The 72,089-nt window shown below is 42.6% G+C and overlaps 2 protein-coding genes and 1 long non-coding RNA gene across 4 annotated transcripts in view; all 3 read right to left on the reverse strand.

The window, feature by feature from the left end:
• Window positions 1-6,106: 6,106 nt before the first annotated feature.
• On the reverse strand, window positions 6,107-16,302 carry LOC134733880 (uncharacterized). Its single transcript, XR_010117407.1, has 3 exons — window positions 15,277-16,302; window positions 7,961-10,615; window positions 6,107-7,257 (listed from the first exon to the last, which is right to left on the reverse strand). It is a non-coding gene; the product is annotated as an uncharacterized lncRNA (long non-coding RNA).
• An 11,516-nt stretch (window positions 16,303-27,818) lies between these two features.
• On the reverse strand, window positions 27,819-45,521 carry REG4 (regenerating family member 4). 2 transcript variants are annotated; one of them, XM_063628045.1, is made up of 7 exons: window positions 45,470-45,521; window positions 43,088-43,261; window positions 42,762-42,922; window positions 37,128-37,225; window positions 33,496-33,633; window positions 32,289-32,394; window positions 27,819-28,487 (listed from the first exon to the last, which is right to left on the reverse strand). In XM_063628045.1, exons 3-7 carry the CDS (start codon window positions 42,826-42,828, stop codon window positions 28,420-28,422), a joined length of 477 nt encoding a protein of 158 aa, XP_063484115.1. In that variant the 5' UTR covers window positions 42,829-42,922; window positions 43,088-43,261; window positions 45,470-45,521; the 3' UTR covers window positions 27,819-28,419. The 2 variants fall into 2 exon arrangements, with proteins under 2 accessions (XP_063484115.1, XP_063484114.1); XM_063628044.1 differs by lacking the exon at window positions 43,088-43,261.
• Window positions 45,522-70,810: 25,289 nt separating this feature from the next.
• LOC134734222 (putative neuroblastoma breakpoint family member 7) overlaps window positions 70,811-72,089 on the reverse strand; it is a 9,721-nt gene continuing 8,442 nt past the window's right edge. The window contains 2 exon segments of the mRNA XM_063625993.1: window positions 70,811-70,950; window positions 72,043-72,089. The exon segment at window positions 72,043-72,089 is cut by the window's right edge and continues 165 nt beyond it. Coding sequence (XP_063482063.1) covers window positions 70,811-70,950; window positions 72,043-72,089 — 187 coding nt within the window.

Below are 72,089 nucleotides of genomic sequence, written 5' to 3' on the forward strand. Positions count from 1 at the left end.
AGGGCACTGGCTCAATCAGCTTTTAATATTTAACTTAACCACTCAGTCAGTACTGAAACAGTTGTTACTGAGACCAGCATTAGTGAGACCTGACTTGCCACAAAATCTCTGAGGAGTTGGATGTGTAAAGGTCAGAGGCAGAGCTGGGGATAGGAAGGGCTGGAGCCTGAGGTGGAGGATGGCTGGGCGGGGTGGGGAGTGGCAGTGAGAAGAAGAACGTTGTAAAAGCCCTACCGTGGGGCCCCTTTGATGACAGGAGTTGCGGACTGAGCAATCACACTCTGACAATCACTCCAACAAACCTCCATTTCCAACCCCCAGTGTCCCAGCAATAATTTCCTCCTGGTGCTCTTGCCTTCTAGCAGCTTAAATGTGAAACCTTGGTCACAGGAGTCTCCAGGTGAAGAGGCAGCAAACAGGGATGGTCTTCTGCCATGTCCAGGGCTCTCCACTGTGGGGTTCCTCCCCATCCCTCACCTTACATATGCCTAGAGGGACATAGACTGGGACCAGGCCTTCTGTGCTTCCCCAGAAGCACCAGTCATGACCACCAAGGAACATGAACTCACACACCAACATAATCAGACACCTGGGGATTAGAAAAGGAAGACAGCACCCTGAACAACAGGCACCACCTGAAACAGACCAAGAATGTAGAATAATCTAGTACATGTACTCAAGGACACAAAGAAAGATTTCCTACTATAGTGCACTAAAAAGAAATCATAACTAAGAATTACATGTATAAATACTTAAATATAATGTTGAAATGAAGAATACGCTAAATGAGAAATATTACAGGACGGATGTAACTAAAAATAATTAATGAGGAGGCATATTTTTAGTGAAGAGGCATATTTGATTGGGGAACTCTCACAAAAAAGGAAAGAGCAAAGAGAGAAAACATTTAGAAAAGTACTAAGATGTTGGGAGACTAGATATAAAAGTAGCAAGAATATTTGAATAATGGGATCCCCACAGGGCAAAAATTAGGACTAATAAAGATGTATTTCCATTTTTAAAGAAAGATGACACATCTCATTTAAAAAAAAGAAAAAGAAAAAGAAAAAAAAAGCCTGGGCGCAGCGGCTCATGCTTGTAATCCCAGCACTTTGGGAGGCTGAGGTGGGCAGATCAGTTGAGGCCAGGAGTTTGAGACAAGCATGGGCCACATGGAGAAACCCTGCTCTACTAAAAATACAAGAAACAACTGTGTGTCGTGCGGCACACCTGTAATCCCAGCTACTTGGGAGGCTGAGGCAAGAGAATCGCTGGAACCTGGGAGGCAGAGTTTGCAGTGAGCTGAGATCACGCCACTGCACTCCAGCCTGGGTGACAGAACAAGACTCAGTCTCAACAACAACAAAAAAAATAAATAAAAAAATAAAAGCTCATCAAGGAACAAACAAGAGAGTTAAGGAGAAAATGGACCTAGAGTACACAAAGACAAAGAGGACATTCTAAACGCTGCTAGAGAGAAAGATCACCTAAAAAGAAAAAAGTCAGGTGGCATTGTACTACGCATCAACAACACTGGACTCAGACAATGAAGTAATATATTTAAATAACCGGTGAAGATGACACATGAAATTGTCATTCAAACATAGGGGCATAACAAATATGTCCTCAGGCACTCGAAGACCCATAATGGAAACAGAATCGGAGGAAGAAGCTAAATCTCTTTACATTTGTAGAGAAAAACAAATTCAGGAGGATGCAGTACTAAGTACAGAAGAAGCATGGCTAATGAAATACTTTGGTAAATGTATTGCTGATGCAACAAAGTTCCAACAGACAACATCAGTTTATAAAAATCAGTAGGATTTCCTTACACTTGCATTAATCAACTAGAAAATTTGATGAAAAAATGAACCAACAAGAGCAATTCGCAATAACAACAAAAACTAGTGTCTAGAAATTATTTTAACCAAGGCTATGAAAGACCTCTATGAAAAACTTTTTAACTTGAACAAATAATATAGAAAATAATTTTACTTATTTATTTTATTCATTTATATTTTTTTGTAGAGACGGGGGTCTTCCTATGTTGCCCAGGCTGGTCTCGAATTCCTGGGCTAAAGCAATCCTCCCACCTCGGCCTCCTAAAGTGCTGGGACTATAGGCATGAGCTACCATGCCCAGCTGATTTTAAAATAACAGAAAAATATTCTGTGCTCTTGGATGACACAATTTACTATTATAAAGGTATTTGTTCTTCCCGAATTAATCCAAAAATTCAGTGCAATCCCCATACAAATTCTAGTTGGATTTTTTGAGGAACTTGAATTATTATTCTGAACTACACTGAAAAGAAATAATAAATATTCAGAAATAACTAAGTTAAAATTGAAAAATAAGAATAATGAGGGAGATTTCTTTTACCAGTCACTGTAACTTAGTACAAATCTCTAGTAATAGAAACAGTGTGGTTTTGGTGCAAGAAAAAATATATCATTAGGCTGGGTGCGGTGGCTCATGCCTGTAATCCCAGCACTTTTGGAGGCCCAGGCAGGTGGATCGCTTGAGGCCAGGAGTTTGAGACCAGCCTGGCCAACATGGAGAAACCCTAGCTCTACTAACAATTCAAAAATTAGCCGAGTGTGGTGGTGGGTGCTTGTAATCTCAGCTACTGGGGAGGCTGAGGCATAAGAATCGCTTGAACCTGGGAGTCGGGGGTTTCAGTGAGCCATGATAGTGCCACTGCACTCCAGCCTGGGTGACAGTGCCAGACCTTGTCCCCGCCTCTGCAAAAAAAAAAAAAAAAAGGCCATTGGAGTAGAATGGAGAGATCAAAAGGAAATTCATGTATAGATGGACATTTTAATGACAAATATCATAACCCAAGTCAATTGGCAGAAAATCAAATGGATTATTTAATAAATGATGTAGAGAAAAATAAAATCGAGCTCAAGCAAGGAGTTGAGGGTAATTGGGTGTCCATCTTTGGGGAGGGATGGGTAAAATGTGGTTGGAGATATGACACGGAGTGCTGTGAAATTGTTAGAAAAAGCACATTAAATGTACAAAAGATAGCATGGATGCATCTTAAAGGCAATGCTAAAGTAATGCAAAGTAACATTTATATAAGTTTAAAATAAAGACCCACAAAACAAAAATATGTGTTTCACAAAAACAGATAAAAACAAGAATAGTTGCCACAGTGGATTCGAGGAGGGAACTGGAAATGGAAAAATAAATAATCATAAAAACATAAATTTTATATCCATGGCTGTATGATTTGATAGTGCAGGGATAAAAAAATAAATTTTGTGTGTGCTTATTCGTGTTTCTTTTCCCCTTCCTTTTGAACTCAGGACGTGTTTGGTTATGGGGAGATGGGATCTGGAGGAAAAGTCAAGTATTAAAGCCACTGGACAGAGCACACAGCCTCAGAAAAATGAAATGCTTTGTTCAAGTGCACGTAGCTGGTTAAGTGGTGGTGCCAGGGACTCCGGACTCCTACTCTCGTGAAAACTCTTGTGCCTGCAAATTGTTGTAAAATATCTGGAATTTTTTTTTTTTTTTTTTTTTGAGACGGAGTCTCGCTCTGTCGCCCAGGCTGGAGTGCAGTGCCACGATCTCTGCTCACTGCAAGCTCTGCCTCCCGGGTTCACGCCATTCTCCTGCCTCAGCCTCCCGAGTGGCTGGGAGTATAGGCGCCCGCCACGGGGCCCGGCTAATTTTTTGTATTTTTAGTAGAGACGGGGTTTCACCATGTTAGCCAGGATGGCCTAGATCTCCTGACCTTGTGACCCGCCGGAGTTGGCCTCCCAAAGTGCTGGGATTACAGGCGAGAGCCACCGCGCCCAGCCTGGAATTCTTAGTAAAAACATCTGGACAGCAAATGTGAATTTTTTTCCCACAGATCAAGTTTCTTTGATTGTTCCCTTCTCAATATAAAGACAAAACTCATTTCAGAAAAATGTAAATAAGCAAACAGAAAACACACCGTGATTCTAGCACAACCCCTTTTTTTTTTTTAATTTGCAAAGTGAGAAACTGACACTAAGTCGAGGAGAAATTTCCTGACCCTGAGTCTTGGAAACTTCTTTTTTGGAGAAGACAATTCCAGAAAAATGGTTGTTCTGGAGCTAAAGACTTTAAACCCTGTTTTGTTTTTGTTTTACATTACTTTGGCATCTGCTGAGTTAAACAGTGACTAGAAAGTCAAGAGAACATCAGAGGCTGTGTGAAGCAGGCAGAAGGGCATGAAGTTTAACGGTGGAAACTGCAGGACCCCAGAGAGCTGATAGCTAAGGAGAAGTACCTTCCACAAAAATTTAACAGAAGGCGTTTTCTATGAAAGATCAGTAGTACTCCAGCCCTGACCCCCAGGAGGCCTTCAGGGGCCTCATGAGAGGCCAGCTATAGCTCTAGGTCCAACTCACTGTAAAAACAGTTTTCAGAGATTTGAACCTAGACAATTTCAGAACAGGAACAAACCTTAGAATGAATCTATAAGTCATCCATCTTATAGATTCTGGGGAGATGGTGGTGGCATAATTTTCAAATCTCTGAATCCCCACATAAAAACAGAAGAAAACAAAAATTTGCAAATCAATATTTGCAATAAAACTAAGTGATAGTGTGTCTCGTTAGTAGAAGTCCTGCAAAAAAAGTGGATGAGGATAAACCAACAGTCATGAAACCTGCAGCAGCATCTGAGAGGGAGGAAGCAGAGGGCACCAATGATATGTCTAAGGAATCTGAATCTCTGAATAGCCAGAGAACTCCCTGGAGAGCAGGCAGACCGATTCAGCAGCAGTAGCTCAAATCAGAAGTAGTTTTGCCTACCCCAATGCTGATGAGTTTAAGCTCCACTCCCCAACCCCAAATAAGATTTCAAGGGCTGGCACAGCATAAACAGTGCTGTGCTGATAACTTGCACAACCTGATTTGTAGTATTTGCTGATTTCCGTGATGTAAACACTCTCATCACGGTCGATTGCAGGCTAACGACATGAACATGACGCTGGGAAGTGTTATACACAGTTGACTCTGGTTGGAGGCAGCTGTGAACTCTGGGATGAGCCAGGGCTCTTTTCAAGGACTGGCTGGACCTTTGGGAGTGAAATAAAAACTGAGCAGGAATAAGGACAACAGCAATGAAGGGAAGAGAAGGTTGAGATAAAAAGTGGGAATGGCACAGAGCCAGGGCATTTCAGAGAGCAAGCGGCCATGCTTCAGAACACTACCCAAAAAACAAAGAATAGGGAGCTCTGCAAAGTTGGATGAGTTGCCACTAACCGTCCCACCTTCTAGAAGTTCAGGAAAGGTGATGTTACATAAAAATGTACTGAGGTAAAATCCCAAGCAAAGTTATTATAAAGCATTTAACTCCATGGTTCCCAGACTTGTAGCACATGATAATCACTGAAAGCAAAAACGAAAACAGAGAATATTCTTTCTGTGCCATTTATTGTGGATATGAGGCCACACTCCTGACTACCTACAATAAGTTAAACTGACCTAACCAAAGCCATGACATTGACAGCTGTAGTCTTCAGCAGCCTCCTTCCACACACTCAACTCCCTGCATCCTCCTAACTTTCTCCCAGTTTTCTAAAGATTTTCAGCTGCAGGGGTATCATGACAACTAATATTTCAGTGATTAATTTTAGCTGAGTAAAATTTCCTTCCCCAGTACTTTCATACAATAGCTGTAGTATTATATGTTTTCATTGTATGACCCTCTAGGAATCACTAATGTGGGGATTTCAAAAAAAGTATAGGCTGGGGTAATGGGGAAGAAATTTGGGGTCAGAAGAGTTCAACAGTTCCAGTTCTTTGGCAGACTAGAAAGAAGGGCTGTTCGTGTTCTTAGGAGGGGAAAGAACCAGGGACCCTTTGGGAACTGCAGTAGCACTTATTCAAGAACCATCTGCTTTGGGTGTGCACTCGGTAACTCAGGTTCAAAAACATTTGATTCTCAAGATTCAAATTCCTGGGTGCGGTAGCACATGACTATAATCCCAACTACACCATAGGCTGATGTAGGAATATCCCTTAAACCCAGGAGTTCAAAACCAGTCTCGAAACCATCATGAGATCCTCCTGTCTCATTAAACAAATAAACAAAACAACTAAGAAAGTCACACACACAAAATTAAAATTCCTAAGAATGAAACTTTAATTGGTCTATTTTAGGTCCCATGTGCATTCTCTTGGTATATAAGTGGGATTTTATAATCAACAGCTCTGGACTACATGGAATTTCTCAAGAAGGGAAGCAAAAAAGCAAAATTATACAAGATGTCCACTGGAGGCGTTTGTCTAAATTTGCCTGGTTCCAGTCAGCCTGATTAGGTAACTTGATGCACTTTTGTTGAATGAAATCTAATGAGTAACTCAAGAAATTAAAATCGACCTGATGTGGCTGGTTCGCACGTGGCTTCTGTTCCATGCCACATTATCCCCGACACTGGACTTGGCACTTCTTTGCGTTGACTTTACAAAATCCTTTCATGCCCCACATCATTGATTAAAGATTTTGTGTTGAGACAGAGAAGATGATGATATTGTATGCCACAGAGCAAACAAACTCAACCAAACTCAAATCCTATTAAGAAACTACCCCAATGCCCATCAACAATAGAACAAACAATTTAGTATATATTTCCAGAATGAAATATGACATAGCATGAAAATAAGTGCTCTAGAACTATGCAATGACATGAATGATGTCACAAACAATATTGTCAGACAAAAATGAGTGTATATTATATGATTCCATGTATATGAAAACAGGCAAAGCGAGTCCACGTTGTGCTGAGTCACGATAGTGGTTCCCTCCTCGGGGGGAGGGATCAAGAGTGGAAGTGGGCACAAAGGCAGCTTCTGGGGTGCTGTCCAGGTTCTGCTTCTTGATCTGGGTCTCATTCCATGGCTGTGTCCTGTCTGTGAAAATTCATTCAGGTGTGTACTTATGTGCACATTTCTGTTCGTGTATGATATACTCAATAAAAAGTTAAAGCAACTTTGACAGTCCTTCTCTTCCCACAGTGCCTCCTTGGTGGTCAGGCCAATCAGGGATGCTTCTGCTGTCATCTGTCAGCTGCGTCCCCACTGCACCCCTCATGCTCAGGGGTCCTGCTTTAAACGTGTGCCCATCTCTGCTCTGTACAGCTCCCTGGAAGGTGCAGTCTTCTACTGTAACTGCTTCTCTCTGGGAGGGCAGCCCTGCCTGGCCTTCTGGCTTCCCTGGTTCTTCCACGGTTCTTATAAATGAAATGTCCTTCATCTCATGATGTTTTCAACCTGAGGAAAGTGTTTGAAAATATTTACAATTTTGGATTCAAAAATTCTCTCCCTATGGGATAGATTAGGAGAAGAAACCTAGTAGTCCACTGACTTACAGTACAAACATATTTCTTCATCTTCCTTCTCTCAAGGAAGTTACAGGCTAAGTACCAGGGGTGCTAGTCTAGTGATCGCCCTTGTGATATTTGTGCTCATGAAGTTGCCCTCAGGTCTCCGCCTGTATCCTCTCAGTTCTCTCTGTTTTCACTACCTGCTGCTGGTGGATAAACACTGCAGCCCCCAGCCCTCAGGTAATACTCTGACGCTTGTGTATTGTGTGGGAGTCTTGAATTCCCAGAGAGATGAAAGCTCAAGCAGTCCACAGCTTATAATTTATTAACACATCTTTTCTTAGCTGCCTCTCTTCACTATCGCAATTCCTCCTTCCCCTGCAGCCCTGCAGGCATTTCCTAGGATCAGCTCCCAAATGGACCAGCTCCACATGAATTCCTGCCTCAGAGTCTGAGCCTGGGGGAAATCAAAACCAAGGCAGTGATCTGCCTTTCCCATAAACATACACATGTGCCTGTGTGCACAGGTACACATGCACACACAACAAATTTTATTGGTGCGTGGCAGACATACCTTAACGTTACCTGCAGTGAGTCATGCCCTTTATTTAATTCTTTCCCCTTGAGAGTGGAAGGAACCTGTGACTTACCTGTAGCCAAGCGAATGTAAGATGATTACTCCTGTGACTATGTTCTATTACAGCAGACTAGAGAGAGAGAGATTCTCTCCGGTTTTGAAGAACACAGCTACTATATTTGAACTGTCTATGGGGTTCCCAGGATGAGAACTGTGGCTGGCCTCTAGGAGCAGGTTCTGCTTTCTAGCCAACAGCCAGTGAGAAATAGGGGCCTCTGTCCCACAACCACCGGGAGATAAATTCTGTCAAAACCCAAGTCTGGAGCAGATTCTTAAAGCCTCTGATGAAAACACAGTCCTGCTGACACCCTGACAGCAGCTTTACATGACCTCAGACAAGAGGACCCAGCTAGGTCATGTGTACAATTCGGATGCACAGAAATTCAGAGATAAGAAATGTGCGTTGCTTGAAGCCGCTAAGCTTGTGGTAATTTATTATGCAACATAGAAAACTGTTCTCTATGGGAACTTCTGACCAGAGTTGGAGCATTATTTCTTTCCACTCTTCAGGAATTTGTTAGCCAGGGATCTGACCTCAAGATGCCTGTCTGTCTTGTCTTGTCTTGTCTTGTCTTGTCTTGTCTTGTCTTGTCTTGTCTTGTCTTTTCTTTCCTTTCCTTTTCTTTTCTTTTCTTTCCTTTTCTTTTCTTTTCTTTCCTTTTCTTTTCTTTTCTTTCCTTTCCTTTTCTTTTCTTTCTTTCTGTCTTTCTCTCTTCCTTTCCTTTCTTCCTTTCTTTCTTTCTTTCTTTCTTTCTTTCTTTCTTTCTTTCTTTCTTTCTTTCTTCTTTTCTTCCTTCCTTCCTTCCTTCCTTCCTTCCTTCCTTCCTTCCTTCCTTCCTTCCTTCCTTCCTTCCTTTCTTCCTTCCTTCCTTCCTTCTGTGTCCGGAATTGGTGGGTTCTTGGTCTCACTGACTTCAGGAATGAAGCCGCGGACCCTCACAGTGAGTGTTACAGTTCTAAAGGTGGCGTGTCCGGAGTTTGTTCCTTCTGATATTCGGATGTGTTCGGAGTTTCTTCCTTCTGGTGGGGTTCATGGTCTCACTGGCTCAGGAGTGAAGCTGCAGACCTTCACAGTGAGTGTTACAGCTCTTAAGGTGGCACGTCTGGAGTTGTTCGTTCCTCCCAGTGGGCTCGTGGTCTCACTGGCTTCAGGAATGAAGTTGCAGACCTTCGCAGTGAGTGTTACAGCTCATAAAAGCAGTGTGGACCCAAAGAGTGAGCAGTAGCAAGATTTATTGCAAAGAGCAAAAGAACAAAGCTTCCACAGTGTGGAAGGGGACCCAAGCGGGTTGCCACTGCTGGCTCGGGCAGCCTGCTTTTATTCTCTTATCTGGCCCCACCCACATCCTGCTGATTTGTAGAGCCCAGTGGTCTGTTTTGACAGGGCTCTGATTGGTGCGTTTACAATCCCTGAGCTAGACATAAAGGTTCTCCACGTCTCCATCAGATCAGTTAGATAGAGAGTATCAACACAAAGGTTCTCCAAGGCCCCACCAGAGCAGCTAGATACAGAGTGTCGATTGGTGCACTCACAAACCCTGAGCTAGACACAGGGTGCTGATTGGTGTGTTCACAAATCTTGAGCTAGATACAGAGTGCCAATTGGTGTATTTACAATCCTTGAGCTAGACATAAAGGTTCTCCAAGGCCCCAGCAGAGCAGCTAGATACAGAGTGTCGATTGGTGCATTCACAGACCCTGAGCTAGACACAGGGTGCTGATTGGTGTATTTACAATCCCTGAGCTAGACATAAAGGTTCTCCACATCTCCACCAGACTCAGGAGCCCAGCTGGCTTCACCCAGTGGATCTTGCACTGGGGCCGCAGGTAGAGCTGCCTGCCAGTCCTGTGCCATGCACTCGCACTCCTCGGCCCTTGGGTGGTCGATGAGACTGGGCGCTGTGGAGCGGGAGGTGGTGCTCATCGGGGAGGCTTGGGCCACACAGGAGCCCATGGAGGGGGTGGGAGGCTCAGGCATGGTGGGCTGCAGGTCCTGAACCCTGCCCCGTGGGAAGGCAGCTAAGGCCTGGTGAGAAATTGAGTGCAGCACCAGTGGGCTGGCACTGCTGGGGGACCCAGCACACCCTCTGCAGCTACTGGACTGGGTGCTAAGCCCCTCATTGCCAGGGGCCAGCAGGGCCGGCCGGCTGCTCTGAGTGAGTGGCCCGCCAAGCCCATGCCCACCCAGAACTCCAGCTGGCCCGCAAGCACCGCGCACAGCCCCGGTTCCCACTCGCACCTCTCCCTCCACACCTCCCTGCAAGCTGAGGGAGCCGGATCCCGCCTTGGCCAGCCCAGAAAGGGGCTCCCACAGTGCAGCGGTGGGCTGAATGGCTCCTCAAGTGCCACCAAAGTGGGAGCCCAGGCAGAGGAGGCGCCGAGAGCAAGCGAGGGCTGTGAGGACTGCCAGCACGCTGTCACCTCTCAATCCCCCCTCTAAACAGGACACCCCAACTGCTGTTGGGAATTTGGCCGATGACCTCTCTAGCTACTTCCTGCTGGATAGGGGTGAAAAAGGGGCCCTGCAGTTGTAGTGTCCTTCAGAGGGGAATTCTCTAGGCCAAGGGAAGTGCCAGCGGGTCAGTCCAGGGGTCCTCGGTAGAAGTTGTTAGTTGAACTCATTTGGGGTTCCATTGGTAAGACCATCTGTAGCTTGATGGCCTCGATTCTAGAGGAAACAAATTTGACAAGAAGGTTAAAAATACAGGGCCCAAAGGCAAGTAACAGCAAGATGGCTGCCACGGGACCTAGAAAGGGGAGAAGCCATGTTGCCCAACTCCAGAGGTTGGTATAAGAATTTGAAAGGCGTCTGATTTCAGAAGCCTCTTCCTGTAAACGCCGGGCGGCATCTTGTACTATCTCCAACTGGTTAGTGTAAAAACAACATTCTTCCCCTAAGAAGGTGCAGAGTCCTCCTTTCTCAGCAGTGAGGAGGTCTAGGCCTCAGTGCTTTTGGAGAGTCACTGCTGCCAAAGAGTCTATTTGGGATTGTAAAGTAAGGATAGATTTCGTTATTTCTTGCAAACTGTCTGAGAGGCAGATATGGGTTGAAGATCCACATAAATAGAATATGCCTTGGCTGGGCAGATAGAAATTTACCCTGGCTTTTAAAGGAATGGGATATGCGGTTTTTTCTTTACAACTTCCATCTCTCTTTCTTTCTCTTTGACTTCTCCTTTGTCTCTTTCTTTGTCTCTTTCTCTCCTTGACTTTCTGTCTCTCTGTCTCTTCCTCTCTCTGCCTCTTTCTTTGACTTTCTTTGTCTGTCCCTCTTTCTCTCTGACTCCTTCTCTTTGTCTCTTTCCCTTTGATTCTCTGTGTCTGTCTCTCTTTCTCCCTGACTCCATCTTTGTCTCTTCTTCTCTCTTTCTTTGACTTCCTGTCTCTTTCTTTCCTTTCTGCTGCCTCTGCCTGCTGCTTATGCTGCTGTTTTCCCCTCTCCTTCCCATTTCGATGGCTTTGTCAGTGTAAGATTCCCACCTCTTTGTGCTTTTGCATTGTGTGACTGGGCGGGCATTTTTTCCCCTTCCAAATTGTCCTTCCAATGCCCAGACTTTAGAGTTGATTCCCTCCTCAAGTAAGGGACAATAAAGGGGTAACTTGTTCCCCATATTCATGTAGATAATAGCTCCAGCCTTGGCTAATATATCCCTCCCTAATAAGGGTGTGGGACTTTCAGGCATAACAAGAAAGGCATGTGAAAAGAGCAAAGTCTCCTAATTACAGCTGAGGAGGTGGGAGAAATATCTGGTTACAGGCTGTCCCAGGATTCCTCGGATGGTAATGGACCTTGAGGACAGTTGTCCAAGACAGGAGATTAACACTGAGAAGGCCACACCAGTGTCCAGGAGGAAGTCAATTTCCTAGCCTTCAATAGTTAAACATACCCGGGGCTCAGTGAGGGTGATGACATGAGCTGGCGCTTGCCCCAGGCACCCTCAGTCCTGTTGTTGGATCATCTGGTTGGGGGCTTCTGACCCAGGGAACCTTCGTCCTCTGGGGCAGTGCACCTTCCAGTGATTGCCTCAGCATAGTGGACGTGGACGAGGGGCTAGCTTGTTTCTCATTGGACAATCTTTTTTAAAGTGTCCTAGTATGGGAATTGCATAATGAGAACTCATGGACACAGGAAGGGGAATATCACACTCCGGGGACTGTTGTGGGGTTGGGGGAGGGGGGAGGGACAGCATTAGGAGATATACCTAATGCTAAATGACGAGTTAATGGGTGCAGGAAATCAACATGGCACATGGATACATATGTAACAAACCTGCACATTGTGCACATGTACCCTAAAACCTAAAGTATAATAAAAATAAATAAATAAAAAATAAAATAAAGTGTCCTAGTAAACCACACTGATAAAAAGCCCTACCAGGTGATTAGCCTGCTTCATTTTCTGTCCTCTCTGAACCACCAAGCTTTGTTTGTCTGAGGGCCATGACTAAGGCTGTGGCCTTTCTCTGATCTCGCTTTTCGTTTTGGGCCTGTTCCTCTTCGTCCCTATTATAGAACACTGAGGTTGCCAGGTTTAGTAATGTCTCTAGATTTTGTTCAGGGCCCAGGGCTTGCTATTGAAGCTTTCTCCTGATATCTGCAGCTGATTGGGTAATAAACTTATCTTTTAGAATCAATTGACCCTCGAGTGATTTGGGTAACAGGGGAGTATATTTTCTTAAGGCCTCTCATAGCCGCTCGAGGAAGGCAGAAGGATTTTCTTCCTTTCTCTGAGTTATGGTGGACATCATTGAATAATTCATGGGCTTTTTTCTAATTCTTCTTAGTCCTTCTAGAACACAGGTCAACAGATGTTTATGACTCCAGTCCCCATGATCTGAGTCAAGGTCCCAGTGGGGATCCATATTGGGGATGGCTTGCTGACCAGTAGGGAATTTTTCCCTTTATTCAGCTCTCATTCTATCATTTACTTGACTAAGATACCAGGTATCTCCAAACTCTCTGGCTGCAGCTAAAGGCGCATTCTTTTCATTAAAGGCCAGGGTTTGATCTAACAGTAGCATGACATCTCTCCAAGTGAGGTCAAAGGTTTGCGCTAGACCCTGTAGGACATCTATGTACCTATCAGGATCATCTAAAAACTTCCCCAGGTCCACCTTGATCTGTTTTAAATCAGAAAGGGAGAAGGGTTCATGTACCCGGGTTGGGCCAAATTCCCCTCCCCCTATAGCTTGAAGGGGACATAACTGATAGCCCGGGGGGTTTTGTGGACCTTTGGAGATTTCTTTGCTTATTTCCTTCTGGGCAGGGGAGATTAGAGGAGGATTATCATTAATAGGAAGGGGAGCTATAGGGAGGCTAGGATACGGGGGTAAGCTGAGAGGTCCTCCTGTGGGATGTAAATTGCAAGCTTTGCATAGTTGTGTATTCTCCCTCAATGAAAAGAAAGCTTGGACATAAGGTATTTCACTCCGAAGCTGTAGTGCAGAAAAAAAGTGAGCCACCTCTTTTTCAGGGTTTGTGGGTCAAATTGGTCCCAATGGCTTAGGATGCATTTCAAGGGTGAGCCTGTTGATGCCTGAGTGTTTCCCATCTGAAAGACAAAACCGCCCACGGTTTTGGTTTGTTTTGTTTCTCCCCCTGCCCAAGAACCCGCAATGGTCCCTGGACTGTGTTGATTGGAATAGTTGCACTCACTGACGCAGCAGCAGAAACAACCCCTGCCCAAGAACCCAGAACTATCCCTGACCCTGCTGATCAGAATAGTTGTGCTCACCGATGCAGCAGCAGAAACAAACCCTGCCCAAGAACTCGCAACGGTCCCTGGACCCTGCTGATCGGAATAGTTGTGCTCACCAACACAGCAGCAGAAACAACCCCTGCCCAAGAACCCGCAACAGTCCCTGGACCCTACTGATCGGAATAGTTGCACTCACTGACACAGCATCAGAAACACTAGTTTTCCTCTCAGACCACATGGAGGACCGAGGAAGGTCGGATTTAGTGGTCCTTACTGATGCATTCTCAAAAACCTGAACCCTTGCCTGTCCTCCTAGACCACAAGGAGGACTGACCAAGAAAAATCGAATTTAGTGGCCCTTACCGATGCATTCTCGAAAACCTGCACCCTTGCCTGTCCTCCTAGACCACAAGGAGGACTGACCGAGAAAAATCGGATTTAGTGGCCCTTACTGACGCATTCTCAAAAACCTGTTAGAGTCCTAAGCATTCTCCTGTTAGTATTGGGACTTTACCCCTGTCCTATAAAGATGTTATGCCCCCAAAATGAAGTAGAGGGCCATACCCTGAGGGAGGGAAGGGATCTTCAGGGTTGGAAGAGTGACACCTTTTGTCCTCACTTATATGAATAGGAAGGATACGGTTTCTGAGGCTCCCCATATCCTAGCTTCAGGAATAGCTTTTTATTTATTTATTTATTTTTTTGAGACGGAGTCTCGCTTTGTCGCCCAGGCTGGAGTGCAGTGGCACAATCTCGGCTCACTGCAAGCTCCACCTCCCGGGTTCACGCCATTCTCCTGCCTCAGCCTCTCTGAGTAGCTGGGACTACAGGTGCCCACCACCATGCCCGGCTAATTTTTTTGTATTTTTAGTAGAAATGGGGTTTCACCGTGGTCTCAATCTCCTGAGCTCGTGATCCACCCACCCTGGCCTCCCAAAGTGCTGGGATTACAAGCACGAGCCACCGCACCCAGCCTAGGAGTAGCTTTTGTCAGGCCTATTAGTCTGAGGAGGGATCCTAAAATTCCAGGTAGTCCCCACTATGACGGGGCTTTGGGCAAAAATTATGTCTTTCTGATTGGTGAGCCCGGGTGCCTAAAAAAGGTAACAGAGTCCTGGAGTTTATACTAGAAATCATTCTTATAGGAGAAACTAGAAAAGCACCAGAGACAGGTAGCAATTTTTAGAAGCAGGACTAACCTCAGAGAAGAGAGGTGAGAGGAAGTTTGTCTGGCAGGCATTAGGACCCAGGGGGCAAGGGTCAGGATAGATAGGATAGATGGGCGAGTCTCGCTTGGGCGACATGCTTTTGAGACTTCCGCTCATGGCCACAGGGTCAACCAACATGTTGTTGGGACCCCGGAGCTGCATGGCTTTCCTCTCTGTCGACCCTCAGCTCAGCCCAGAAGTACAGGAAAAGCGGAAGCTGGTTCTAGGCAAACCAATGGTCCCAACTCCGAAGAGTTGGACGTTGTTAGAGAGCCCTTTCCCAGAAAGCCTGACACCCGTGTCTTTAGTCCAGCGGCTTCACTAGTCTCTTTTAACTGGCCGACAGGTGCCCAGTATTTAGCCCCTGAATTCTAAGGAAAGATAGGACAGAATAGCAAGCAAAAGGGGTCTGATGGTACTCACTGCTTGGCGATAGGTGATGGTCTCACCACTCAGCTACAGGTGATGGTCTCACCGCTCAGCGATAGGCAATGGTCTCACCACTCGGCGATAGGCGATGGTTTCAGCACTTGGCGATAGGCGATGGTCTCACCACTCGGCGATAGGCGATGGTCTCAGCACTTGGCGATAGGCGATGGTCTCAGCACTTGGTGATAGGCGATGGTCTCACCACTCGGCGATAGGCGATGGTCTCAGCACTTGGCGATAGGCGATGGTCTCACCACTCGGCGATAGGCGATGGTCTCAGCACTTGGCGATTGTCTCACCACTTGGTGATAGGCAAAAGTCCCTTTGTGGTCGCCAAAATGTGTCCGGAATTGGTGGGTTCTTGGTCTCACTGACTTCAATAATGAAGCTTCAGACCCTCACAGTGAGTGTTACAGTTCTAAAGGCAACATGTCCGGAGTTTGTTCCTTCTGATGTTCGGATGTGTTCGGAGTTTCTTCCTTCTGGTGGGATCATGGTCTCGCTGGCTCAGGAATGAAGCTGCAGACCTTCACAGTGAGTGTTACAGCTCTTAAGGTGGCATGTCTGGAGTTGTTTGTTCCTCCCGGTGGGCTCATGGTCTCACTGGCTTCAGGAGTGAAGCTGCAGACCTTCACAGTGAGTGTTACAGCTCATAAAAGCAGTGTGGACCCAAAGAGTGAGCAGTAGCAAGATTTATTGCAAAGAGCAAAAGAACAAAACTTCCACAGTGTGGAAGGGGACCCGAGCGGGTTGCCACTGCTGGCTCGGGCAGCCTGCTTTTATTCTCTTATCTGGCCCCACCCACGTCCTGCTGATTTGTAGAGCCCAGTGGTCTGTTTTGACAGAGCGCTGATTGGTGCATTTACAATCCCTGAGCTAGACATAAAGGTTCTCCACGTCCCCATCAGATCAGTTAGATAGAGAGTATCGACACAAAGGTTTTCCAAGGCCCCACCAGAGCAGCTAGATACAGAGTGTCAATTGGTGCACTCACAAACCCTGGGCTAGACACAGGGTGCTGATTGGTGTGTTCACAAACCTTGAGCTAGACACAGAGTGCCGACTGGTGTATTTACAATCTTTGAGCTAGACATAAAAGTTCTCCAAGGCCCCACCAGAGCAGCTAGATACAGAGTGTTGATTGGTGCACTCACTAACCCTGAACTAGACACAGGGTGCTGATTGGTGTGTCTGCAAACCTTGAGCTAGATACAGAATGCCGATTGGTGTATTTACAATCCTTGAGCTAGACATAAAGGTTTTCCAAGGCCCCAGCAGAGCAGCTAGATACAGAGTGTCGATTGGTGCATTCACAGACCCTGAGCTAGACACAGGGTGCTGATTGGTGTATTTACAATCCCTGAGCTAGACATAAAGGTTCTCCACATCTCCACCAGACTCAGGAGCCCAGCTGGCTTCACCCAGTGGATCCTGCACCGGGGCTGCAGGTGGAGCTGTCTGCCAGTCCTGCGCCATGTGCTCGCGCTCCTCAGCCCTTGGGTAGTCGATGGGACTGGGCACCGTGGAGCCGGAGGTAGTGCTCGTCAGGGAGGCTCGGGCCACACAGGAGCCCATGGAGGGGGTGGGAGGCTCAGGCATGGTGGGCTGCAGGTCCCGAGCCCTGCCCCATGGGAAGGCAGCTAAGGCCTGGTGAGAAATTGAGTGCAGCACCAGTGGTCTGGCACTGCTGGGGGACCCAGTACACCCTCCGCAGCTACTGGCCTGGGTGCTAAGCCCCTCATTGCCTGGGGCCAGCAAGGCCGGCCAGCTGCTCTGAGGGGCCCCCCAAGCCCATGCCCCCCGGAACTCCAGTTGGCCTGCAAGCACCGCTCGCAGTCCTGGTTCCCGCTTGCGCCTCTCCCTCCACACCTCCCTGCAAGCTGAGGGAGCCGGCTCCTGCCTTGGCCAGCCCAGAAAGGGGCTCCCACAGTGCAATGGTGGGCTGAAGGGCTCCTCAAGTGCCACCAAAGTGGGAGCCCAGGCAAAGGAGGCACCCAGAACAAGCGAGGGCTGTGAGGACTGCCAGCATGCTGTCACCTCTCACTTCCTTCCTCCTTTCTTTCCTCTTTTCTTTCTTTCTTTCTTTCTTTCTTTCTTTCTTTCTTTCTTTCTTTCTTTCTTTCTTTCTTTCTTTCTCCTTCCTTCCTTCCTTCCTTCCTTCCTTCCTTCCTTCCTTCTTTCAAGATGGGACCTCACTCTGTTGCTCAGGCTGGAGTGTAGTGGCATGATCATAGCTCACTGCAGCCTTGAACTCCTGTGCTCCAGCAATCCTCCTGCCTTGGCCTCCCAAGAAGCTGGGACTACAGATGCCAGCCACCAGGCCCAGCCCACTTTGCTCTTTGGTTTGTTTTGAGAACAGCCAATATTGCCACCCTTTCTTGTTCCTCCTGAACGATTTTTACTGAAAGTAAATATTAGGATGGCCCAACAATTCTCTGGTGAATACGTATTTCTTCAATAATGCTTCTCCATCATTGCTTCTGCAGGGATTGCCAGCACAGCCTGATTTTTCCAACGTCAGGACCAGGTCAAGGCTCACAGGACCTTGTTCCATGGCTCATTTCAAAAGTCTGTGGGGTAAAGTTCTGTCCTTCCTGAACACGAATGTCATATATTTAACTTATGAATATATGCAATCTTCTAAAATGCTGTAAAGCTGAAGGCCTCTCCTACTCTGCTATGAGAAATTTACCAGCATTATTTGGCAGCTCTGCCTATTTCCAACACTGTTTTACAGGCTTCCAAGAACTTCCCTGCAGCTGTGGAGGCATTTTCTGGAGTGGATCCACATAAGCCTCCTCTTATTCTTCCTTTCTGATATCTGCACTCTTTCCAGTCAAGATTCAAATATTTCTTCCTAGAGAGAGTGATGGGGGAAGCTTCTTCTGGCATCTCAGCATTTCAATTTGGCTAAGTAGAGCTGCTCCCTGGCTGTCCTACACCCCAGCCCTCATCTCTGTTGGCTGTTCCCAGCTTGGGCAATAGGCATGCTTGCATAACCCATGCCAGGGTTGGGCCTCCATATCAGCAGGCTCCACATCTGCGGATTCAACCAAATGTGATAGAAAATATTGAATATTAGATTATTAATAAAAATAACAATATAGCAATAAAAGTTAAAACAAACAAAAAACAACACAGCATAACAATTATTTACATTGTGTTAGGTATTATAAGTAATCTAGAGATGATTTAAAGCATTTGGGAGAATGTAAGAAGGTTATATGCAAATACTACACCATTTTATATAAGCGACTCAGGTATCTGAGGATTTCGGTGTCTGATAAGGGTCCTGGAACTAATCACCCACAGATACTGGGGGATGACTGTACTGGGTTCTCTCGTGCCTCAAAAAGATTAGTCTTTTGAGAAATTTAGACAAAGTTAGGATTTTAAAAATCACTTTCTGGTTATTTCCCTTCTCTATTATCACACTGGAAGTCAGAAAAATTAATATCCTATTAAAGCTGTAGTCACTTTGTCTTCTCCTGTGAATAGTTATTCAGACTATGTTATATTTGCCCTCATTTTAAAACAGTCTGCAAGTAGGATCCTTTCAGACTCTGGCTCATCACAGTCCATGGGTATTCGTAATATCGAGCATCCACACCACCTACGAACCCTTCACAGGAGCAGGCTGCTCTCTCTAGTGCTGGACTACTGCTGCTGTCCCTCTTGATTCTGATTATCGGAGTCTGGTCAGGTACATTCACTTGATGCCTTTGTTCACTGACACAGGAGGGAGACATCTCATCAAGGTGTTTTCCCATGCTTGGGATCTAAGCCCATCACCCCTTCAGGTCCCCCTCTCATGCTCAGCCAATATTCCCTGAAGCCCAGCCGTTGGGCTAGGAGAGCTTGTTCCCAGTAGTTTGCAGAATCAGCCATGGGCTGAGCTGACGGCACCATACCTTCCCATTCTACAGAGCACAGGGTGCTTCTCCTGCTCTGGAGCTGCTTAGGCAGATGATCCATCTCTCTCTGTGACAACTTTGCATACCGTGACTCTCAGGAAATTTTAGTCAAGCCTCAAAACTTTCTGTTAAATCCTTATCCTGGGACAATGACTTCCTGGGACAATATATAGTTGCCATAGATTGACAGCAGCCATTCAAATGTGTTATTTCTTGAAAGGGCAGACTCCCTACAGGGGTCTAGGGACACATGTCACTGTGCTCCTAATTTAATACCTGTGTTGACACACAATTTCATGTCATCCGTTCCACAATCATAAAAAAGTCGTTCCCCCCATGCCCCCACCCTCCATTTTTTAGGTGGGAAAACAGCCTCAAAGAGGTTAGTGAGCTGTTTAAAGTCACAGAGCTATTAGTTGCCAGGCCTGGGATTGTAACCTGAGTGCATTTGACAACAAAAATCTATGCTTTTTCCTTGTCCTCTGACATGAAGAAAGAGAATATAAAGACTTGCCTCATGAACTAAATACCTCAAACTGGAGCCTGTGCACCCCTTGTGCTCTATAGAAATATGTTGGGTATTGCGGGATCTGGCCCGCAGCCCGCAATGCAACGGGGCTCTCTCTTTGTTCCCAGGCAGATCGGCAGGTTGAGAAATAATAGACACACACAAGATAGTGAAAGCTGGGTCCAGGGGGGTCACCACCTTCTGATCCCATAGTGCCAACAATGCACTGGATATACCAGCATTTATTATTAAGTTTAGTGAGGGCGGGGGTAGGTTAGTGAGGGATTTAGGGTCATTTGATTATGAGGTGAGATGATCACATGGGGATGAAGTAATTCTTTAACATAACATTTGTATGTAGAAGTACAGTACATTTGTATGTACAAGTACAGTATACAGAGATAAGAATTTACAGTATAGTGTGTGCATCAGTAATTTCTAACAGAGCCTTAAAACAGAAACACAATCTTTCCATAACCTATGATTAGCAAGATATTAATCAGCAGTAACAATTGCAACAAAAGCTGGTTACAAACAATCCATGGAAATAGGATGTGAAGCTAGACAACCGGTTAGACCAGAAATTCTCAGAAGGGAGTATGCCTTAACCCTAAAGAGGCCTAGAAGAGCCATGGCAAGATGAGGGCGTTTATCGCCCTGTCTTATCCATATGGACAGGCGCCTCCCATGCGTCCATTTATAGGCTCTCTACAAGGGTTGCATTCCATTCCCAGAGCTATGAACATCTGCTTTTCTGGGATAGGAATCTTGGTGATGTGAAACCTCCCTGACTGGATGTCCATTCATAGGCTCTCTGCAGGGGGAAGCACATCACGCACTGTTGGCTCATTCTGGCAGCCCAACCTGGCATTGCCTTTACACAATCCCGCGTGCAACTTTGTATTTACAATAATCAGGAGCATTTCATCTTTCATTCCACAGCAATCGTTTCAGGGGGTCTCCCTACAGTTGGGGAGTTTGCTTTGCTACTGGTTCTCTGGAAAAATATTTATTTTTTAAAAAAGTTTTTGTGAGTATATAGTTAGGTGTATATATTTATGGGGTAAGTGAGATATTTTGGTACAGGCATACAATGCATAATAATTACATCATGGAAAATTGGATATCTACCCCCCTCAAGCATTTATCCTTTGTGTTACAAACAATCCAATTACACTCTTTTAGTTATTTTAAAATGTGCAATTAAATCATTATCGACTGTAGTCCCCCTGTTACGCTATCAAATACTAGGTCTTATTTATTCTTTCTAACTGAAAAAAAAAATCTTAAAATATATTTTCTTTCTCTTCTTTTTTTCTTTTTTCTTTTTTTTAGAGACTACAGACAAGGTCTTACCTGTCACCCAGGCTGGTGCAGCATTGTGATCATAGCTCACTGCAGCCTCCAGCTCCTGGGCTGTAGTGAGCCTCCCACCTGAGCCTCCCAAAATGCTGGGATTGCATGTGCACGCCACCACGCCCGGCCTGTATTTTTTAAAACCACTTTATTGAGGTATTACTGATAGTAAAAAGCTGTAGATATTTAATGCATACAACTTAACATGTTTGGAGAAAAGTGTACACCTGTGAAACCATTATCACACCAACTCAATAAACTTAGCCTTCACCTCCAAAAGTTTCCACCTGCCCCCTTTTTTTTTGAAAGCTTATTTTCATTTGGATAATAATGTGTATTTAAAAACAGAGTTTTCTAGATAATGTGTTTGATTACTTTCTGAGAAATGCCTTGGGATTTTCATGATGCATTTTCCATTTATGTTAAAGTTCATTGGCATCAAGTTGTACAGTAACTGAGATAATGGGAGAGAACATAAACTGACTTCTTCTGGAACAGGGTGTGGAGTAGAGGCCAAGTGTTGCAGGGCTCTCAAAGAACAAAGGCCTTGCACCACTTCATCTTTAAATAAAGAAAAGTAAAGTAATATTTCAGCCAAAAACTGACTGTCAAACCCCAAAAGAACCTGAATCATAGCAAGGCATTCCAGGCTTGTTTTGTAAGTCAAGTTTAGTTGCAACAAACCCACATTCTCCATGAAATCAAACTTATCTGAGTTTGAAGTTTATTAGATATATAGTTTATTTCTATCTGTCATTTTCTTGGTTTTATAAGAGCTACAAGCATAAAGGACATATGCTTACTTTAAGGTTTGTATGAATTTAACATAAGAAGATAATTTTCTTATACACTGGAGAGCGACAAGAATTTTTCACTATAAAAACTCTGGTCATTACTCATATTTGAAAACAATATTTTTATTAAAGTGCAATAGCCTTATTGTCTTTTTAGAAACAAAATATGCATGTTATAAAAAGTTAACTCTAAAAAATGTAAAGAGTAAATTTAACAGAAGTTACCTCAATCCCACCACTGCAAAAATAAACATTGTTAACAATGGTGACATGGCTTTAAATATCTACCTACGTACATGCAGATGGAAGGAGAGATAAAAAATAATTTTAGATATGGGGATATAGCAGATGCAGCTGTTTAAGATAAAAGTATCAGCTTTGATTTTTATATAAAGTAAGCACCTATAGTGAAACTAAAGGAATTGCCTTTCTTCAAATAAATGTTTGCAGAAGAAAATATTAGTGTCTGAAGAAGCATTTTTTAATCTTAAAAACCTCAGCTATTTTTATTATTATAAGTAATACATGTTTCAACTTTAGGGAGTATCTATTATATCCTTACTTCAAAATTAGAAAATTCATGCATTTATACTTTATTCTGTTTTCTCCCCCTTCATATTTCCAATATAATTATCATCTTTTTTTATGTTGTCATGGTTTAAAACATTTGCATTCCATTCCATTACCATAAATCTCAGTTACTCCGCCTTAGCTCTATAATTAATTAGCCACCAATAATTTTAACTTTAATTTTAAATAATTACTATTACTATTTTTAATTATGTTTTTTTCATTGCTGAATCCTTTATTTGCTTCCTTTTTTGATTGTTTGGATTTCATTATTGGATAGTTTCTTTCAGGAGAGGTTTATTGGTTATTGCATGCTTAACTATTTAGTGCCTTTTTACTCTATTACATATAAAATTATTATTCAGACTTCTTTCTTTCAGAAGTTTGTAAATATTGCTTCGCTGTCTTCTGACATTGAGCATTACTGTTAAGAAGTCTGAGACTGACAAGATATTTATTCCCAGGTATTTGTCTTTATTTTTCCTATGTACCCAATAGATTCTTTACCCATAGAGTTCAGAAACCAAGATAGCATATGTCTTGGTGTTTATCATTTTGAATGAATTTTTCCAGGAACATATATGTCTTTTCAATGAACAGATGCAGGTTCAATAAAATTTTCTTATATTTTATCTCTAAAATTTTTTTCTGTTCTATATGTTCTATTCTCTTCTTCAGAAACAAAAATTACACATTTGTTCTTTTATATCTTCCATTATTATCATTTTCTCTTTAACCACTTAAATATAATTGCTATTTTCCTTTTTTTGTTGTTATTTCCTCAAGCCAATTCACCATGCCACACGATTTTCTTAGTAATATTATTTCTCCCTTTAATTATTTCTACTCTCTCATTTCAATGCTAATTTCTTTCTACAATTCTGCCAGATCCCCTTATTATTTCTTCTCTGAGCTCTTTTTGGGAGAGGCACATGGAGTGGATATCACGTTATCTGTAATTTATTTGAATAAATGGAGAACAATTTTTCTGATCTCCTCCCCTTGTTCCCTGGCTTTTCCTATTGAGTTGTTTATCTGCTTTTCTTTTTCCTATGCTAATCCTCCCCTTATTTTTGCAATGTTTATTCATAGGTATTGTGGTGATTCCATTTTAATTCATAATACAAAAAAATTTTGTGTTTCAATGAAAATCAATGCATTGTTTCCTTTTTTTTGAGACAGAGTGTCTGTCACCCAGGCTTGAGTGCAGTGGTGCCATCTAGGCTCACTGCAACCTCTGCCTCCCGGGATCAAGCAATTCTTGTGCCTCAGCCTCCCAAGTAGCCGGGATTACAGGTGCCTGCCACCATGCCTGGCTAATATTTGTATTTTCAGTAGAGACGGGGTTTCACTGTGTTGGCCAGGCTGGTCTGGAACCTGACCTCAGGTGATCCACCTGCCTTGGCCTCCCAAAGTGCTGGGATTACAGACATGAGCCACCGCACCCAGCCATATCCTTCTAGGTTATCAGATTCTAGACCTGTTCATTGTCTTAATCCTATCTTCTGAAGTTTTTGGAAGCAATAATAGTTTTAAATAAGATATGATCAATCAATCATGTATTTACTATTGACTATGAATTTACTATGACATAATACTATATTCTACAACCTTAAAAAGGTTTAAAGTCAAAGTCATTACTCCCAAATCCAGGATTCCACCTGCAGATTTCTTTCGGCTCCACCTTGTCCCTAAAATTTCCTCTCCAGCTGTCTTCATGGAGTCCTTGGGCTGCAGGGCAGGGCCTTGAGGTTGCTCATAAACTTCTACTTTCATAACCTGCTTATATGTCTATACTGTCTGTTCCTTGGTTCCAACATAGCCCGAAATGACTGTCCTCAAGTAGGATACATATCTGATCCACTATTATTGTGCATATTCTTTTGTTTCATATTCACTTACTTTTGTAAAAGTTCTCAGTGACTTTAGAGACTGATTCTTGACTTAGGAAAGTACACGATCCAGATACAAACAGAACAAGATAATGCTGGAGCTGAAAGGGATTGTTTATTCCATGGTTGTCAACTGGCCCCATGGGCAAAGGTCAACAGACCTGCTTCGTTTGGCTCTCACATGGTTGAAAGAAATTGATTTACGTGCTCATTTCCTGGTTCAAATTGCCCTACAAGAGACCACTCCACTTATTCACATTTAACTAAACCCTATAAGCATTGGGATTTAGTTTAAGGCCCCCATTTTATAGATAAATAAACTGTGGTTTGGAAGAGAGACATATATTCAGATCACAAAGATTTAAAATGGAGACAATAACATTTGCTAAGCATTTATGGCAGGCCCCATTCCAAATGCATCACATACCTTAACTAATTTAATCTTCAAATCCCAGAGAAAAGAAAACAAAGGCTCAGACACTGTAGGCTCAGTGTCACACAGCCAGTTTGAGGCAGAGTCAGCCAGTTCTGGTGTGGCTTAACTCTTAATCCTTTGTTTTTCCCATCGTAATAAACTGCCATGAGCCGTGGCTGGAGTCATATAAATGCGCACATCTCAGGAAACAACATTACCTGAATTTTCTCTTGCATCAGATGCTTCTCCAGTCTCAGTTGAGACTCCTGGTTCTAAATTATTGCAGTAAGGCCTTAGGATAAAATTTCCCGAAGCATGGTCCTTGGTCCCCTGGGTTGAGAACCACTCTGCCCTACTCCCCTTCCATGTACAGCAGGCCACAGAATAGGACTGTCTAGCTTGTGCACTGCACAAAGGCACACAACTAAGAGGACAAGAAAGGGCTAAATTCCAGCCTGTCTTGATTCTGAGAGACCATAGGGCTATGTCTTCTTACAAAGAAGGGGCATCTTTTTTTTTTCAATTTCTACAAAGGCACCATATGGGTGAGAAGTGGTCCTGTCCTTCAGGTGAAGCTGCATAAACTCCTGGGCTCTAGAGGAGTTACAGGTGATGACTTAGCTAAGTTAATCATCACATTCCATCCTCCTCACTACCTTAATCGGTTGGAGAATGAGTACATAACTCATGTAGGGCCTTTCCTGGCCAATGGGGCTTAACTTGGAGGCTCCTGTTTAAGGGTTTTGGATCTCTTTCCTGGTAGAGGTGAGGCTGGACCTGCTTCAGCCACCTTGCATTAGATGGGGCCAGATAATGAAGCCAATCCCCAGCAAAAAATGGCCACAAAATAGAGAAAACTCCCATATGGTAACTTTGTTGAGCTGTTGGTCAAGTTATACCTGAAGCTAAAATATACTTATGGACTGTGGAGTGACATAAACCCATACATTTTTTTTAATGCTGAAACAGTCTGGCAGTCAGTTGTGACCAAAGGAGCAGGGGAAGCATAGCACCTATTCCATACACACTCCAACACATCCCTGCTCCCTGTGCCCCTTCCTGGCTTTATGTTTTCACCACAGCTCTTGTCATCCTCTCATACTATGTCCTTTACTTAGTTTGTTGTTGGTGTACATCCACTCCCCATCCCTGATGAAATGAATACTCTATGATTGCAAGGAATTTTATCTGTTTTGCTCACTGATGGATTCTCAGCTTCTAAAATGAGTTCTTGGCGCACAGCATGCATTCAATAAAGATATGTTAAATGATATATCCACTCAGTGAATTATTGAGGATTATTAAAATTTTACATACGTAAATGAAAATCATGACAGTTCTAGAATTAACTCTGTACTATCCCAGCCTTCCAATAAGATGGGTGACTACTTATCCATGCCTTTCCCAGCGTATGTGCACATGCAGACTGTCAGCATTTCAGCAATTGCAGGGAGGGAGCCTTGTTATTATTACACCGCCAAGATGGTCTTAAGTTGGTGATGCTTTTCAGTTGGAACTATTTTTAAATATATTGTAAATATTTTTATATATTGTAAATATTTATAGAATGACGACTTTATTTTGTCTCAGTAGATTTGCTACCTGTAATTTTTTTGATTTTTATTTTGTTCATCTCTACTTCTTTGCTATCATGAGGTGTTTTTCCTCTTGAAAAAGCAAATAAATTAGGAGAGGGAGGTGGGCCATCATGTTTTTTTTTAACTTTCATATGTGCCATAGTCAGAAAAAACTGAGAGCTTCTACCTTTCTGAGATATTCTCAGCCACGTTTCCTTTGCATTTTTTTTTCTGTTCCTACAGGTAATACTACAGAGTCTTGCTCAGTCTCCCAGGCTGGAGTGCAGTGGTGAGATCTCGGCTCACTGCAAGCTCCGCCTCCCGGGTTCACGCCATTCTCCTGCCTCAGCCTCCTGAGTAGCTGGGACTACAGGTGCCCGCCACTACACCTGGCTAATTTTTTTGTATTTTCAGTAGAGACGGGGTTTCACCGTGTTAGCCAGGATGGTCTCCATCTCCTGACCTCGTGATCTGCCCGCCTCGGCCTCCCAAAGTGCTGGGATTACAGGCGTGAGCCACCCCAATTTATCTTTTATCTCTATAATGCAGTCTGATAATTTTGTTTGTTTCTCTGACAGTGACTTGCCCAGAACCCTCTAGGGAGTTGGTGGTTGCAGTTTTGCTGAAGCTAACTATATGCTTTGAAAGAATGAGCCTTTTCCATTTGCCTGTCACTTTGTCTGAAATATCACTATTAGAAGATTTATCTTTTGGGTTATCCAGCATTTTTATACTTGAGAGGAGCAATACATTCTTCCTGGTGTTTTCCTCTTTGACAACCAAAAGAATGACAAGGGTGTGATGGAGGAAGGAAGAAGAAAGGAAGGCAGAGTAGAAGCAGAACTGGTTAGGGCCGAGGCTCCATGACTTCCCTTTCCCCTTTCATTTTACTCTTCTTTCAGCCAGCTCAATAGCTGCTAAGATGAGAGGGAGTGTTCTCAGACTAGGGAATAAGACTGAGTGTGTTTGCTGGTTGGCAGCACATCATGGATGAAGCAAGTGGCGATCTACACTGCCTGAACTGCACGGCCAACCCACATGGCCTCTCCTGTCTGGTGGCATTTCCCTTTAAGGAATGCGAATGTGATCATACCACAGCCATACGCTATAATCATTGAGTCCATATTTGCTTCTTTTTACATGACCATGCAGATTCGTGACCTAGGGACTCATATATCTGTTTGCAGGCAAAATCACCTCCTCATTATTGAAGTAACCACCGCATAAGCCATTGCAAACCTCACAGGGCAAAGAGAGTCACACAAGGCCACACAGGTTGCCAGTGGCAGTGGGGGAGATGAGTGTCCAGGGTCCAGGTCAGCTTCACCATACCTGCTGTGACTGTCATCCCCCTCATAAGCTGAGAAGCACTCACAACTAAATAGCACCTACTCGCCCAACCCTGCTCAGAAGTTGGCAGGCATGTCACTTGCATCTCTCCTCTCCTTGAACCAGTGCTGTTGCTGGGGTGGAGGAGGCAGAGACTCAGATGAAGGATACGAAGAAGCACTTGGGTGTATTTCTTGGTCTTATTTCACTTTTCCACATTCACCATTACTGAACTGGAACACAGCAACCTCTTATGTACACAATGGTTTATTAAAGGAATGTATGGCCCACATCAGCCTAGCAAGGATTCTACTGGTAAACCTTCCCATGGCCAAAGGAAAAACAAGCAGGAGTTGAGTGGCTGGGGTGGGGTGCAGGCAATGGAGAGAGGGCAGAGGGGCGTAGAAGCTGAAGGGGGCTAGAGGCTTATTCCTGAGTTTCTTCATTCTGTCTTCAAATCTTTACTTCTTATGGCCAAAGACCCAGCTGTTTCATAGGCTGGAGATGCACTCTTCTAGACTGCTCAGGACAGCCAGAGAGAGGGGAGGAGGGAAGAAGGATACTGTGAAAAGGGATGGCGGGGCAAATATTTAGAGCTAGAAGCCACTACTGGGCCAATGCTAAAATTTCTGTCTCTAAGCCTAAAAAAGCCAGTGCAGTAGGGGCCTTATTGCTCTTAGTTTGCTAGGTTTCCCCTCTGAAATAATGAGCAGATTTAGCCAGGCTAGCAGAAAGGAAGAGGACGGGGCTGTGTAGGAGTTAGCAGAATCATGATTCTTGCTCTATGGTCGGTACTTGCACAGGAAGTGTTGGCGCTTGTTGCATTCGTTGCTGCTCCAAGTTAAAAAGTCTGCAAGAAAATAAACAGACATTTAAATCCATTCAGTCCTATACTGAGCTTGCCAGAGTTATCTGGGTGTTTTTCTTGGAATCGTAGATAAGGCGATATGATTTATGTGTCAACTTAGCTAGACTATGATGTACAGTTGTTTGATTGCTGTGAAGGTGTTTTTTAGATGTGATTAATGTTTAACAATCAGTAGACTTTGAGTAAAGCAGATGACCCTCCATCATGTGGGTGGGCCTCCTCTAATCAATTGAAAGCCTTAAGAGAAAAGACCTGTCTCTCAAAGAGGAAGAAATTCTGCCTCCAGACCGTCTTTGGACTCAAGACAACAACATTAAGTCCTGCAAGAATTTCCAGCCTGCTGGCCTGTCCTGCGGTTTTGAGACTTGACAGCCCCCACAATTGCATGAGCCAATTCCTCAAAGTAAATCTCTGTCTCTCTATATATACATCCAACTACTTCTGTTTCCCTAGAGAACCGTAATACAGATACTAACTTTCCCAATGAAAGAAAAACACTTTAAATGTCACACACCATGGCAAAATCTCCACTCCAGCACTGCTTTTGAGGAAAGGCAGGGGTTGACATGAATCAACTGAGAATGAGGGGCTCTTGTGTTGAGACAGGATGCAGTGAGGATCTGAGGGTGGCCTGTCCTCAAGCCCACAGCTGAGGATCTAAGAAGCTCCTGTTCAAAGTTCAAAGAACTGAAAGCTGCTAAAGCCACTCACATCCCAACAGGCCACCTGCTTATGAAAAAGGAGAGAGCCCAAGGCAGAGGTGGCCTTTTGAAGGACAGAAGTATTTTTGAGGTGAGATCCAGCTATTTCCCTCCCAGAAGCCAAGCTCCACAGCATCACTTGTCTTCCATGGGTATCTGCAGCAGATCAAGGAGTTGTTCCCTGGCTAGGTGTCTGCTTGGGCCCTGACCTGCAGATCTGGCCCTGTTCCCAGTGCGTGTGGGTGGGTGAGAGCCCTGGGGAGAGGAGGGGGTGAGGTGTGCCCCTCCCACTCCTAGTTCTCAGGAGCCACAGAGGATGGGGCCTGCCCATGCCTGCCTCCATAATGCTCAGCACAGGGACCACAGAGTATAAATGAAACAGGGCCTGCAAGCTTGTGGGTACTTTCACAGTGTGGGGCAAAGAGAATACGGCACAAGGCCATGGGCCAGGCTTGAGACTGACTCTCTCATCAGTGGGTCCTTTTGAGGTTGCTGCCCATTGAGCCTGTGGATAAGCTAGAATAGCAGCTTCAAACAATCAAGCACAGCACAGCTCACTACAGGCACTAAGCTAGAGAGGTCTGCTTTTCCCACCTCATCGGAGGCAGAGTTCAGGGAAGAGTGAGTGAGAGACCTTACTTTCCCTTTTCTCCAGGCCACGGAGCCATGAGCCTAGCTTGCACGTGATAAGCATGCCACATGTATTCAGATGATTAGGGCGATTATTTCCTCCTTTTTATAAAGACGCATTTGAGGCACAGAGAAGTCAGAGATCTGCACAGGGTCACACAGCTCAGCTAGAAGGAGCTGGAATTCTACCCTGGGCATTCAGAATGCAGAACCCATGCTCTTGACCTCAATGTATACTGAATATGAAATTTCTTTTCCAACTGCAAAACCCAAGTTATCATTATTAAATGTCTCAAAGTGGACCATCAGGAAACATTGCAAGCTTCAATCTTCTGGAGTCACAAAACACATTTTGATGTAAAGGGGAGAGTCAGAAAGGGTGAGAGAGGGACACACACAGTAAAACGCTCTGGGATTCTTTCTAAAGAGTTATAAAAAAGGAACAGCCCTGTCACAAAGAGAGAACAAGAATGTGTGTGTGGCTGCATATTGGGGCATTGATATTATACATTTTGAATTTAAAAAAAAATTAGAAAGTGAGTGGGGAGCAAAATCCATTGTACTGATGTGGCTGAGGGGGATGTGCTTTTAAATTCTACCTTCCACCAGTTTTTCTCAAATCCTTGCTTCATTCCTTGTGCTTTTCTGCCTTGAGAGCCTGTGTTCTGACAGCCACGAGCTGGGTGAGTAACCATGGGAAAGGAAAGGAACCGAAAGACGTGCTGTTCTCAGACAGCTTCAGGCTTCTGGTTGCCATCCACACAACAGAGGCAACTTCGCTACTGAATTTTGCTGATGTGATCATAGACTCACAGGAAAAGGACTTTTGTTTGAGAACTTTGTCCAGTGGGAATGTCAGAATCTGGGGAATGTGAGGGACTTAGGGAGGCATCTGGCCTACTGCTCCCAAAGCGGGTCTGTCCTCCAGCCCCAGAGATTCTGATGCTGCAGGTCTGAAAAGCGAATCTCTGATGTTGGTATTTTTACAGTGTTCCTCATTTGATTCTTTTGTGCCACGGAGCCTCGCTTCTAACACTTTTAATGCGTCAACTGCAATAACAACTACAATGTCCACCTTTTGCTTGGTTAACTCCGGTTATAAGGTTTCTCACTACTTCCTGGGGTAGCTCATTATGTGTTTGAGCAATGCTAACTGTTTAAAATTTTTTCCTTGATTAGAGTAAAAATCCACTTGTTGGTAGCCTCTACCTATTGGTTTTGGTTGTGTTCTTTCCATCTGAGCTGACTTCTGCCTTGAACAGCAGCAGCTGTGCTCTCACTGGTCTGTGAAAATCCCCTCTATGGCTGTTTATCTCTGAGGGCTTTCCTCAGAGTGTGTCTTCTCATGCCTGCCCTTCGCCTCGTGCTGTTAGAAAGTTTTCTCACTCTCTCTTTCCTTCTTATAAGTTTATTCCTCTGACAACAGTAAAGTGCCCCCATGTCCAGCTAGGGGTGACCGAGTCCCTCCCTATCCCAGCCCAATAGCTGAGACCTCAGCCCAGGCCTGCCCCAGGCTGACTTCTTGGCTGGCAGGGGGTCCTGGTGTCACTATGATGGCCTGTTAGACCTACTGGGATATTCTCAAGTATACGACCTTTGGCATTGAGTATTCTTTAATATTCTGTGATCTTGTATAGCTGAAGTTTTCTACACGGCTTATTAATCATGGTTCTCACCAGGGGGTGAATTTGCCCCCTACAGGAAACACTTGGCTATGCCTGGAGACATTTTTGATTGTCATGACCTGGGAGGAGGAGTGCTACTGGTACCTACTGATTAGAGACTAGGGATGCTGCTCAACCTCCTGCAATGTACAGGATAGCCCCCACAACCAAGAAGTATCCAGCCCAAGATGTCACAAGCATGAATGCTGAAAAGTCTAAATCATGAGCATAAAGACAAAGAATGAAAGCAGGCCAGGGAAAGGAGAAGGCTCACGCGAGTGTGTGAAGCCTACGCTGAGCTTCAGGCCACCACATTCTGGGGACAGGATTCAGGGAAACAGACAGGAGGGAAGAACTCAGGCAAAGACCGGCTTTCCAGGGCTCATGGCAAACCCTTATTTTAAAGAAGTCAGAAGAGATTTATCTGTTTTCACCACATATATTTACTCCCTGTGGTCTGGGTTTCCCAAAATGGGATATATATCCCCCTCATGGTATAGAATGTGATTTTAAAAGTGTATTTCAGAAAAAAAGAATGGATTTAAAGAAAATATTGAGTAAATAACAGAACAGCTGGTACATTGATATGACAAAGACTGTAAAGTGATCACAAAGGACTGAAGTTTGGTAACCAATGTCTGTGGCAAGGCCACTGCCCTGCTGGAGAAAAGAGTTGCTGGTGTGGAATGAGGAGTGCAGGGCTGCCCCGTGCCTATTTTTGCGCTTATTAGGTAAAGGGAAGAGTCTGCGCATTGGGAAGTGGTGAGGGGTGGTGCATTAGAACTCACTGTTATTGGAGCTCATCTCAGCACAGTGCTTGTTCCCACCCATGGACTTGCCAGACCAGGATCTGTACAGATACATGGCCCCATCAATCCACTGCCACTGCTGCCTCTGCAACAACAGGAGATGGAGAAGTGTACAGCTCAGCAACCCACCTGCCACAGCCAAGGAAGTCCCCTCAGTCCCCTTTAAAACATGGTTTTCATTGCAAACATTGGGAAACTACAGAAATGCTTAAAGAAGGGAAAAGAGAAAGTCATTCCACTCAACCACTAATAGGAAAACATTACCAATATTACCGCAAAAAATAGAAATAGATGTAAATATTTACTCCATCTGAATGACAGGATTCTGATTGATAGCAATGTGAATACGTAAACGTAAAATTTCTGATAGTCAAGTAAATGACATTAAAAAAATAATTGTATAAAATATTTGTAACAACTATGGTAAAGGACTATCTGTTTTTCTGTAACATAATATTCAAAAAGAGAAAAAGCCATAAGATGTTTATAGACAAATACTAAAGTATGAACACATACATATTCATGAAAGAGGGTGAACGAATGTGTGGTATCTTTGGCAGTTTTATTAAAAAGCAGGAAGTATGGGGCTTCCCGCTTTATATTCCCTGTGTTTGTCTGAGTCAACTAAAGAAGCCCCGCCAAGAATCTGTGAACTGAAGACCCCACACCTAGACCTCACCAACCAGCTGTTCCTTACAAAGACCGCTCATGTCATTTCTTACAAGAGGTATTGATGAAAAGAACAGGAAGTTACAGTGAAAAACATCAAGGATAACATAAAAAAAATTACAGCATCTAAAAAAAAGGCTAGCTGAAAGTTTTCAATTTTAACTCAAGATCCAATGGAGATTTGATTAATCTGTCTCATAATAGGCCTGTGTGTACACACACACACACACACAGACAAACTTTTTAAGGCTCTAGAAAGCTGGTAATTTTGTGTTCTGCCATTCAGGAGGGCCTTAATTAGACAAAGATCTATACAATGGAGTCATTTAAATCATATCCTCCACCAAGGGCCAGAACTGGGCCCCTGACCTTGAGGCTTTGGTCTCCGTCAGCTGGAGGCACATCTGGAGAAGATCCACCCGCTGTGTCCTTGTTATAGGCTGGGAGGCCATTCCCCAAAAAGAGGATGCCAGCCTGGCTTTCCCAAGAGGGCCTTTGTAGCCAAGTCTGAGGTTACCTTCTGTGGGTCATGCAGGCCAATCCATACGGGCTGGCTTCTCTGATAGCCACCTATGTACTCTGCTATGGTGCTGGCTTCCTTTAAACTCAGGATAGATGTCAGGTGGGCTCCGTTTCCGTAAGACTGACACTCGAGCTATGTACAAGGAGAGGTCCTGTTAATGATGCCTGCATGTTTAAAGCACAGCCCTCTCCTCAGAACGCTAGCGTGCCAAGAAGGAGGGACTCACGCAGCCCCCACTTCCTCCACACATCGTGCTCTAAACCCCGCAGAAGGCTTCCTGCCACCCTGGGAAAAAAACACAACTGCTGCAGCATTGGGTCTCAGAAAAAGAGGCAGTACAAGGCCAGGGCAAGAGATTTAGGGTCTGAGGACGTGCCCGGGGTCCTGGTCTTGCCTCTCAGTGGTGTATGTGACCTTGACAAGTCACTTCACCTCTCTGACGCTCAGTTTCTTCATCTGTAAAATAATTACTGCTACCTAGGACCTGTCATGAGGCCTATTGTATTACAGTACTGCATTTCAACAGATCTAAGGAACTGCTGATTGTAAAATGTGCCATTATTTTGTGTCCCACGAAGAAAGAAAATAAAATCACTGTCAATGAATCTATGATACACTGTGACACAGAGTGTTTGTAGCACACACCTGATTTTAGAGGTGTCGGTATGTGAACACAATGTGCATCGGAGAACAGACATTACGGCAGTGCTGTTTGCGGGACACCTCCAATACACTGGGCACCTCACCATTCAGTCCTAACAGCAACCTAAGGAGGTGGGGCCCACCTTTAGTTTATGGATGGGGAGACAGAGGATCAGGAATGGGCAACTGGACACAGGAAGAGAGCCCAGCTCTCCCTAATTCCTAAGCCTATATTGTGTTTATTTCAAATTATTATTACCCTATGTTACATAAGAATAACACACTGTAAATTGTAAACAGTGGTCTGTAACTTATTTTGACTTGCTAGTGAATGGGTGTGGATCAATTGCCTAAACATGTGAGGTGATCCTCTAGAGGAGAGGAGACTACTCCCCGTGCTGGTGTAGAATTCCTGCCGATTGGAGTTGAATATGCCCACCCCTTTGTCTTTCCTCAACAGTAACCATGCCGCCAAATCTGGTTGGATTTGGGGGTTTCCTGGGCACTAGAGGCAGATATGTAACTATCTGCTTTGCTGCAACTTTTAAAACTTTCAGCTCTAATCCCAAATCTGTTTTACTCCTGTGTGTCTGCAAATCGATCCCTAACTTTTCCTTCTTCCTTTGCAAAAGTGCTGTCTTCTTTCATATCCAAGGCCATGCAATCTGACTTTTTCTTGTGGGCAAATAAATGGTAATCACTCACTGTTTTAAGGATTGTATGATACACATGACATGATAAATTCTTATTCTGTAACCAGAAATCTATTGTTCAATTAAACAAGGCAAATGTTTGTATATATATGGGTGTGTGTATATAAACTTTATTTTATTCTCTTCTGGGGTTGTGTTACATGACAAGAAATTGAATTAATTCAATAAAATTTTAGTTTGGGTTGCTTAGGTTTTTACTGCTCCCATTCTTGCTTTTACTAATTTACCCAAGATTAGATGTGATTACTATTTAATAATAATTTAGTCCTCACACTTACAAACCATTTACAATACCAGCATGTTTCTATCACTGTAATTCTATTTAATTCTCAGGCCCATGAGGCATGCCAGCCAGATGACCAGACAGCATTTATTGAGTGCCCACTGTATACCAGCCACAAAAGATCCTGTGTCAGAAGGGGAAACAGGCCTGGAGGCTTGGAGTATGTACGTGATAGCCTCCCTCCAGTCCACACAACTGGTACTGCTGGAGCTGTAACTAGAACTCAGGCCTCTGCCTCTCAAGCTCAAGGTGGGATGTCCATGTGCTTCTCACGTTGCCTCCATCAGCTTCCAGGGCTCTCAAGAGCCAAGGGCAGTAGCGACACTGGCAAGGAATCAGGGAGCCGCACAGCTCTTGTTGGGTTTGAGGGGTCCTCTTTGGCTTCGCTGTCCTTGCACCCTCTCTGCACCCTGGTCCTGTTAGCTTTGTTAAGGTTCAGTGTCAATCCTGTGGGCTGTTCTTTCTTGAGACCCTGAATTGGCATCTACCATGTGCCATAGGCTTTATGCGAGTTGTTTTAATGAATCCTCCTGACAAGTCCATGAGGTAAAAAGTATTATCCCACTTTCCAGTAGGGAAACAGGTAAAGGGAGGTACCTAGGGAGTGGCAGAGTAGTGATGTAAACTCAGGTCTCTATTACTTCTCAGTTCCCAGACATCTTCCTCTTTGTTCCCTTTGTTTTCACAGAGAAAGTCTATTCCTCTCCACGAGCTCATTTTCTTTCTGGGGGCAGAGTCTGGGAAACCCTTTCTTCACTCTGTTTCTCTCCCCTTTTCTTTTTTCTTTTTTTTTTTTTTTGAGACGGAGTCTTGCTCTGTCACTCAGGATGGAGTGCAGTGGCGCAATCTCTGCTCACTGCAAGCTCCGCCTCCCGGGTTCATGCCATTCTCCTGCCTTAGCCTCTCCGAGTAGCTGGGACTACAGGCGCCCGCCACCACGCCCGGCTAATTTTTTGTATTTTTAGTAGAGACGGGGTTTCACCGTGGTCTTGATCTCCTGACCTCGTGATCCGCCCGCCTCGGCCTCCCAAAGTGCTGGGATTTCAAGCGTGAGCCACCGCGCCCGGCTTCTCTCCCCTTTTCATACAATTATTCAGGACTCAGCTCAGACATTGCTGGGGTTGCTATGTCAGTTACTCTCAGTGTAAACTTGGGAAAGTCATTTATACTCATGCTGTATTGAAATGTTCTGTTTAAATGTCGCAATCCTGCATTAATCCTGAGCTTTCTAAGGCCAGAGAATACGTTCATAGCCTCAGTAGCTGGCATGTGGTAGGTGCTTCATTCTTGTTTTTTTTTTTGTTTGTTTGATTTTCTGTTTTTCATTGTCTAGTTTTATACAGGGATTCTAAGACCGCATGGGCCCAGATCATGTCAAATGTACCTATATGGCTCCCCCAATTAATCACAATTCAGCAGCATCCACTCCCCAGATGTGGCTGAGATAACTTACTTTGACTGTCTATTTGGTTATCTCTCAGACGAAGCTTCAATGAAATAAAATGGACACGTTTGTGGACTGTGTAGAGCAGCGGAAAAGTTTCCACATTTTCTTGGACTGCTTCACCTTCTGTCAGTGGCTCCAAGATGTCTGCTGCAGGCGTGTCTACACACCACTCTTTCTGGTAAATCTCGTACAGGAACTCCATTATCCTTTCTGTGAATTCCTCATCTTCTCTTCCTGCTTTGATTGATGTATTTCTGTCTCCTTTACAGACAGTGAGCTTGCTGAGGGTAGGGGCTATTTTCTATGTATCCGTATGTGCTTGTAGCCCATCTAGAGTCTGGCATACAGCACCTGCTTCAGCAATGCTTACAGAATTGAATGAGCTGAACACACAACTCTCTTCTCTCCATCTCACCAGCCAAAGGGGCTTCTCTTCATAGTGCCCAGGAAGGACACTTGATCCTGAATCAAATGAGATCTGGGGCTATGGCTGGTCCTTTGCTCTAGAAAGGCCAGGCCAAGCAGGCTGCAAATTTCTTACCTCAGCATCAGACCAGTTCCTCAGCTTCCTGAAGTAACCATAGCAATTGGACTTGTGGTAAAACCATCCAGGGGCACAGCTGGGTCTCATGATGATATCTGCACATAAACAAAAGGCAATTGCACGCTATGATAGCAAAAACAATCAATTCCCAGACATGATACAGTTTGCAATCAGGAACCCCTTGAATGAAGAGAGTCTCTTCATGAAGATTCCTGCTACACTGCCAAAAATGTATACACCTTACCCTTATTCTGGCTTTTCCCAAAGGGACCTATGACCTTTTACCAGTGTGACTGTGTTTCTGCGATTACTGGACACTGCCTCTGAGCAGACACTAATTCCAAGAAAATGTCACTGCAGTCCACTAGTCAGAGTAGGGGTTATGGAAGTCAGGTGATCAATGGAGTTTCAGCCTGATCTGCCTCACAGTGGGTCCAGTGAGTCCAGTGGGTCCCCTGAACCCATGCTGTGGTTATCTCCCCAGTTCTGGAATGCATAATTGGAATATACATACATACATAATTGGACTAGATAGACACTCATAATTGGAATAGATTCTCAGCAGCTGGCAGAATCTTGTGTTAGCAGTGAAGGTCAAACAACTATAATTTAAGGCATCACAAGAGTGGATGAGGGACACAAATTGGTAGTTTGGGGCATTCCAAGGAGGGAGAAGTCACTTTGGCCTGGGAGACAAGGGACGGGTTACATGGCAACTTGACTGGAACTTGAGCATAGGTGGGCTATGTGTCAGTACTAGGGGAGGGAACATTTTAGGCAAAGGAGGCAGGAATGTGAGGGTATGCATAGAAACAGCAAGCACTTAAGTCTGCCTTAAGTACAGGGTGTCTGTCAGGCAACCATGGCAGAAATAGGAAAGAGCCAGGGCCTAGAAGCAAAGGAATCCATGATTCAGGGAGGCACATGCTTTTCCTGCTAGTCCATTGGTGAATGTGCCATGTCACTGAATCTGAAGGTTTATAAAGAGGGGGAGATGGCTGGATGTACAAAGGCACCAGGTGATCAAGGGGATGTCAAGCTAGCAAGTGTAGGCTTTGTGACTATGTGGCTATCTTCTGACACCATGGTGGGTGCAAAAGTATTTCCTTCCATAAGGGAGGTCCACAGACTGCAGCTGTCATAACAGCATTTTCTCTCTCCTCATTCAAATGATACCACTGTCGCTTGTTTGCCCCACTCTTCTGTTTTATTTCAGCCCCTGACTATACATCTCCCAGGGCTCCCCATTGCTTTCAGATGAGCTCTCTTCTCATCTAGCATGTAAGAGATTTTATAACCTGGTTGTAAGCCCCTATCCAGCCACATCCTTCTATGCCACAGTCCCAGCTCCGTCTTGGAACGTGAATGCTCAGTGTAGCTTTAGATCCTTTGTATGTGCTATTCCTTGTACCCATGAATAATGAATAATGACGAACCTAGCTAAGGCAAGGCAGGAAAGGTTTCAGTGAGTATGTCAAATATACTACAAACAAACAGCAAAGATATTCATATATTTAAATGCTTCATCTTCTACTACATTCAGAAATATGAACATAATTTTATGATAAATAAAATGCAGCCTTTATGCCATTGCTGTTACTACTAGTACCACTGTCACCAGCTTTTGTAGATAAGGTGCTTGACTTTCTATCATCTCTTTGTTCTCTCCCTGTCTTTGCACTCTGTCTACATCTCGGTCTCCTTTGTCTCTGTGTTTCTGTGTGTCCCTCCTTGTCTGTGACTGTTTTCTGCTCTCATTCTTTTTTCTTCCCCTCCTCCTTCCTCACTTTTCTATCTCTCTCCCCTCCCCTTTCTGCCCCTTCACCCTGCAAGGTGCTTTCTTGATGGCAGGCACCATGTTAAGTGTTTTATCCATATTGCATTTTTATCATAATTGCTTGAGGAGGTGAGAAAACAGGTTCAGGGTGGTCATCTGCCCATGGTCACACAGTGAGATGGAAAAGCTGCTTTGCAGATCCAGTTCTTTATGATTTAAAAATCCATGTTACTGCCACCAACCCTCCCAACCTTTATAAAAATAAGAAATTCAAAACTTAGCAACAGAAATAATTAACTGGGCTGCCTTGATTATTTTGTCAGGAGGAAAAGAAATCCTTGCACTTCAAGTAAAAATCGATCTTCTTAAGAGAAGGCTGGCCATTGATTACCAGAGGGCAGATAATGACATGGGCTTGAATTTCAGAAAGGGACAGCTGCCTTCCAATGTAATACTGGTGAGACTGTTCTGACAGAGGTGGCAAAGAGGAACCCAAATCTCTGACCTTTGGCCCGAGGACAAAGACCCCTGGCATCACACCTGGTGCTCCTGGTTTGGTCTTGTGCACTCTGAAGCAACTGTCCTTGGCATTCTGTGAGCAAACATGTTAGGACAGACCCTCTACCACCATGGTCTTTGTTTCTCCCGGATCCAAGCCATGAAAGCAGAGGGCCTAGGGACACATGCAGAGGACTTGGAGGACCATGCCGGAGCCCAGACAGTCACGACTCTCTCTCTTCTCTTTCTCCGTCTCTGTTTGCGTTTCTCTGAGTGCTGCTCTCTGACCATCTCTCTGTGTTCAATTTTCTCTGTTTGTGCATCTCTGTCTTTGACTCTCTGTATATCACTCCGTTCTCTCCCTGTCTTTGTACTCTGCCTCTTTTCTCTCTGTGCCTATGTGTGTCCCTCCTTGCCTGTGACTGTCTGTTCCCTGCCTCTCATTCTTTTTCTCCCCCTCCTCCTTCCTCACTTCATTTCTCTCCCCTCCCCTCTGCCCCTCCCTCTGCAAGTTGCGGCTATGGCCGTGAGCCCCCTGGTGGAGACATTTTAGCTCCTAGATATGCAACTAATGGCTGCTCTGCTGCGCTATGGCTCTGCCTTGAGCTACCCCACTCCCATCGCCCAGGCTGGAGGGCAGCGGCGCCATCTCGGCTCACTGCAGCCTCGACTTCCCGGGCTCAGGTGATCCTCCCACCTCAGCCTCCCAAGTAGCTGGGACTACAGGCAAGCACCACTGTACCAGCCTAGTTTTTTGTACTTTTTTTTTAGTAGAGACGGAGTTTTGCCACATTGCCCAGGCTGATCTGGAACTTCTGGGCTCAAGTGATCTACCTGCCTTGGTGTCTCAAAGTTCTGGGATTACAGGAGTGAGCCACGGCACCCGGCCTTACTCCACACATTTATTGAGCATTTACTATGTACCCGATGCAGGTCCAGGCCATTTACATATATTCTAATCATCTTCATAATAACCCTGTCATTATTGTCATTATTCCCATGTTCCAGATGAAGAAACAAAGGCAGAAAGAAGTCATCATGTCCCAGCATCCTACAGCAAATAAATGATAAAGGCAAGATTTGACCCCAGACAGACAGTCTGACTCCAAGTCTTAGTCATCTTAGTAATGATACTCAAGTTACTGCTGTAAATCCTACATGGGTCAAGCACTTTCTCTGAGATTATTTTGTTTAATTGCCAGAGCCTCCCTGAGAGATAGGTGTGGATAACCATTTCCATTGTACAGAGAAGGGAACCTCATCATAGGGGCGAGTAACCTGCTGAGGTTACCCAGATGGGGAGTGTGGTGGAAACTGGGAGAGAAGCCAATGTTTCCATGGTGGCCTTAGAACCTTGACCCCACCTCACATGGTGCTAGAGCCCGTCATCTCTACACATGCAGTGCCAAGAGGTTTCAGCTTCTAGCATCTTGCCTGGACTACTCTAATACTCCCTTACTTATTACGTGCATGACTTTAGGAACATGATTTAATCTCTTGTAGCTTTACTTTTCTTGTCTGTACAGTGGCATCAACAATATATGCCTTCTTCACACAGTTGTTGGGAAGATTAATGAAGATAATTCACGTACAGTGATTAGCACAGAGCCTAGTGTATAGGAATTGTTCAATAACCAGTAGCTCGTTAAAACCTGAAGCTATTAAAATCCATCATCATTATTATGTAATAGTTTTGAAAAGATAAGCCAGATGAAGTTTTTTAGTGTCCATAAATGATGTTGCTCTATGTCTCTCCACTCACTAAATCAAAGCCATGAATTGCTTCAGGTGAAGGGCAGGTATCAAGACAAAGAACTCACTGTGGAATCAATAAGAGTTTAATATTCACTACAACGTTTCACTGAGAGAGAAAATTAATTTCTAAGTCTCCTCTATTTCTCTTAAGTACGGCAGTGCAAAGAACATTTAGGATATGTCATAAGGGAGGTTCCCCCAAGATAGTAAGAATAAGTAGAATGTCCTTCTACAGCTGGAAGGGAGATCTACCTGGAAAAGAGAAATTGAAGGACGTGTGGTGAATGTTGTGTCTGCATCTCCTCTTCAGGAGAGAAGCCAGAGAGGTTAGTGAGATCCCAGGGATGGGAAGAGGCTTGTATTACATTCCCCAGAATATAGCTTCGGCAAATTTCAAGTTTCATTAAGGAGGTCTGAAGTCAGCACAGAACAAGAGTGGCAGGGAACCACCTGGCCACATAGAAATGGCCACAGAAGGCAGCTCTGCAGGAGGGTCTCAAGAGCAGCCCCCCAGAGTCTTGCACTCTCTTGCATGGTTTCCCTTGCATGGCTGAGTTCCACAGGTCCTGAGCAGCCTGAGATAGTTCAGTGAACTGGTGTAGGGTTGAAGACAAAGAGCCGTGAAATACATATTAGGGATAACTATGACCAGGACCACAGACTGCAGCCATAGGGGCCAAAACAATGCCCAAAGAACCTTGCTTCTCTTAGTATGTCCTTCCAAACCATCCTACCCTTGGCCGAGGGCATTCCCCAGCAGTAGCAGTACTAAGTAACAGACAGCACTGGTCCCCTCTGGAAGCCCTCTTCTCAACAGAGGCAATGCTCAAGTATGGGTTCTTCACTCACTCTTACATGTCCAACACCCAGCAAGGCCACAGTCCTATGTGGACTGTGAAAGGCACTAGAAGCCCAGGCATCACGTAGTCTTACTGTGTGACGTTGGGCAAATCTCTACCCTTTTCTGGAATTCATTTTCCTTGTAAATAGAACAAAGACATTACACCAGATGAGATCACATTTCATTTCCTTCCATTTCTGGTATTCTGTGACATTTCTTCTTAGCTCACTCGTACACTGTTCCTCCCCTGCTTTCTCTATTGGTGGATTCTACAATATTGCTACCCACTTTGTTGCCATGTTACTTTGCACTTGATGTGTGATCTATAAATGTGTAAGCGCCATCTCTCTAACTAGATTGTAGGTACCTTGCAAACTGGAATCCCTAATAATGCTCAAAATGATAAACCAGTGCATAACCATTGGGGAATTCTAATTATGGCTATGGCTTATTGACAGTCTGCTAGGCAACAGATGTTTTAAACACATTATCTCTGCCCTTCACAATAAACTTGCCAAATTAACATTATAACTTACACTTAACTGATGATTTAAGTATGGGTTATAATCATATGAAATTGGGTTTTGTTGGATTCTAGAGCCCTTGAATTTTTTAGTAGCTATCTTTGTTTTTCATCTCCATGTTTGCAAACCTATTTCCTGCAGTTCCTAAATGTTTTTGTGGGCAAATGGATGGCTGTCCCACATGGGCTGGTGAACACTGGCTGTAGCTCGCTTCCAGCTACGTGATGGATACTCACCACCCAGGACTCCTGTTTTGGCCAGGCAGCTCAGCAATAGGAGCAGCCGCATGCTTCTGGAAGCCATCTTCCTCCTACCCTGAGGATGTAGCTAGTGCAAGGATCACAGAGACCTTACTAGCGCTTCTTTGAAACTCCTGGGTTCTCCTTGATCTGCAAATCTGAACACATTTGCACAGGTGAGAAGGACCCAGGAATCTAGATGCCAACTAACACATATGGAGGAAAATAATACAATATTTTCCTGGCTAAATCCAGACTTTATAATGAAGGGAATCTCAAGTTAGATGTACAGGTTAGAAAATTTTAACAGATTTTGTTCTTACCTGCAAGACCTCCTGGGCCAGTGCCAGAGATCTAACTACAGCAGGCTGAACAGTTTCATAGTCTGAATGGAGGCAATTTGTAAACCACGGAGCCCTCGCCCCTGTTAGCTTCAGGAGGGCCAGCAGAGGGCGCCCAAGGCAAGCTTCCTCAAGGATAAGGCGGATACGGGCATTCTGTTGTCAAGAAAATCCAATAGAGTGGCTCCGACATTGAATTTTTAAATATTAAAATTAAACGTGAGCACAGTGTCCAATACCCACATTTTACAGATGAGAAAGCCTGAGGTCAGTAAGTATGAAGTCATTTGTTCGTGGACACCAGCTACAAGCAGATCTGACTCCATCAGCACTCTTTCCTTTACACTTAGTTGACATCATTTTTAAAAATAAAGAACATGGCTTTATCTTTTCCCCATGAGCAGACAACACATGAGCTATTAGAAAATCAATGCAAAACTAGAAAATAAGAAGTAAATCCCATCTCCAGGAGATAAATAATTTGGTGAGTAGCCTGCAGATATCTTTCTATGCACCTCTCTCTGTGTACAATTTTATAAAAATAGGATCATATAGTCTTATAGCCTGGTTTTGTTTCTCAGAAACAGATTGATTGTAATACATTGTCTTGCACTCACATAACTTTCATGCATTTTTTATTTTTTCTTTAGTATAAATTCTCATATATAGGGTTGTGGCATCACACAACATGCACATTGTCATTTTAATACCGTTTGTTAAAATGTATGGGCTGTGACATTTACCTCATTAATAGGGCACTAAAAGGATTGGTTCCCTAAGCTCCCAGTGAATGCTTAATTTTGTCAAGTTTTTGGTTAATTTTGGTATATTAAAGAAGAACCTTAGTGTTTTAAAATATTTTATAATTACTAATGAAGTTGAACATCTTTTTATATAATGATTTGCTTTTTGTATGTGGTGAATTTTCAGTTTACAGTTTTGCACATTTTTCTATTTCATTGTTTGTGAGATCTTTTTTGTATGTTTATTTGTGAGATCTTTTTTGTATGTTTATTGCCTTTCACGTGTTACTAATAGTATTTCTCAGTTTGTATTTTTCTTACTTATTATAATTTTTGTCATTCTGAAATTTTCAAAAATACTGTTATTTTTTATGTTTTTTAAAATAATTTTTAAATTTATATCAAAAGACTGGCCATTACTGTCACGTAAGGTTAAAATATTTATCAGCGTTCTCTTCTATTTTCATCTGTCTGGGCTTTGTTTTAACATAAGTATGAAACTGAGTTCTGGATTTCCCTCCCAAATAATTCTTAAAATGAGTTAATTCATTGAATTCACATTTAATCATACTTTATGATTAAAAAATCTGAATATAAAATCTGACTCTCAAATAATAGATTCCTTAAAGAGAATAATGTAAATGATGACTTTTCTGGAAAATCGATTCTGGGGTCCATATGAACACTTTAAGGCAACGTTAACCGAGAATGAGACAAAACTTGGAGAGTGTGGATGTGACCTTCTCCACCCCTTACTTCTTTTTAAATCATTGCGTGAAACTTGCACTTTGCTAAACTTTCCTCCCAAAAGTAATAGTGTATTTTCAGTGTCCTCAACCCCCCTTAAAACGCAAACAGAATTTCTCTGTCAAGGTGACCTTCTGGGGGAAGGGAGAGGCAGCACCTTTTTTACTAATCTGTGAATAATTTTTAGTGAACTCATATTCATCGAATGCCTACATGTCATGTTCATGAGCAAGCTGCACTGGGCCGGGCATGGTGGCTCATGCCTGAAATCCCAGCACTTTGAGAGGCCGGGGCGGGTGGATCACCTGAGGTCACAAGTTCAAGACCAGCCTGGCCAACATGGCACAACCCTGTCTCTATAAAAAAATACAAAAATTAGCTGGGTGCAGTGGCAAGTGCCTGTAATTGCAGCTACTCAGGAGGCTGAGGCAGGAGAATTGCTTGAACCTGGGAGGCAGAAGTTGCAGTGAGCCAAGATTGCACCATTGCTCTCCAGCCTGGGAGACAGAGCAAGACTCCATAAAAAAAATAAATAAATAAAACAAATAAATAAATAAATAGCTGCACTGTAGATCCCATGAACGCATGTTACAAATGAAGACACTGACACTTGTGATTGAGTAACTTTTCTAAAGTTTCCCAGCTACCAGACTGCAGAGCCAAGATTTAACCCAAGAGCTTGACACCAAAGCCAATACTCTTTACAGTGAAGGAAGAAAAGAAGGTAAATAATTTACATCAAACAACACAGCAACAGAAAGCCTGACAAGCCTCACTAGAAATACAGTTTGTCATTTCTGGCCTGGCTAATAGCTGACAGAGGAAAACAGATGTTTAAAGAAAGTCCCCCAACATCAACCGCAAGGAGGATTACCTGTTTGGCAACCAAGACTCTGAGGGCCCCTGCCTTCTTCAGTGTCTCCAGTGGTCCCAGTCAAAGTTTCTGGAGCTTTTATGTCTTCTTGCCTCAGGAATTAATAATCTTTAATCATAAAGTGATAATATTATTTGAGAAAAATAATCCATCCATAAAAGTCTTATCTACAGTGAAAAAATGAATCATATGAGAGACGGCTTGAGAATGTACATAAGGTGAGCTTTGACTAGCCAGGAAAAGAACCTCTCCCTGTGTGCAAACAGAATCTTTTCTTTACATCCCGTTATTAAAGCTGACAACATCTTGTAATCTGTTATAAGCCCATCTTCCTCTCCCCTTATGTTACTTTTTCATGGCTGTCTTTTCATGCCTTGGTATTGTGGATTTCCTTTATTTCTCTTTTATTTCTAGAAGGATTTTCTGTCAGGATCAGCCATAGGTTATGACCCATGCAGTGGGACTTGAGGCCCACGCACAGATTTTCTTTCCTAAAGCACCGACTCCACTCCCTCAACATGCATGAATTTCCTCAGAGACCTACTATTTGAGCTTCTCCCGCAGAACAAGGATGATCATGTCAAAATAGCTTACATCAACAGAGTGTGTTACAATAACAGGTTTTCAGTTAAGTCATCAAATAAAATGCCAACAAAGTCCTTGTGAGCAGCATAGGACAGACATCCCCATTACACACTCAAGAAACCCAACCTTAAGAGAGATTAGAAACCTTCTGAGGTTCACAATGCTGGTCAGCAGTGGACCTGGACATTGAACCTTGTCCTTCTGACTCCAAATATAGGTGTCTGCCAAAATACAGTCCTACTGAAAAATAGGCTATTTGAAGAGTAACAAGATTTTCTTTTCCAGTATAGATAGCAAAGGATTAGGTTATAGGTGCCAGAGATGACTCAACTTTAAACTACAGATTTAAGTCTGTAAAGGACCTTTATGTCTGGAAACTTTAAGTCTGGAAGGGACCATAGTAGTTATCAAGTCTTACTCTTTTGTTCTACTGGTGAGGACACTGAGGCCTAGAGAAACATTGTGACTAGTTTAATGCACAGACAGTTGCGGGTGAAGCTGATATCAGAAGCCAGCTTCCTTGCTCCCTGCTCAATGTTGTTTGGAAAATGCTACTCAGCCTTTGTTATTAGATTTTTCCATCAGGTGCGTAAATTCATGGTGGGACATGAGAAAGTAAAGCTTTCATGGTTCACAAAGAACATTTTAGAGAATCTCTCCCATTCTGATGATTCTCTGGGAGAAGTGCGCACGGCTTGGCCTCCTATGGCTGTTGGTTCAGGTCTGCATTCTGTTATGCACTCACTGTGTGGCACTGGGCATGCTATTGAGCCTTTTGGACCTTCAGATTAGGTAGATCACCTGTGTTCTCACCAGCTATCACAACCCTCACTCTGCTACCTCCATGCCATTATAAAAAGATTTAAATCCTTTAGGACCCTCAGGTTCCTAATCTGTACATGGAACAATGGTATTACTAGATGAATTTATTTGCTGCACTACTTGTTTGACACAAACCTCTTTCTCTTTAGGCAGCTGGATGGGAATCATCATTACTTCATGGCACAATGGCGTACAAAGATGTTAACTCCAAGCCTTCCAATTTCGGAAGTCCTGGTCCAGATGTAAGACAGAAAAGTTTTAACAAGATGGGTGATTAGATAGATCTCCTGTGTTTCCACCAGCCATCCCAACCCTTAGTCTGCTACCCCCATGCCATTATATAGATTTAAAGACTTGAGATGAGAGAGAAGAGAGTAAAACAGATTAGAAAACTAGATGTTCAAAGGACTTTTAAGAGGTCTCTTACTGAACCCTCACATTGACTAGCTCCAAATGACAGCATTGATAGGACTCACATAAACCTTTGAGATGTAAGAATGTAAAGAACCAGAAAAATATCTGAATCAAAAAGGTCCACTGAATAGTAAATTTATTTTTAAAAAAGTCTACATATAAACACCTCATACATGAAATGTACAAAGTGAGAATCCTAAAAGCCCCAAATCAGCAATGATCACCTTCAAAGTAACAAGGATGAGGATGGCACCATAATGGAGAGATAAAGTGGAAGCCAGGCAGCTGTCGAATACTAGCTTTATTTATTTATTTATTTATTTATTTATTTATTTATTATTTTTAATTTCAATAGGTTTTTGGGGAACAGGTGGTGTTTGGTTACATGAATAAGTTATTTAGCGGTGATTTCTGAGATTTTGGGGCACCCATCACCCAAGCAGTGTATACAATACCCAATGTGTAGCCTTTTATCTCCTGCCACCCCCTACCCTTCCGCCCGAGTCCCCAAAGTCCAGTGGATCGTTCTTGCGCCTCTGCATCCTCATAACTCCCGCGTATGACTGAGAACATACAATGTTTGGTTTTCCATTCCTGAGTCACTTCACTTCGAATAATAGTCTCCAATTCCATCCAGGTTTCTGCGAATGCCATTATTTCATTCCTTTTTATGTCTGCGTAGTATGGAACACTAGCTTTAAAGTGCAAAGGAAAACAACTTTCAACCTGGAATTCTGTACCCAGCCAACCAACCATTAAGGGTGAGTATGACAAAAAGATATGTTAAAGTTATGAGAAGGTAGTAAGATTGTTATCCACAGACTCATTGAAATTACTGCTTAAGTGTGTCCTTTGTCAAAAAATAAAAGAATCCCAGAAGATGTGTTGCAATAAAGAAATAAGTGTTGACTGTATTAGTTATAATAATGTTTAAAATAAAATTAATAGTAACTTTATTTTATTTTTAATATAAGTAGGAACAAAAATACCAGACAATAACAATTGAGATTAAAGAGTTAGGAATGAAGTTAAAATATTCTAAGGTTTGATCATGATTAAATTGAGACTTCATTAGAAAATATTAATTTAAGTATATGAGTTATCAGAGTACTTTTTTTTTTTTTTTTTCTTTTTTGAGACGGAGTCTTGCTCTGTCGCCCAGGCTGGAGTGCAGTGGCGCGATCTCGGCTCACTGCAAGCTCCGCCTCCCGGGTTCACGCCATTCTCCTGCCTCAGCCTCTCTGAGTAGCTGGGACTACAGGCGCCCGCCACCATGCCCGGCTAATTTTTTTTATATTTTTAGTAGAGACGGGGTTTCACCGTGGTCTCGATCTCCTGACCTCGTGATCCGCCCGCCTCGGCCTCCCAAAGTGCTGGGATTACAAGCGTGAGCCACCGCGCCCGGCCCAGAGTACTTTTTTGATAATGCAAACTTGATGTTGCTGCACTTATGATGAAATATTACAATTGAGCCCCACATTCACCAAGACTTTCAGTATAGCAGGAAAATCTTTCTGAGTCGTACACCTTCATGTCACTCTTGCCTCCAGCACTAATACTCCATCCAGTCAAATCTGTGCCCATCAGCACCACATGTTGGTATGCCCTGGAACAACCCCATTCAAGGTCACACCTCCATGCCTTTTTTCATGTCATTCTTCTGCTTGCAATGCCCTTTTTCTCATTGCTTGTTTGGGCGTGTTTATTCATCTTTTAATTAATTCATTCAATAAATATTGAATGTGATTAAGTGCAAGAATCTGGGTATATGGGTGTAGGTGTGGTAGGGAAGGGGACAGGAGGTGAGAAAAAGTTGAAGAACAGCCATCTGGTTTCTGTCCTGCAGGATCTTGCCACAATGACAGCTTGGTTTGGTTTACAGCATTACTTTGGAGGCTTTTCCTTATTCTACTCTCCGACAGCAGAGATGCCTTCCATCGTGCTCACATACCTCACGCTCGGCACTTAAAGTCTCTATTTTCTGGTTGGCTACCTCATATTTCACTAAGCTACTTCAGGTCAGGGATCACATCTCCTTCCTCTCTCTCACCTTATGCTCAGCAATTTTTAGTAGCGAAACTAACCAGCAACCCAAAGAAGAGTAGTTACTTCAAAATCTGCCTCTTTTCTTCTTAGGTATTTCCGTCTACAGCTTCTAGGGAACAAGCAAGCTCACTCATATCTTTCTTTTTCCCACAGAGGAAAACTTCACTTTTTTTTTTCTCTTTTGAGATGAGTCTCGCTCTGTTGCCCAGGCTGGAGTGCAGTGGTGTGATCCCAGCTCTATGCAGCCCCCATCTCCCAGGTTCAAGTGATTCTCCTGCCTCAGCCTCCCAAATGACTGGGATTATAGGTTCCCACCACCATGCCCAGCTAATTTTTGTATTTTTAGCAAAGATGGAGTTTCACCATATTGGTCAGGCTGGTCTGGAACTCCTGACCTCAGGCGATCCGCCTGCCTGGGCTTCCCAAAGTGCTGGGATTACAGGCATGAACTACTGCACCCAGCCCAGGAAAACTTCACTGAACATATTTTTGGAGAAGATATTCACTTCTTTGTCAGGGAGAAATGCCTTATTTCCTCTCTTGGAAGAATTCATGCTCTAAGCCCACTTGAAACAATTAAACTTCATCTATGTGGTGATTTAACTTGGCTTCCTAAAAGACTCCAAATGGAAACCTGTGCATTAGTACATCCCTATAGGTAGATAGTACATTTCTCAAAAGTGGCATGTGATTAAACATGCTTAGATAAAAGTGAATATTCTGATAAAAAATTAAAATGTGATCTCTCTCCATAAGTCCACAGATATTCAGTAAGCTCTCATCAGTTTGTAACATGCTGGTACAGCTGTCTAACAGAATTCCATAAGATAATGGATGTATTCTAATCTGTGGTTTCAGTGAGGTGGTCACTAGCCACATATGGCTATCAAGCACACAAAATACAATGACTAAGAATGGGGAATTGAGTTGTGAGCTTCATTTAATTCTAATTAGTTAAACTTAAGTTTAAACAGCTATGTGTGGCTAGTGGCTACCATATTGTACAGCACAAACCAAGAAGATGGGGGCGAATTTTTCTGTGGAAACAAGTTGATGTGGAACCAAAGATGAATTGTTCCTGTTTGCAGGGAAGCTTAGAGACAGAGGGAAACTCATGGAAGTAAGTTCTGAGTACTGAAGGAATTGTGGGGAGTTTGGGGGAAAGCTATAGAACTTGTATTTGAGCCAAATGTAATTAGGTCGCCAAGCAGGAGTATCTCAGCTGACACCTAGGGTACACTTTAGAAAGAAATCTTTGTCATTCTCTGCGATGTGATAGACTAAGTCTGGAGTTCTTTTTTCATATCTGCAGCACATTTTTCTTCCTCTTCTTTCCCTAGTTGAAGCTTGGATGCGATTCCTTTCCCTTCCTCTTCAAATGACTGATGAACTTCATCCTGAGTCGAATAGTGGAGCTTCTCAATATTTCTTCATTTGAGGTCAAGGGTAAATTGCCTATAGTTTCACTTAGGACCCATTTTAACTAATGAACAGTTTCTGTTTTACTAGTAGTTGATGCCCGTCAGAAGTTTTTTGAAAGGGTCGAAAGAAGAACCCCAGCCAGACGGGCAGCAGTGTGGAAAGTATGGATTGAAATGGCGTTAGAAAGAGGTCAAAGAAGGTGTATTTTGGGTGAATGTAAAAAAATGAAGTCTGGTAGAAGAATTTGGGGAAGAACTGACATGACTATATAATATGGAGGTGAGTCTTGTAATTTTTTTCTAATTTTGAATCCTAAGAAACAGCATGAACTAATCATTATATTTAAAAAGAAGGGAAAAAATACTGTGATTTTGTCCCTGCTTCCACAGGGTGCAGAGTTTTATGGACTTGGACTTTGTTCCTTCATATTTGACAGAGATATTGACCGTGATCACTGATACAAGCAAACCCTTAATATCTTCTGATATTGAAGCAAATCCTATCAGCCGGAGAGAGGAAATGAGTCACTGTGGAGGTGTCCATTAACTTTTTTAGCCAGTTTGAAGAAACTCTTGTCTTGAGAGCAGCAGGATTCATCCCCACTCACTCACCCCACAGTGGGAGACACGTGGTGTGGAACTAACTCTCCTTCTCCGCCACTTCATGAACAACCTATTATCTATTTTCATGATAAGCTCTCCAGCTAGAAAGCATCAGTTAATTTGCCCAAGAGGCACAATGGAAGTTCCACTACCAAGATGTAAAATAAAAAGCTTTCATCTGTTAAGGTTTTCAATTCAAACTTAATCTCCTTCATGAATCCTGTCCTAAACCAGCCCCCTCCTCTATAAAATTTCCCACAGTGTGTGGAAATTATTGCTTATGGGCCTAATGTCCTCAAGAAGGTATCTTTTCTCAAGAACAGAGATGTGACTTTTCATATTTGTCTGTATGTCTGGCACTTCAGTTGTGTTTAACGAGTGCTCACTGGACAAATCTCAGTGTATTGAAATCCCCGGGATAGCACTTGACACATAATAGGCCCACAATACATGTTAGTTAGTTCTAAAGATTTTCACAGACTAGGTTGAGCTTTTTATCTCAATAATTTATATACATTTTACAGATGCATATGTAGAGGTGTAAAAGGCTATTAGAAGGCACTATAGTTCATTTTTAGGGGAATTTTCTTGTCTTTGATAGGGAAAATACCTTGGTAAGTAAATTGGGGTGGAAAGTGAGACCCTAAGAATATTGATTAGGAAAATGCAAGGCAGTAAAACGTACTTAAATTGTTCTGCTTTTGAGCAATTAACTTGAAATTTAATGGAGGGGAGCAGGAAAGAAAGGTGAACAGAGGCACAGAAAGGAGACAGCAGAGTAGTAAAGCACTGCAATGTGTTCCAAAGGGCTTCTAAAAACATGTCTGTCTAATATTAAACTAAATTTTTGTTTACTCTTTCGTAAATCATAAGCGTTCTAAATTCTGCTATATTCACAGAGGCCTTGTAAGAGTGGAGATTTTGAGTTGCTTTGCTCTTATTTTTCTATTAGAATTTCAAAGTGTTGTGTTTATAAAAAAGCACAGTATTATATGTAGACCACAATTTCATTTTTGTAAAAAAATAAGCTGTATAAGTATTCACGGGTGTATTAATTTGTATGCATAGAAAAATATGCAAATCACACTGATCTGTGATTATTCTTGGGGAATGCGATGGGAGTGGAAAAAGAGAAGAACTTTGATTTTTTATGTAATTTTGTGTTGTTTGAAAATGGTCACTAGCATGTTTTATTTTGTAATTAGCCAAACAAATAAATACATGAAATAATCCCTTTTCCAGCCACCTCACTAGGCTGCTGGGAAGACCAGTTATGATAATATATGTGAAAATTGTTTAAAACTGTAAAGTGCTCTGAAAACTCAGAAGTGCTATAAACACATAAGGGATTATTTATGTCACTGAGCAAAATGCCCCATGACTTTGGTTTCTCATTTCCATATCATTAAAATAAGGGAGTTGGACTAGATGGTTTCTTAACCATCTAGTTAAGATGGCAGAATCTGAACCATCTGCCAGGTTCAGATTCTCTATGGTGTGTCTCTGTTCCTTGCTTTTCAATCACCAGGCTCTCAAAATCTTATCCTCCTGCCTTATGGGCTTCCACAGCATGTCCTCAGGGCTCACCTGGTCTGTAGCCTTGGGCTTTGTGAGTCCCTGAAGATTATTTAGCCTGAGTTCAAGGAGGGCTGCTCTCCAGCACTAAATGTACAGGAAGCCTGCCTGTTTGCTGACTTCACTCGGTTGCCATAAAGCTGGATTAGATATCTGTAAACATCTTTAATGACCAGGATTATTTGAGAACTTGTCTGTACCTGTTCTGGCTTGGAAAAAGCTATTTAACCAGAAGACCATGGCCTGTGATTTTTTTCTTTTCTTTTTTTTTTTTAATTATACTTTAAGTTCTAGGGTACATGTGCACAACGTGCAGGTTTGTTATATAGGTGTACATGTGCCATGTGGGTTTGCTGCACCCATCAACTCATCATTTACATTAGGTATTTCTCCTAATGCTATCCCTCCCCCAATCCCCCACCTCCTGACAGGTGTATGATGTTCCCCGCCCTGTGTCCAAGTGATCTCATTGTTCAATTCCCACCTATAAGTGAGAAGATATGGTGTTTGGTTTTCTGTCCTTGTGATAGCTTGCTGAGAATGATGGTTTCCAGCTTCATCTGTGTCCCTACAAAGGACATGAACTCATCCTTTTTTTTAAATTATACTTTAAGTTTTAGGGTACATGTGCACAACGTGCAGATTTGTTACATATGTACACATGTACCACGTTGGTGTGCTGCACTCATTAACTCGTCATTAGGTATATCTCCTAATGCTATCACCCCTCCCCTGACCCCATGACAGGCCCCGGTATGTGATGTTCCCCTTCTCGTGTCCAAGTGTTCTCATTGTTCAGTTACCACCTATGAGTGAGAACATGCAGTGTTTGGTTTTTTGTCCTTGCAATAGTTTGCTGAGAATGATGGTTTCCAGCTTCATCCATGTCCCTACAAAGGACATGAACTCATCATTTCTTATGGCTGCATAGTATTCCATGGTGTATATGTGCCACATTTTCTTAATCCAGTCTATGATTGGTGGACATTTGGGTTGGTTCCAAGTCTTTGCTGTTGTGAATAGTGCTGCAATAAACATACGTGTGCATGTGTCTTTATAGTAGCATGATTTATAATCCTTTGGGTATATACCCAGTAACAGGATTGCTGGGTCAAATGGTAATTCTAGTTCTAGATCCTTGAGGAATCGCCACACTGTCTTCCACAATGGTTGAACTAATTCACACTCCCACCAACAGTGTAAAAGCATTCCTGTTTCTCCACAACCTCTCCAGCATCTGTTGTTTCCTGACTTTTTAATGATTGCCATTCTAACTGGCATGAGATGGTATCTCATTGTGGTTTTGATTTGCATTTCTCTGATGACCAGTGATGATGAGCATTTTTTCATGTGTCTATTGGCTGCATAGATGTCTTCTTTTGAGAAGTGTCTGTTCGTATCCTTTGCCCACTTTTTGATGGGGTTGTTTGTTTTTTTCTTGTAAATTTGTTTGAGTTCTTTGTAGATTCTGGATATTAGCCCTCTGTCAGATGGGCAGATTGCAAAAATTTTCTCCCATTCTGTAGGTTGCCTGTTCACTCTGATGGTAGTTTCTTTTGCTGTGCAGAAGCTCTTCAGTTTAATTAGATTTCATTTGTCTATTTTTAGCCTGTGATTTTTGGTTATTTGTTTTCTCTCATTTTTCTTTTTATTTCACTTTGGATTCCTATGGCTTCAAAATTTCTCCCTCCCTCTCTTCTTCTTCTCTTTCTCCCTGTCTTCCTTTCTTCTCCCTTGGTCCTTTAAGTCATTTTCTTTCTATTATGTATCCACTTGTTTCTTATCTGTTGTGTCTTACCATATAACCTCTTCTAAATGACTAGATGAAAATATGGATTCCTTTATTACCAAAGTCCTTGTTTCATTTTGTATTTTATGAAGATTTTTGTGATAGCATTACTTTATTTGGTTTAATTTATATGGAATAAAATGCACACATCTTAAATATTAAACCAGAAGGATTTTGACATATCTATACACTTGTGTAACATTAATTCAGATCAAGACAGAGAACAGTTTCATCACCTTGGAAGATTCCTCCTGCCCTTTCCCAGTCAGTCTTCCCACCAATGATACAACTATTCTTACTTCTTTCACCATAGATAATTTTACCTTTTTGTCAATTTCATATGAATGAAATCATACTCTTTCATGTCTGGATTTTTTCACTCAACATAATGCCTTTGTAATTCATCTACGTTGTCTGTATTAATAGTTTGTGTTTTTTTATATTGCTAAGTACTATTTTGTTATATGAATGTAGCGCAGGTTATTTATTATTATTCATTCTTGGTTGATGGGCATTTTGGCTATTTCTGGTTTTGACCTAAAGTTGCTATGAATATTCTTTTTTTTCTTTATTTCTTCTTAAAAAAAAGACGGGATACATGTGTAGAACATGCAGGTTTGTTCCATAGGTATACATGTGCCATGGTGGTTTGCTGCACCTATTGACCTGTCTTCTAAGTTCCCTCCCCTCTACCCCCATACCCCAACAGCCCCTGGTGTGTGTTGTTCCCCTTTCTGTGTGTTTTGGTTACTGTAGCCATGTAGTATAGTTTGAAGTCAGGTAGCGTGATGCCTCCAGCTTTGTTCTTTTGGCTTAGGATTGTCTTGGCTATACGGGGTCTTCTTTGATTCCATATTAAATTTAAAATAGTTTTTTTTAATTCTGTGAAGAATGTCAATAATACTTTGATGGAAATAGCGTTGAATCTATAAATTAATTCTTCTTATCCATGAGCATGGAATGTTCTTCCATTTGTTTGTGTTCTCTCTTATTTCCTTGAACAGTGGTTTGTAGTTCCCCTTGAAGAGGTCCTTCACATCCTTTGTTAGCTGTATTCCTAGGTATTTTATTCTCTTTGTAGCAATTGTGAATGGGAGTTCATTCATGACTTGGCTCTCTGCTTGCCTATTGTTGATGTAAAGGAATGGTTGCGATTTTTGCACATTGATTTTGTATCCTGAGATTTTGCTGAAGTTGCTTATCAGTTCAAGAAGTTTTTGGGCTGAGCTGATGGGGTTTTCTAAATAAAAAATCGTATCATCTGTGAATGGAGACAGCTTGACGTCCTCTCTTCCTATCTGAATGCCCTTTATTTCTTTCTCTTGCCTGATTTCTCTGGCCAGAACTTCCAATACTATGTTGAGTAGGAGTGGTGAAAGAGGGCATCCTTGTCTTGTACCGGTTTTCAAAAGGAATGCTTCCAGCTTTTGCTTATTCACTATGATATTGGCTATGGGTTTGTCATAATAGCTCTTATTATTTTGAGATATGTTCCATCAATACCTAGTTTATTGAGAGTTTTTAACATGAAGCGGTGTTGAATTTTATTAAATGCCTTTTCTGCATTTATTGAGATAATCATGTGGTTTTTGTCTTTGGTTCTGTTTATGTGATGGATTGTGTTTATTGATTTGCATATGTTGAGCCAGCCTTGCATCCCAGGGGTGAAGCTGGCTTATCTTTCAAAAGTCAGATCCCTCTTCTGTAGGGCATCCGCAGTTTGCTAAGGGTTCACTTCAGGCCCTATTCATCTGTTTTGCTCCCATGCCTGCGGATGTCACTCAAGGAGGCTGGAGAACAGCAAAGATGGGTGCTTGCTCCTTCTTCTGGGACCTCCGACCTCGAGGGGCACCAACCTGATGCTACTAGGATCGCTCCTTCATAGGAGGTCTGACAACCCTTGTTAGAGGGTCTCACCCAGTTGGGTGGCATGGGGAGCAGGACCCATTTAACAAAGCACTTTGTCCTTTGGTGGAGAGGGTGTGCTTTGCTCCAGGGAATCCCACTTGTCTGGGCTGCCTGGATTCCTCAGAACTACCAGGAGGAGAGGCTAAGTCTGCTGGTCTGCAGAGACTGCGTCCACTCCTCCCGCTAGGGACTCAGGCACAGGGAGATCCGAATTCTGTCCGTGAGCCTCTGGTTGGTGTTATTGGAGATTGTGCAGGGAAGCCCCACCCAATGAGGAAGGATGGGTCAGGTTTAGGCCTGAAGAGGCACTCTGGCCACAGACTGCCACAGCCGGTGTGTTGGGCTGTGGGGACAAGTCTTGGGACCAAGCTGTCCAGCCTCCCTGGCTCCAGCATGGGAAAAGCTCAGCCTGGAGCTGTAGAAATAGGTGCTGCCCTTCCCTTGCCCAGGGAGCTTAGCATGTTAGGCAGTTGTGAGTCCCAGTGCTGGCTGCTTCCCCTTCCCCAAAGAGCTCAAACGGCTTAGACAGCAGGCAGCTACAGCAGGTGCTGGTCACCCCTCTCCCTGGGAGTTCAGTACGCTTAAGCAGATTCCAGCTGAGAGGCCATAAGAATCTGCACATTCTGGAGTTGGGACGCAGGGCCCCAGTGGTGTGGGTTTTTGAGTGGGATCTTCCAATCCATGGGTTGCCCAGTTCTGTGGAAAAAGCACAGTTTCCCCAGCTGGGTAGCACGTTCACTCACCACCTCCCTTTGCTTGGTGGAGAGGGTTCCCCTTTCCCATGTGGCTCTCAAGTGGGCCACCACACCACACTATTCTTTCTCTCTGTGAGTCATGCCAGCCTTCTAGTCAATTCTGATGAGAGAACCTGGATACCTTGGTTGCCGGTGAAGGATTCACATGGTTATTATGGTTTTTTTGATGGGAGTCTCTGATTGCTGCTGCTTCTAGTCAGCCCTCTTGGCCCCACCACTCCATGTCTGAAATCTACAGCTGAAATGGATTTATGGAGCCAAACTAAATATAAAAATAGAAGCAGCAGCAAGAAGAGCTGTGTAGGCACTCCTGGTCCTCAGCTTGAGCACAGGGAAGCCATTCCTGGCTTTATCTCATGGAGGTCCTTAGGGTATGAATATTCTTATACAAGTCTTTTGGTGGACATGTGTTTTAATTTCATGCGAGGAGTGGGATTTTTGTGTCGTGTGACAGGTGTATATTTAAGCTTATTAGAAACTGACAAGCTGTCTTTCAGGGTTTTTGAGTCATTTTACATTCCCACCAGCAATGCATGAGAGTTCCAAGTGCTCCACATCCTCAGTAATTGTTAGTATTTGCTAATCTGGCGTTGTTAGTGTTTTAGTACTTTTTGTCGTAATTCAAAAAGTGAGAAATTTATTTTATGTGCTATAACTTAATACAAAGTGGGGGATTAAAAACTGCCCAACTATCAACATAGCAAAAAGGCAACCCAAAGAATGGGAGAAAATATTTGCAAATCATATATCTGACAAAGGAATAATATCCAGAATATATAGAGAATTTTTAAAAGCCAACAACAAAACACAACCCATGTTGAAGTGATAATAGCAATCTGCACTCCCATGTTCATTGCAGCACTATTCACAACAGCCACAAGACATTGAATCTAAGTGTTTATCAGTAGATGAATGGATAAAGAAAATGTACTATAAATACGCAATGGAATACTATCCAGCCATAAAAAAGAAGGAAATTCTAGCATTTATGACAACATGAATGAACCTCGAGAATATTAAGCAAAATAAGCCAGGCACAGAAATACAAATACTGTATGATCCCACTCATATGTGGAATCTAAAATAGTTGGTCTCATAGAAATAGAGAATAGAATGGTGTTTCCCAGGGGTGGAGCTCTTTGTAGACGGTGGTGATTGGGGGGATGTTGCTCAAAGGCTACAAAATTTCAGTTGGGGAATAAGTTCAAGAGATCTATTGTACAACATGGTGACTATAGTTCATAATATATTGCATTCTTGAAAAATTCTAAAAAGGTGGGTATAAAGTGTTCCCATCACTAAAATATAACCAGGTGAGGTAATGCATATGTTGTTAGATTTAGTCATTCCACAATGCGTATGTACTTCAAAACATCACATTCCATGTGGAAAATATATACCAATTTATCTGTCAATTTTAAAAAAAAATCTGATTCAAAAATGGGCAAAAGAGTTGAATAGAAATTTCTCCAGAGAAGATATACTAATGGCCAATAGGCATATGAAAAGATGTTCAACATCACTAAACATTAAGGAAGTGCACATCAACACTGCAATGAGATAACACCTCATATCCATTAGAATGGCAACTATCAATAAAACAGAAAATAACCAGTGTTGGCGAGGATGTGGAGAAATTGGAACTCCTGTGTGCTGTTGGTAGGAATGTAAAATGGTACAGATGTTGTCAAAAACAGTATGGCTGTTCCTTAAAAAGCTAGAAATAGAATTACTATATGATCCAGCAATTCTACTTCTGGGTATATACCCCAAAGAATTGAAAGCAGGGTCTTGAAGACATATTTGTACACCCATGTTCATAGCAGCATTATTCACAACAACTAAAACATATAAGCAACTTAAGTGTCCATCAGCAGATGAATGGATAAGCAAAATGTGGTATATCCATGCAATGGAATATTATTCAGCCTTAAAAGGAAATGAAATCCTGCAATATGGCACAACAGGGATGAACTTCGAAGGCATTATTCTTAATGAAATAAGTCAATCACAGTAAGGCAAAAACTGTATGATTCCACTTCTATGAAGCACTTAGAGCAATCAAAATTATAGAGGCAGACAGTAGAGTAGTGATTGTCAGGAGCTTGGGGAGGTAGGCAGGGGGAGTTATTGTTTACTGGGTGCAGTGTTTCAGTTTTACAAGATAAAAAGAGTTACAGAGAAAGACAGTGGTAATGGTTGCACTTTATGAATGTATTTAATACCACTGAACTATACATTTAAAAATGGTTAAGATGGGCCGGGCGCGGTGGCTCATGCCTGTAATCCTAGAACTTTGGGAGGCCGAGGTAGGTGGATCACGAGGTCAGGAGATCGAGACCATCCTGGCTAACACAGTGAAACCCCGTCTCTACTAAAAATACAAAAAATTAGCTGGGCATGGTGGCAGGCACCTGTAGTCCCAGCTACTAGGGAGGCTGAGGCAGGGGAATGGCGTGAACCCAGGAGGCGAAGCTTGCAGCGAGTGGACATGGTGCCACTGCACTCCAGCCTGGGCAACAGAGTGAGACTCTGTCTCAAAAAAAAAAAAATGGTTAAGATGATATATTTTATGTTATTTGTATATTACCACAATAAAAGAAAAAAAAACCCAACAGCTACTCAAGGAAAATGTCCCAGTTCTTCTCAAGAAGACAAGTCTTTTTGGGAGAATCAGTATGCCTTACCAGGCCTCAGTTTTCTTATCTTTAAAACAAAGGGGTTGGGAGTGAGTGATTTCTGGCTTCATTTCTAACTCAAATAATGGATTTAGAGGAAAGCAGATGAGTACGGTTGTCAGTGCCTGGGCTTTGGCATCAGAGACTCAGGTTCTCACGGGGTTCTGCTGCTTATTAGCTGGGGGGCTTTAGGGTACATAGCCTCAAGAATCCTCTATTTTCCTTCTAATAAAATCAGATCTTAATTACACATCTGCCATAGGGAAGTTGTGAATATTAAATGAGATAATGAATGCAAAGAGTTTAGTATAGTGCTTGACACATAGTAAGAGCTTTATTAAGCTCTTAATATCATTTTTAAAAACTGGACACTTGGGAGTCCAAGGCAGGCAGATCATGAGATCAAGAGTTCAAGATCAGCCTGACCAACATGGTGAAACCCTGTCTCCACTAAAAATACAAAAAAACTAGCCATGCGAGGTGGTGCACGCCTGTAATACCAGCTACTCTGGAGGCTGAGGCAGGAGAAGCGCTTGAACCTGGGAGGTGGAGGTTGCAGTGAGCCCAGATCACACTGCTGCACTCCAGCCTGGGTCACAGTGTGAAACCGCATCTCAAAAAATAAAAATTAAAAAATTAAAAAGTGGACACTTCCTGAAGTACCCCAGTTGTTCCTGTGACACATACAAGCTGGGAATAAAGAGGAGAATATCATTTACTCCCAAGATTCTAACCAAAGTACTCACATTAGGTGGGATATAAATTTTCATGCACAGAGTTTATGCTTGAAAGCACCGATGTTACTAAGCCAAGGCTCAAGGTCTCCAGTTCTTTCTACCTCCCTCAGTTTTTGGTTTGCTCATGTTTCCAATCTCTTTAAGAAAAACAAGAAAGACAGGAAGAAAATTATTATTTACCTCCAGTTCTGAAAATTACTCACATCCTTAAATGCTCTCAGGCTTTTTAATTTTGAATTTCAAAAGATGTCTTATCCTTCGCATAAACAATAGATACATTTTCTTTTAAAAATAGAAAGTGAATATGAAGAATTTATTTTGAGAGTGATACTATGAATTCATATGAGTTTCTTTTTTTCTATGTTTTCAAAGATTTATAAAAACTTAAAAAGTCAACAAATAAGTGGACTTCATGCTTTCTGGCCAAGGGAGCCTTGAGGCCCTTGTACTGACATTAGGGGAATGAGAGGGCCATGTTTGTTTCAGGTCCTCCACAACGTGGTGGGGCATTGGAGTTCATATCATCCAGTCCTACGTACTGAAAGACAGGCCTTGCGGCTCATGATTTCAAGTGAGGGCAATGGGCGTGGTTTGCCCTGGGAGCGGGAACTGTTGGTGATGTGTCCCAGGGTGTCTCTCAGTTGTTTCAGCAATCTTGGCCCTGACTAACATTGACAAGCCATCTGGAAGCACCAGAGCCAGAAAGTGGAAGCTGAGGAAGTTCTTGTGTGAGGATGTGGCACTAAGGATCAACTACAGGGTGCAGCAAAGCTGACATTGTGACCTTGGTGATAGCAGAGGCTCATTGCTCTGTTTCAGCATCTACCACAGTGCCCAGCATATAATAAAGGCTCAATGTATGGTTACTGAATACATGAGGGAAACATGGTGAGAATCAATGGGTTTATGAACTAGCTGGGCTAGAATCCCTTTTGGGGCTTTCTCCCTTAGAGGCTCCCAGCTATTTGGAGGAAGAGTTTATCCCCCAATGGTCAGCTTGGGTAATAGAGGCAAATCCATGTCTTCTGCAAGAACAGGTTGGAAGCAGTCAGGAGCCATCTTTTCAGTTAGTAGACTGTGTGGCTAGAGCAATTTCATGTAAAAACTAGGAAATAAGATTTGTGTTGCTCCACTGAGAAGAGGAACAAGCTATCGATGCTTATACTCAGCTCCACCCTCAGGCATGGGGAGACCAAGTCCCCTGAGAGTCTCTCTGGCCATGGCACTGGCTACTCCTGGACTGGCTTTGACAGTTTCTCTTCAAATTGATGACAAAGAATGACTTTATTTTGGGCAAGAAATTGGTATTCTTTTTTTTTTTTTTTTTTTTTTTAATTTTTTTTTATTATACTTTAGGGTTTTAGGGTACATGTGCACAATGTGCAGGTTTGTTACATATGTATCCATGTGCCATGTTGATTTCCTGCACCCATTAACTCGTCATTTAGCATTAGGTGTATCTCCTAATGCTGTCCCTCCCCCCTCCCCCCACCCCACAACAGTCCCCAGAGCGTGATGTTCCCCTTCCTGTGTCCATGAGTTCTCATTGTTCAATTCCCACCTATGAGTGAGAACATGCGGTGTTTGGTTTTTTGTCCTTGCGATAGTTTACTGAGAATGATGTTTTCCAGTTTCATCCATGTCCCTACAAAGGACACGAACTCATCATTTTTTATGGCTGCATAGTATTCCATGGTGTATATGTGCCACATTTTCTTAATCCAGTCTATCGTTGTTGGACATTTGGGTTGGTTCCAACTCTTTGCTATTGTGAATAGTGCCGCAATAAACATACGTGTGCATGTGTCTTTATAGCAGCATGATTTATAGTCCTTTGGGTATATACCCAGTAATGGGATGGCTGGGTCAGAACAATGGAACAGAACAGAGCCCTCAGAAATGATGCCGCATAGCTACAACTATCTGATCTTTGACAAACCTGACAAAAACAAGAAATGGGGAAAGGATTCCCTATTTAATAAATGGTGCTGGGAAAACTGGCTAGCCATATGTAGAAAGCTGCAACTGGATCCCTTCCTTACACCTTATACAAAAATTAATTCAAGATGGATTAAAGACTTATATGTTAGACCTAAAACCATTAAAATCCTACAAGAAAACCTAGGCAATACCATTCAGGACATAGGCGTGGGCAAGGACTTCATGTCTAAAACACCAAAAGCAATGGCAACAAAAGCCAAAATTGACAAATGGGATCTCATGAAACTAAAGAGCTTCTGCACAGCAAAAGAAACTACCATCAGAGTAAACAGGCAACCTACAGAATGGGAGAAAATTTTTGCAACCTACTCATCAGACAAAGGGCTAATATCCAGAATCTACAATGAACTCAAACAAATTTACAAGAAAAAAACAACCCCATCAAAAAGTGGGCAGAGGACATGAACAGACACTTCTCAAAAGAAGACATTTATGCAGCCAAAAAACACATGAAGAAATGCTCCTCATCACTGGCCATCAGAGAAATGCAAATCAAAACCACAGTGAGATACCATCTCACACCAGTTAGAATGGCCATCATTAAAAAATCAGGAAACAACAGGTGCTGGAGAGGATGTGGAGAAATAGGAACACTTTTACACTGTTGGTGGGACTGTAAACTAGTTCAACCATTGTGGAAGTCAGTGTGGCGATTCCTCAGGGATCTAGAACTAGAAATACCAAGAAATTGGTATTCTAAGGAACATGGTCATAATACAGCTGACAGATTATATGGATGGTAATTTCCCTCCTTGTGGGGTCTCCAAAGGCTTGAAGTATTTCCTTACTTAAATTTTCGAACATAAAACAAAATTGAAAGACTTACAAAGGTGGGTGTTTTTACCTGTATACCTATCTCCTACATTCTATCATTAACATTTACTATCTTTGCTTTATCACATATCTATATATTTACCTATCTCCCAATCCATCCATTCATTCATCTTAGTTTTTTGATGCATTTCAAGGTAAACTGCAGACATCAGTACACTTCCCACTGAATCCTTCAGCATTCACATCCATTACTAAGATTCAGTATTTATCTACAGCTTTTTTCCTTTTGAGGTAAAATTTATATACAATTAAATACTCAAATCATAAGTGAATATTAGATGAATTTTGACAAATGCATATGAAGATATGGAACATTCTCATCACCCTAAAAAGTTCCTTGTGCCCCTTCACCGTCAATTTTTATTCCATCCATAGGCAACTACTGTTCTGTGGGGACTTTTTTCCACCAGAACATCACCAGTGTGATTAAAGAATAGGTACTCTTTTGCATATGGCTCCTTTTGCACTCAATAAAATATTTTTGAGACATCAATGTTGTTTTGTGTGTCAACAGTTTGTTCCTTTAGCCATTCCATGGAATGAATGTATCACAATTCATTGCTCCATTCTCATGTTGACAGATACTTCAATGTTTCTAGTTTTTGGTATTATGAATAAAAGTGCTATAAACATTCTTGTGTAAATCATTTTGTGGACATATGTTTTAATTTTTCTTGGATAAATATTTAAGAATTACTGAGTCATAGAGTAGGTAGCTGTTTAGTTCTATAAGAATCTGCCAGAATTTTTCCCCCCACAGTGTTTATACTATTGTACATTTCAACCATTAATATATGAGAGGGGAGAAAGCTTTTCCTACTTCCAAAGAGGCCTTTCTACATATGTGTAAATTTTTCCAACTGGAGACATGGCTGATGACTTCAGGGACATGAGCATGGGATACAGGAACACCTGTCATCACCACCACCATGAAGTTGGGATTCAGGAAGGAGGTTAATCATATAAGGAATCCGTGACCAGCATCAGCTCCTGTCAGGCCACACAGGGTACTGAAGTGTTCATGGCACAGGGGGCCCTGGGGTCATGGTAAGAAAGTATCTCATTGGTGAAACCTTTTTTCTGTAAAGCAGGTAAATAAATTATTTGTTTCTTCTTGGTAGCCCTTGAAGGATGATCAAACAAAATAATATCATATCTGCAGAAACTCAGATCTTGGTAAGATTTACTAGTTGGGAATCCAATGTCAATGCCAAGAAGCAGCCCCCAGTTGGGATCAAATGTGAGCCTGTGGATCAAGGTGCGTACTCAAACACAGAGAGCTTTCTGAAAGATGCTACCAGTAGTTTTTCCAGGGCAGAGATGGGTCCTTTATTTTTCTCTCTAATCTAGCCCATATGCTTAGCTGAGAAGGTTTCTTCATATCACTTTAAATGATGATGTCCCTTGATTTTCTAAACATTCTTTAGATAAGAATTTTATGGGCATTCTTTATTGCATTAGGATTAAATTTAATGCATCTTAAGGTTTTATTGCAAAGTCTTGCCTTGTTTCCTTTATAAGATGATACAATTTATAACATGCAAGTTTGCTGTCTGTCCCCTCCCTTTATGTACATAGAAAATGAGCAAATGGGTGGCCATGAAACAGATGCTCATAGAATTGGTTCAGTGGTTGTGAGTGTAGCAACCCAAGGGTGTCTTGTCTGAAATACCACCAGGAATGACTGGACACAGTAGACAAAGGTTGTTCAACTGGATGCCTTAGGATACATGCTTCCAAAAACAGAGTAGCCGGAAAGAAACTAGAATCACAGAATATCAGAGCCAGAGGAGCATTTGGAGGTAATTCAGCACCTCCTCCTTTTCAACCTACAGGGGAGATGGTGGAACAGAAGTAGGGATGGGCTTGCCTGCTGTGCCCACAATTCAATGGGGATTGTTGTGGTGAAGAATTTCATATATAATGAAGAAGAAATCAACCCCCATCAGCTTAAATTCAGGCAGGTTTATTGAAAAGGTGAAGAGGCCTCTTGCAGAAGCAAAGCATAGCTGAGGCTTGCGGACTCTGTCTGGGAAAATGAGCAGCCGACAGTGGCTGATGCTGCCTCTGACTCTGGGGCCGTGTGTTGTCTTGCTCCCTGTGAGCATCTCTTCTATTCTTTTGCATCTTCCCTCAGCCTGGCAGTCTCTGTTTACTCTTCAACACATAATTGAGCAAGGCTATGCCAGCCCCAATGCCACCTGGCACTTTAGGTCAAATTAAAAAGGCATGAAATGAACTGGCCCATTATAATACAGCTATTGGAACAACAGTTGGAAATACAATATCTTGACTCCTGGTTGAGTGCTTTATGCTAAACTTTCTTTTCTGAACAGAGCACAGACTTTGGGATATTAGAATACATTATGTTTCTGGGTTATTTGGGGTTTATGGTTTTCATGAAGCTTTGAAAGCTCTCATCCAGTATTTTTAAAATATTTTTCTATCCCCTTATCCACTCCATTCCCCTCAGGGATTCCATTTAGTGCAGTGTTTAAAATTTTCCCATTGATGGGCTTTTTATTTCTTAAATTCATTCTTTCCTGTGTGTTTCATTTGTGTTCGTTTCTATTGCTATTCCCTCTAATTCATTAATCTTTTCCTCTGCAATGTTCAATCCAGTGCATTTTTTAAATTTCAGACAGTAAAATCTAGTTTTCACTTATGGAATTTGATATTTTAAAAATATCTCCCACATCTTCATTTAATTAAAGTTATAATAACTGCTCTAATGTTCTTGCCTGCTATTTCTAACATGTGTGTCATTTTCAACTGAATTATTTCATTCTTCATTATGTCTCCTGTTTCCCTGCCACTTTACCTGTTTGAGATACTGGGATTTGATGCCACACATTTGATGTCAATGCCCAAATGTGCCCAGTGGCACAACTCGGCCTCAGTTCCTATGCACACCCAAGCTTGTGCAGCAGGAGAGGCAGAGACAGCAGAGGTGAGAGTGCCACACATGGGGGTAGGGAGTACCCCACTTGTGCTTGGGGCTTTCCTCTGCCTCGTTGAAAAAATGTGTTCCTTTTATTTTCCGTAAGACCTGCCCTACTTAAGGCCCTGTCCCTCCAATGATCAGGACAGTCCTCCCTCCAGTCTCATCCCTCCAATGGATGGACAACGGTTCAAAACAATTCAGGAGAAAAAGCATTGTCTTGTCAACAAATTGTGTTGAGAAAAGTAGACATCCATAGGCAAAAACAGAAAAAAATTCACAGATGCTGGTGAGGTTGTGGAGAAAAAAGAATTCTTTTACACTGTTGGTGGGAGTGTAACTGTCAACCATTGTGGAAGACAGTGTAGTGATTCCTTTAAGACCTAGAGGCAGAAATACCATTTGACCCAGCAATCCCATTACTGGGTATATACCCAAAGGAATATAAATTATGCTGTTATAAAGATATATGCACGCATATGTTCACTGCAGCACTATTCACAATAGCAAAGACATGGAATCAACCTAAATGCCCATTAATGATAGACTAGATAAAGAAAATGCTGAATATATACACATGGAATACTATGCAGCCATAAAAAGGAATAAGATTATGTCCTTTGCAGGGACATGGAGGGAGTTGGAAGCCATTATCCTCAGCAAACTAACACAGGAAGAGAAAACAAAACCCTGCATGTTCTCGCTTATAAGTGGGAGCTGAATGATGAGAACACATGGACAGACAGGGTGGGGCTGGAGACAACACACACTTGGCCCTGTCGGGGGGTGGGAAGTGGGAGGAGGGAGAGCATCAGGAAGAGTAGCTAATGGATGCTGGGCTTAATACCTAGGTGATGAGATGATCTGTGCAGCAAACCATCATGGCACGTGTTTACCTATGTGGCAAACCTGCACAGCCAGCACATGTACCCCTGAACTTAAAATACAAGTGGAAGTAAAAAACAATAAACAAAGAAAAAAATCCACTTAAACATCCATACTTGCACTAAAACTAACTCAAAATTGATTATAGAACTAAATGCAAATTGCAATTCTAGTCAACTGAGAGTAGAAAACAGAAAATTTTCATGATGTAGAGTTAGGCACGAAGTATTCTTAGTTATATCAACACAAACTATTAAAGAAAACATTGATACCTTTAACTTCATAAAAATTAAAAATCCTTGGTCAGCACAAGACATTGTTAATAGAATAAAAACATATGCTACAAACTGGGAGAAAAATATGAAAATCCCACATATGATGAAGGACCTGTATAATGGTTAATTGTGTGTGTCACTGTGACAGAGCCCCAGTGTGCCAGGACATTTGTTCCAATATTATTCTGGGTGTGTGCTGGAGGGTGTTTCTGGATGACATTAATACTGAAATAGACAGACTAAGTGAAGCAGATTGTCCTCCCTAATGTGGGTGGGCCTCATCCAATCAACCGAAAGCCGAAGGAGAAGGAAAGGGCCTAATAAGAAAGAAACACTTTCCTGGGTATCCAGCTTTCCACCTTGGGAACTGTGGCCTCCATAATCATATGTCCAAATTTATATATTTATATATATATATATATACACACACACATATATACACATACACACACACACATACACACACACATACATGTACATGCCTTATACATATATATATGTATACACACATTTCATAAGTAAGTAGGAAGGATTGTATTTTTAAAAGTTCAGTATTCAATGATAATTGCTGAGCTGGCCAATGAATATGAGGGAGTTCTATTGTATGATTCTGTCTCCTTTTTTATACTATTGAAGTTCTGCATTTGAAGAAGTAGGATAGGATAATAGCTGATTTTCTCCACATACCGTTCAAAGCCCTAGGAATTAACAGGGAGTCAAAAATGCCACATCCCTGCCCCTAAACACCAAGGCTAGAGAACACTGTGGCCATCAGGTGATTTTCTTTAGCAGGGTCTGGGAGCCACACAATGGCAGAGACAGCAGGAAACACTATACAAATAGAGGCCACGACAGTAGGGAGGGCCTGTTCATGACAGAACACAGGTAAAACTCTCCTCAGAAAGCGAGTGTGGAGAAACACAGATCATGCCTGAGACCTGGTGGATGAGAGCACTGGCTACTGGGGAATTGAAAGGAAGGGGCTTCACCGTGCAGAGGACCAGAGGTGCCAATCTTGGAAACGCAGAATTTTTGGGAGTCTCCTCTGGAGACTCGTGGGGAAGAGAACAAATGAAATAACCGGCAGAAATTAGAGGTCATGGTGGAACAAAATAGAATCACAGAATGAGAACAAACACCATCCTTGTCCCCTAAAGCAAGACGCTATTTTCTTTTTTTAATTTTATTATTATTATACTTTAAGTTTTAGGGTACATGTGCACAACTCAAATGGCAGAGCGCTCGCTTAGCAAGACAATATTTTCTAAAAACTCAAGAAAAATCTTTTTTGGCAAGTACCTTATATCTAGTGATGTGTGCCATGTACCAAGGCAGTGGGAAAAGGTTATTAAGCATGCTAAACTCAGCGAGACCCTATTCCCTCATGAGGACTCTGTCAAGAATAAATTCCCTTCAACAAGTGATGCCCAGGACACTCACTTTTGAATAGCTCATGAGCCTCAGCATATTTAATTGTGGATCTAAACCAAAAGCCAAGGTAGAGACAAGGTGGGAAACACAGGCTGTCACTGGCATATGCTTGGGTTGAACTAACACTATAAGAAATGGCAGGTTAACAGGTCAGAGAAGAGGAAAATAATATCTTCGCTTGTCATAGTGGTAAAAATTTAAATTCAAAAGAGATGATTAAAAATGTATAAACCAAATATTAGAAGTGGGTCAAGTTAAAAGGGGACTAGTGATGTCAAAACATGTTTTGTGCACTTTCAAACATGAGCTACACAACCCTTCCTAAATAACAAACAAAAGACACACACACAAAGACAACAAAATAATATTGACAAAGAAATGTAGTAAATACCATCCACTACATATGATAAACATAGACTAAAAGATGGAAGAGTTTGGAATGTAAACAGGGAAATAAGAATGTTTTCATTGATTTGTATCCTTATCCACTAAAACCAATCATAATAATAAAAGCTTAAAACATTGTATATAAAAAAATCCACTAGTCAAGAGTGATGGGCAAGAAAATTTTAATTAAAAAGATTTAAAATGTAAACATTCTAACTTTAATGCACTACGATTAGTCCTGGATGAAAGTGAAAATTTGGGCAGGGAATATTCTTTTTCACAACAGAATACTAGCAGAAACAAGTTCATAGTAAGGACTGAGATAGAAATTTCCAATGTACAAACATAAATATAATAACTGACACAGCCAGGGGTGATTAATTGATGATAAAATGCTCAGAGGAAGATTGTTAGAATACAGGGTATTTATACTTTTTCAAGCTACTTTCCAAATTAATTGTAAATAAGGTGTCTTTACAAGGGACAGATCTCCTAGACCCCTCCTTAACCAGGTAAACAGTCCTGATAGCACAATAAGGGTGATAGACAAACTGGACCTTCTCTGCCCGCAGATAGGCTGAGGTTGGAAACTCACAGCACTGACTCTGCAGTGTTCCTGACACAACGGTTAGGGTGAATTTAATTATAAGGAAATTTTCCAAAACTTCAGAATGAAGACAATTGAGCCAGACAGCTGACCTGTCCTCTACAAACAAGTCCATGTCACCACCATCAATGACAACAACAAAAAGATGAGGAGATACTTTGGGCTCGAAATGACTAAAGAAGTGTAGCTACATTATCTTTTCAATCTTTTTGAACCCAAAATGTCTCTTCTCTTTTTGTTGTGTGATTCGTGGTGACATGGACTGTGTGAAGGAGACAGGTCAGTTGTCCTGCTCAGTGTTCTACATTCTGCAGTTGTCTGGTGATTACTTCCTATGAAACTCAAGCTAAGCGTTTTCAGCAAGAATATGGCATTGTTCATATTCTGCACCGGCAGAGTCCCAGGTGACATGCTGTCTACCAGCAGAGTCCCAGGTGACATGCTGTCTCCTGCCAACAGCTCCTGACTCCTATTCTCTACAGGATGGAATTGAGAGGAGCAGGGCTAAGGCCTCTCAATGCTGTTTGTCCATCTGGGAATTGGTCTCCTTGGGTATTCATCTCAAGTGGAAATGGGATGAATTGTGGTTTCTCAAATCAAAGGAGTCTAGTGGTTTGCAATCATCAAGAGCATTCTGTGTCTAAAATTCAATCCTCAGCGAAGGACTCCTGCAGTTCTGTGTTTGGAATTGAACTTGCTTTGCTGTTTTCGTTTTTTTCATCAAGTGGAAAAGCTACTTTTTGTGACATCCTTTCATCCTTTTCATCCTTCCAGCAGTATTTGGAATCTGTAGGAGGGAGGAAAGAAAAAATGGAAAGAGCATTATGTCAGGTCCTGCTGATGGCTGAGTCTGGAGGGATTGCTAAGTGGTGATAGCCCAGGGGCAAACTGAGCTCCTGCTGGGAGGATGAGCTGAAGCCTGAGCCTCAGGCTGGCTGAAGAGGCAAGCGCCATCCACAAGTGAAAAGAAAACACCCCTGAACTTCCAGTCAGCCTGGAGTGCAGATATAGGGACCTGCCTATGCCCAACCAGCAGCTGATGACATCAGCCCCTTTCTTCCTGATCCCCTTTGTCTGAACAGAGTGATGGCTTTTCACACCTCCCAGGGAGAATGTGCTCAGCATCAACCATGCACACTCAGAAGCAGAGGGCTGTAGAAGGAGAGGGCCCTTTGCAGAGAAACGCACCCACCTTACAACTCCATGTCCCAGTCTTTTGGGAAGGAGCAGGAGAGCAGACTATGGGAAGAACCCAGGATGTGAGAAGTAGCAGGGGCCTCAGACAATACTCACAAATAGGGAAGAGAAAAGCAGTGGGAGAATGAGTTTTCATCATAGACAGAGAAATAAAGAATGAGGGCTGCTAAGACCCATAGATGTGATTACCTTGCTACGCTAAGCTTGCAGGCCAGGGAATCTGCATGCCAGTCTCCACTTGCTGAAGGGCAGTTTTCTTTTGATCATTTTCGGTTTTAGGACACTTGAGGCGTGAATGTGGCCAATGACTTGATGCCTATGTGTGTTGTCAGCTGAGCCTTCAAGACCATCACCTTCCAGCTGGGGAGGGTTCTTCATTCCAAGGGAAGGCTCTAAACCCAGCTCTGAAAATAAAACCACAGACAATGGGATCCACTGGCATTGATGATCTTACTGTGACTCTCCTTCTACCCAAAGAACATCAAGGAAGGAAAAGTGGCATCCAAAGGGTGAGGGGAAGCCAATGGAGTCCCTTTGATATTTTCTTTTTTGTTGATCTTTCTCACATTACCCAGCAATGACAAGATTGCCAGGAAGCAAAGACACTCCCAATCCACAAAAATATTCAAAAAACATCTGTCATTCTAGACAGGTTGTGGGATGCAAAGAATAGGAAGCCTACCTGGGAAGCCAAGTGGGGTTTCCTCCCCTTTGGAATTGGACAGTTTG

The sequence above is a fragment of the Symphalangus syndactylus genome, chromosome 12 (genome assembly GCF_028878055.3).
Source record: "Symphalangus syndactylus isolate Jambi chromosome 12, NHGRI_mSymSyn1-v2.1_pri, whole genome shotgun sequence".
Taxonomy (NCBI): domain Eukaryota; kingdom Metazoa; phylum Chordata; class Mammalia; order Primates; family Hylobatidae; genus Symphalangus; species Symphalangus syndactylus.

Coding starts and splice junctions, on each gene's coding strand:
- REG4 (XM_063628044.1), bottom strand. CDS start 42,828: ATGGCTTCCAGAAGCATGCGGCTGCTCCTATTGCTGAGCTGCCTGGCC. Junction 32,395..33,495: donor GCCTGCATGACCCACAGAAG/GTAACCTCAGAC, acceptor CTGTTGTTGCAG/AGGCAGCAGTGGCAGTGGAT. Junction 28,488..32,288: donor TGAGATGAGCTCCAATAACA/GTGAGTTCTAAT, acceptor ATTTTCTTGCAG/ACTTTTTAACTTGGAGCAGC.